At 55.4% G+C, this 60,948-nt stretch overlaps 4 protein-coding genes and 1 long non-coding RNA gene across 7 annotated transcripts in view; 2 read left to right on the top strand and 3 right to left on the bottom strand.

The window, feature by feature from the left end:
• Positions 1–1,813: 1,813 nt before the first annotated feature.
• On the bottom strand, positions 1,814–19,402 carry PPP1R9B (protein phosphatase 1 regulatory subunit 9B). Its single transcript, XM_039476585.2, has 10 exons — positions 17,433–19,402; positions 13,410–13,542; positions 11,648–11,768; positions 9,487–9,591; positions 8,326–8,461; positions 7,697–7,849; positions 7,533–7,586; positions 4,056–4,285; positions 3,646–3,742; positions 1,814–3,480 (listed from the first exon to the last, which is right to left on the bottom strand). The coding sequence occupies exons 1-10, from the start codon at positions 18,798–18,800 to the stop codon at positions 3,427–3,429; spliced, it is 2,451 nt and encodes an 816-aa protein (XP_039332519.1). The 5' UTR covers positions 18,801–19,402; the 3' UTR covers positions 1,814–3,426.
• An 841-nt stretch (positions 19,403–20,243) lies between these two features.
• On the top strand, positions 20,244–30,882 carry LOC120366850 (uncharacterized). 2 transcript variants are annotated; one of them, XR_005581378.2, is made up of 3 exons: positions 20,244–23,749; positions 26,504–26,616; positions 29,954–30,882. It is a non-coding gene; the product is annotated as an uncharacterized LOC120366850 (long non-coding RNA). The 2 variants fall into 2 exon arrangements; XR_012514639.1 differs by lacking the exon at positions 29,954–30,882 and adding an exon at positions 27,686–28,370.
• Positions 30,883–35,489: 4,607 nt separating this feature from the next.
• Positions 35,490–45,721, top strand: SGCA (sarcoglycan alpha). Of its 2 annotated transcripts, XM_003931263.3 has the most exons (10): positions 35,493–35,605; positions 36,846–36,965; positions 37,061–37,215; positions 37,449–37,521; positions 37,855–38,053; positions 38,573–38,735; positions 39,718–39,926; positions 40,215–40,241; positions 45,052–45,244; positions 45,507–45,721. In XM_003931263.3, the coding sequence occupies exons 1-9, from the start codon at positions 35,569–35,571 to the stop codon at positions 45,230–45,232; spliced, it is 1,164 nt and encodes a 387-aa protein (XP_003931312.1). In that variant the 5' UTR covers positions 35,493–35,568; the 3' UTR covers positions 45,233–45,244; positions 45,507–45,721. The 2 variants fall into 2 exon arrangements, with proteins under 2 accessions (XP_074244728.1, XP_003931312.1); XM_074388627.1 differs by lacking the exon at positions 38,573–38,735 and having other exon boundaries at positions 35,490–35,605; positions 39,699–39,926.
• Positions 41,149–44,081, bottom strand: LOC120366845 (putative histone H1.9). The gene is given in 5 exon segments (XM_074389095.1): positions 41,149–41,616; positions 41,618–41,694; positions 41,879–41,903; positions 43,263–43,329; positions 44,077–44,081. Coding segments are annotated over 5 exon segments (642 nt in total).
• A 10,144-nt stretch (positions 45,722–55,865) lies between the features above and the next one.
• The window catches only part of COL1A1 (collagen type I alpha 1 chain), a 17,184-nt gene continuing 12,101 nt past the window's right edge, over positions 55,866–60,948 (bottom strand). The window contains exons 40-51 of the mRNA XM_003931264.4: positions 60,914–60,948; positions 60,668–60,775; positions 60,491–60,544; positions 60,279–60,386; positions 59,831–59,884; positions 59,612–59,719; positions 59,235–59,288; positions 58,771–58,878; positions 58,396–58,678; positions 58,073–58,263; positions 57,539–57,781; positions 55,866–57,410 (exon numbers count right to left, since the gene is read on the bottom strand). The exon at positions 60,914–60,948 is cut by the window's right edge and continues 73 nt beyond it. Of these exons, the coding sequence (XP_003931313.1) occupies positions 57,264–57,410; positions 57,539–57,781; positions 58,073–58,263; positions 58,396–58,678; positions 58,771–58,878; positions 59,235–59,288; positions 59,612–59,719; positions 59,831–59,884; positions 60,279–60,386; positions 60,491–60,544; positions 60,668–60,775; positions 60,914–60,948 (1,493 nt within the window). The 3' untranslated portion in view covers positions 55,866–57,263. The remainder of the gene's footprint in view (positions 57,411–57,538; positions 57,782–58,072; positions 58,264–58,395; positions 58,679–58,770; positions 58,879–59,234; positions 59,289–59,611; positions 59,720–59,830; positions 59,885–60,278; positions 60,387–60,490; positions 60,545–60,667; positions 60,776–60,913) is intronic.

The raw sequence follows: 60,948 nt of genomic DNA, 5'->3' as shown, positions 1-60,948 counted from the left end.
GGCCTTGATGGCTCCAGGGTTCAATGACTTCTAAGTCTGGAGCCATGACCTGTGACCCAGTGGTTTGGTGGTCTCTGATCTTGGGGTTCAGACACCTGAATCTGGCTTCAGCATCATCAGGGCTTCCACAGTGTTCCACAGATCATCCACATAGCAAAGATGCCTTGGGAAGAGCAATCACTATCCCCAGGTTTCCAGGGAACCCTCAGGTGGCGGCAGGACTGGACTGTGCCTGAGGTGTAGATCTCCGGTTTTTGAGGGGTAGCTATGGAAAGCCAGAATTTGGCTTAGCATGAATGGGAACCGTGTGACACAGCCATCCACAAGGGATGCTTCTGGAGCTGACTGTCCCCATGCTGGCCACTCATCTGGATGTTGTCAAGGACCCACCAAGGTGACCTTGAAGGGCCCTGAGGTTGGGACTTCATTCCTTATGGCAAAGGGAGGGGAAGGTGAGACTCCCCAAGCGCCACACCACTGAATACAGGTGCCTCCACGCTTCTGGTCTCACATCTACACACCAGCAGCCTGGCAAGTGAAGGCTGGCCCTAGGGCCTGCCACAAGCTCCTGCCCCATTCCCTGCTGGCTCTCCTCCCTCTGGGACTTCATCAAAGATTGTCCCTGGAACCCTGGCACCTAGACTCCCAGACCCATTAGCCTTCCAGCTGATGAGTCAGCATGCAGGCCTGCTGGTCCAGCGCTGGGGCTGGGGCTATTTCAGGCCACTTGGCCTGCCCCAGAGGGCAAACAGATTCTCTAGGATCCTGGGGACAAACCTGCCAGGCGGTCACCTCCCACCCCCAGCAATCCTTTGATCCTTCACCCGCCTCACAGGAGGTGTTTCTTGAGTATCCCCACATTTTTTTTTCTTTTACTTTTTTAACAGAAGATTCCCAAACTAGAGGGTCCCCACAGTTTAGAGGCCTTCTGGGGAGCGACTTGGGGTTCACCTTGCTGTATTTAGCCGATCCTTTAACTTCTTGGAGGCCTTGAAAAAGGAATGTGGCCTGAACAAACTCTCTAGAAACCCCCAGCCCTGCCCAGGAGGACTGGACAAAAAGCATGGGTGTTGGCCGGGCACGGTGGCTCACGCACGGTGGCTCACGCCGAGGCGGGTGGATCACGAGGTCAAGAGATCGAGACCATCCTGGTCAACATGGTGAAACCCCGTCTCTACTAAAAATACAAAAATTAGCTGGGCATGGTGGCACACGCCTGTAGTCCCAGCTACTAGGGAGGCTGAGGCAGGAGAATTGCCTGAACCCAGGAGGCAGAGATTGCGCCATTGCACTCCAGCCTGGGTAACAAGAGCAAAACCCCGTCTCAAAAAAAAAAAAAAAAAAAAAGGCCAGGCGTGGTGGCTCAAGCCTGTAATCCCAGCACTTTGCGAGGCCGAGGCGGGTGGATCACGAGGTCGAGAGATCGGGACCATCCTGGTCAACATGGTGAAACCCCGTCTCTACTAAAAATACAAAAAATTAGCTGGGTATGGTGGCGCATGCCTGTAATCCCAGCTACTCAGGAGGCTGAGGCAGGAGAATTGCCTGAACCCAGGAGGCGGAGGTTGCGGTGAGCCGAGATCGCGCCATTGCACTCCAGCCTGGGTAACAAGAGCGAAACTCCGTCTCCAAAAAAAAAAAAAAAGCATGGGTGTTGATGGGTGGAATTGGGGCAGAGAGGCACCTGGGGACACTGTAGGAAGTTCTTCAGGGTTAGAGGCAGCACTGGTGGGAGGGGACCACCAGGGCAGCCTGGCATCCTTCATCCCTGCCCACTCCCTGCCCCAGCGAACCAAGAAACCAGGCAGCGAGGTTCTGGGGGCTGCTTTTATAGGGACGACCTGACAGAGGGCATGGTCCGTACAAAACCGGGAACAATACATACATATATATATTATATACAGAGACGCGGTCCTCCGGACGGCTGGGCAGGGGTAGCCACTGGCCCAAGCAGCCAGCAGCAGTCCCGCCCACCCGGTTCCGCCCCCTCCATCTGCCGGGGTGAAGTGCGTGGGCCCAGGACTGAGACGGCCAGCTCCTTCAGGGGATGGGGGCACATCTGGGGGTAGGAAGGGGTGGGGACAAGAAATACTGATAGAAGTCATGGTCTATTTACAGGGGACAAGAAGCCAAAACGGATGGGATGGGTGGTCTGTTTTTAAAAAATGAACAAAAACCCAGATTTGGGGCAGGGGCATGAAGTGGCAAAATGAGATGGATTCTGAAAGGGGAGGGGACCTGGGGGGGGCCTCACCTCCCTTGGTCCAAGCCCCAATTTGGGGTTAAAGTGGGGAAACAAAGTCGATTTCACTTAGAAGGCAGGCTGCCAGCAGGGCAGCCCTGGTCTCCAAAAAGATGAGTAGTAGTAAAATTTTGCCCTCCAGTCAAAACATTGGAAAAACAGTGGGGGGTGGGGGTGGGGTGAGGCTGACTCCCTTCGATATCAGTACAAGGCTTCCAGGCATCGCCCTGGGCTGGGCAGGCAGAGCAGAACAGGATCGGCCCTGGCTCTCCAGCAAGAAATGGTCCCCTTGACTGAGGCCAGGGTCTCTGTAGCCAGGTCCCCTAAGCTGACCTCCTCTTCTCCCTGGCATTCCCAGCCTTGACCAGGAAACCTGGACCCTAGAGGCCAGATAACAGTTCCAGGGGAAGGTTATGGCTATTTGGCACCTGGGAGAGGGGAGGCACAAGGAGAAATTGAGGGCAGCTGCCCCAGGAAACGGGGAGCTGGGGACCAGGTATCCTGAACTCTCCCTTCTTCCTACTCTCACTCCCCTTCTCCTGTGTTCCCGAAGCACACAGGAGAAATCAGTGCAGGGCCAGGGCCAGGCCCAGCCTCCGGGCTCTTGGGGGGGACTCTATCCCTCCCAGGACAGGGAAAGGGGATGGGGGAGGTGTTGAGGCAACCCCCCATCCCCAAGGCAGGAGGGTCAGAATGCAACAGAGACAGCACAATGATGGGGAAGAGGGAAGGGCCGAGAAGGTAGAATCTCCAAGAGGCCCAGGGGCCACCCAGGTGCCCCATGGGCAGGGAGCAGCCTCCAGTTGTCGAGCTGCTGGGAGAGCCCCAGCCCCGTTCCAGTCCAGAGACAAAAGCTGGAGTGTGAAAAGTCTGGCAGTTTGATCTGCAGGTGCTCGTGTCCTTCTACCACCAGGCCAGCCCTCGGCAGCCCTCAGCTTCTATGCCTCAGCCCCATGGGGCAAGAAAGAGCCGCCCTTCCAGCCACCTCTGTCTGCCCAGGCCATCTTAAGGGGGCCTGTGATATGAGCCCTCTGGTCCCTGAAGCTGGGAGAGGTGGGGTGGAGGGGTGGGGGGAGTCGGGGCACCTGTCCCCAGGCTGGTGGGGGAGGGGTGGGGTGTTGAGGACAGGGGAGGGAGGACAATGGGAGGGGGTTAATTATTGTCCAGTCAAGGAATGATTCCTGTTAAGTAGAATTGGAATTCCTCAGTGTTTGCAAGTTTCCTTCCAGTTCTGAGATCTGAAAACAAAGAAGGGTAGGGAGTCAGGTCGGGACACCTGGCACGACCCCAGCCCCCGCAACCGCCGTGAGGACATGGCATCCCCTCCCTCCAGGAACCACAGGGTAGGGGCTTCGGTGCGGCTCCCTCTGCTGGGCCCTGCCCACAGGGCGCCCCAGGCCCACCTTGTCCAGGAGCTTGTCCATCTCCTCCTTTCTGGCCAGCTCCGATTCCTCCAGAACCCGACGCTGTGCCGTCTCCTTTTTCAGGAACTCAATCTCCCTGGGCATAGGCAGGGGACAGATGGCAGGTAAGGGTGTGTGGTCTGGCTTCCACCCAGGGCGACCCAGGTTCTCAGCTCTACCCAGGCAGCTCTGCCCCTCCCTGTTCTCAGGTCAGGAGGCTCCAGGTTTTCCCAAAGCCTTTGGGGCCTGGCTCTGATGCCTGGTCATTCCCGGCCCAGTGTCCCCACCATGGGGCCCTCCAACTTCTGTGCTCCTTGCCTCCCTACTCAGCTGGAGGGGTGGGGAGGGGCTGCTCCCAAAAGCCTCTCAATGCTGCCTGGGCCCAGGCCGACCAGCCCCCAGACACGTACTTCTGCTGGTAGTCCTTGATGAGGCGCTTGGCCTTGCTGTACTTGCGCTCCAGGGCCTGGTACTGCGCCTGGGTCTCCCGCAGGTGCTCGTCCACAGCCTGGCACAGGCTCTGGGCCTCGCCCCAGTAGCCTTCCAGTTTCTCCATGCGCTCCTTGTTCTCCTCCACGCTCTGCTCCAACTGGGCCTTCTCCACCCGCCAGCGCCCCTTCTCCTGTTCCAGGCTCTGCAGCTGAGAGAGGACGGCCCGGCCCTGGGTTGGGGGGCGGCCAGCAGAAGCCAAAGAGCACCCCCATCCCAGCACTGGGGCCAGAGTCTCCAGCAAACTCCTACAGTTGTGGAGTCCACTGCACCCCAACTACTAACCCTCTTTGGCTGAGCCTGAGAACTGAAACCCAGAGAGGAAAGTAGAGCTCAGCCTCAGAGCTCCCACCAGACTCCCTGTCACTGCACTCCACTCGCAGGGAGACCAGAGGCTTCGGTTAGTCACTGACTACTCTGGCTTGGGGCAATGCAACTAATGTTCGAAGCCTCAGTTATCCCATCCATAAAATGGGAGTGATATGTGCCTCCCAAGCTCACAGAAGCACAAAAGCTACAGTGATACAGTAGATACAAAGTGAAAGGGCAGATGGAGGTCACCAATGTTCTCTGTCCCCTCTCTGCAGCCCCAGCCCTGCTCACCAGTCTCTGTTCTTGTGGCATCCTGAACAATCCTGCTTCCTCTCCCAGCTTCCAGGCGACCCCAGTGCTGACCTCCAGTCCCCCACAGCTCATCCTGGATCCTCTGTTCTCTACTCACTGCCCTGGGGCACTGGCTCATCTCCCATACCACCTCGGTGCATTCTGAGCCGAAAATCCCAAATCACAGCCCACCCTTGCTCCCATTCCAGCTTTAGCTCCCAGCTCCTCCCAGGTACCATGCCCCAAAGCAGACCCCCCAGCTGCACAAACCTACGCCTCCTCTCCTGACTGTACAAACCTGTGCATCCTTTCCTGACTTGCTCTGTTAAAAGGCGCCACAACCTCACAGCCATCCTGGCACTCAGTCTCAGGCCCCTGCCTGCTAATGTTTGCTGCACATGTCCCCTGTTCTCTGTCCTCCAGCCACACAGACCTTCCTGCGGATCCTCGGACTTGCCACAGGGCCTTTGTGTGTGCTGTCTCCTCTGCCTGGAATGTCCCCCATGTACCCTCCTGCCTGCCTAGTCATTTCCCACTAGCTTACCCTTCGGCCCTCTGCTCAGTGTGTCACTTCTCCAGAGAAGTCCCCACAGCTCCCTCCAACAGCACAGCCCTACCCCTACCACCACCCAAATCAGCTTCCTCCTGCTTTAGGAGCTCAGAAAGCCTGTCGTCTCCTACAGAGCCCCATGCCACTGTGACGATAGTCACTGGTTTGCAGATGCACAAGAACCATGATCAAGTCTGGCTTTGCCCATCATGGTGACGGGAACAGTACTGGGCATCTAGAAGGTACCCAGTGAGTGTTTATAAGTGGAACGCACGTGCCCCTTCCCTTCATACTCTGTGTACACCCCAGGGGCATGGCCTGTCATTCTGACCCCGGAAATGGAGCACTAACCCACCCTTCCTTTCCAGGCCTGGCCCACCCCTGCCAGGATACTGTCTAGGCCCCTAACCAGTTTGCCTGCCTCTCAGCCCTGCCCACTCTCATGATTTCAAAACAATCTCAATGGCCACAGAACCCCATGCTACCTACAGGACCAAGGCTAGAGTCTTTAGAGGGGAGGCAGGACACTGCAAGCCAAGGCCCACCCTGGCAGTCCAGCCCTGCCTCCACCTCTCCCCAGCAGGCATGCTGCTACCTCCTGGCTGGCCTCCTCCCAAAGCCAGCCTCCAAGCTCCATGGAGTTCCTCTCCCTGCCAGGAATGCCCCTGCTTCTGCCCCAGCCATCCAAACCCCGCCCTCCTCTCCTGCATACCCTCACGTGGGGGGTACACAGATCCTGCAGATCTGTTTCTCCCCACCATGGCAGAAACCCCATAGGTATTGGGACTCCTATAGTCCAGGTCCCATGCCGACATTTCATATGAAGCCTGGGCTAGGCACAGTGGCTCATGCCTGTAATCCCAGCACTTTGGGAGGCCAAGGTGGGAGGATCACCTGAGGTCAGGAGTTCAAGACCAGCCTGGCCAACATGGTGAAATCCCGTCTCTACTAAAAGTACAAAAATTAGCCAGGTGTGGTGATGCACACCTGTGAGCCCAGCTACTTGGGAGGTTGAGGAAGGAGAGTTGCTTGAACCTGGGAGGTGGAGGTTGCAGTGAGCCGAGATCATGCCACTGCACTCCAGCCTCAAAAAAAAAAAAGAAAAAGAAGTCTGTATATCCACATGCCTGTGAGGGTGCTGGTACCCCACATGCTTATGTAAGCATCTGTGCACGGTACGTGTGTGTGTGTGTGTGTGTGTGTGTGTGTGAGATGCGTCTCCATCTGATGGTGTCAGCATCAGCATCTCTGTGTTGCTTGCCCAGGTGAGAACGTGCATGTCCCGTGACACTTCCTAGACCAGGCAGTCTGAGCGATGGCCATGCCTGCATTGTTTCAGAGTAGATGGGTGCAGAGTGGGTCTGCGTATCCAGGCTGATAGCCCTGAGTGTAATGTCACGTGAAACACGGGTCCACTGTCTCTGTGACCGTGTCTGTGTAGAGTGGGTGTCTCTGTGTCTGGGTGAGGGGGTCTGTGGGTACTATGTGTCAGTGTTGTGTATTTCTGGGTGGTCTGTATTATCAATGGGCCTATTTATAGCAGACATGTGGGACAGTACACAGAGACATCTAGAGCAGAATAGTATCACAGCTAGTATGCTGACTTTTTTTCTTTTGAGGCAGGGTCTCATTCTGTCTCAGGCTGGAGTGGAGTACGGTGACACAATCATGGCTCACTGCAGCCTCGACTTACCCTGGCTCAAGTGATCGTCTCACTTCAGCCATCCGAATAGCTGGGATCACCGGTGTGCGCTACTACACCTGGCTAATTTTTGGATTGTCTATAGAGATAGTTTTTTGCCATGCTGCAGGCTGGTCTCTAATGCCTAGGCTTAAGCACTCCGCCTTGGCCTCCCAAAGTGCTGAGATTACATGCATGAGCCAGTGAGCCCATTACTTTGGGCTCACCATTACTTTGACCTTTTTATTGAGAACCTGTTATGTCAGACATTGTGCTAAAGACTTGACATATATTATCTCATTTAATCCTACAATGACCCTGTAGCGTTGGTTATATTATGACCCCACTTTATGCATGAGGAGGCACAGACACCTGCCAGTGTTTGCTGCAAACGTCCCCAAGTGATGGTGGAGCAGACGGATCCAGATCTTGAGCTCTTAATATCATGTCTTCTTGCTTCAGAGCAGCCTGTTCTGTGGGTGCCTGTGCCCAAGTGTCAGCATGTGCAGGTGTGAGGGTGGGGGCCCCTGCTAAACACACGCACGCACGCAAAAGCACCCTCACCTTTCTTTTCAGCTGCTGGATCTCTGCCTCGGTGACCGCATGCTTGATCTGGAGCTGTTGGGCAGAGGGGCAGGCACTCAGCTCCAGTGGGGTGGGGCAGGGAGTACCGAGGGCAGGAGACCTGCCTGCCTTTCCCTCCACCTCCAGGAAGCCCCTCTTCCTACCTCCTTGAATTTGTGCACCAGCTTCTCAGGCTCCATGTCCACAGGGGACAGCGCATCCTCGTTCTCCGCTAGCTCAAACACCTCAATGGCCATCTCGCCACCTGGGAACGTGGGGCTCAGCTCCTCATCCTCGTCAGTGGCATACTCTCCTGTCTGCAAAGGGAGACCGGAGGCTGTGGGCCCTCCCCACCCAGCTGCTGTCAGCCCTGATGACCAGGGCTGGGACCAGTCTGCCCATGCCAGACAGAGGGCTCCCCAGGGGTGTGGTTCGTGCCTCCCGCTTCAGCCTAAGGCTGCACCAGAGACACAGTTTGTCTTCCCAAATAGCCTGGGTAGCCCCTGATGGCAGAGGGAGTTCACCATTAGCCTGTACTGTCTTTGCCCTTCCGGATCTATCTTCCTCTTCAGATCAGGTCCCCCAAGGCTAGGGGCTACGCTCTCCCCTCAGACTGGGGGCTCTATGAGGGGACTGTGATTCCTTGTCCGGCCTCTGAAGAGTGACCGCAGGAGAGGGAAGGGCACTGTAGACTTTTTACCAGGGCAGAGGTAGCAGTAGAGGCAGATGACTGTAAGGCTTCATCTAGCCACCAGGGGGCGACCACGCGGCCAGCCAGGCAGGGACTCCCTACCTCCTCGTCATCTTCCCCATACTGGGCGTATCTCTGCTCCATCATCTCCCGCTGCCATCGCTCCTGCTCCAAAGTCTGCTGAATTAGCTGGGCCACTTCGCTCTGCTCTCCTGGCCGCTCCCGGCCAATCATAAACCTGCAGGGGCACTGGCATCATCCACTGTCTCTGTCCTCAGCCGGGTAATGTCACCACCCTCCCTGCTGGTGCTCCCCTCTCCAAACTCAGGCCCTCCCAGGGGAGGAGAGATGAGAGGGTTGAGTCTGAAGGCTGCCGTGTTAATAATGAATGGGGGAATGGGGACCCTCATCAGGTTTCCTTCCCAAGGGAGGCAGGAAGGCCCACTCATCCCTCTGGCCAGTATTGCAGGAGGGAAATGTCAGCCCACCTCTAGGTTGGGCTGCAGGGGACGTGTGTTCAGGAGGCTCTTCCCCAGCCATGGGGGAGAAAATGAGGCAGGGAAAGGTGAAGATGACCCTCCCAGCAGGGATGGGCTGTGGAGGTGTGTCTTGGGTATGCTCCAAGCCCCTGAGCTTCAGGAAGGGGCGGGATGATGGCAACTGGAGATTAGGATGGAGAGGAAACAGTGGAACTTCCAGGCAGCAGCCCCTCCTCCCGGTGGCCACCCACATCCTGTTTCTCTCCACCACCCTTTCCTGGGGGTAGTGCCCCTCTTGCAGGGGGGCAGGGAGTGATCTCTGAATGTTCAGCCAGAAGTGGAGTGGACACAGGGAGCTCCTGATCCAGTCCCTTTGGTTACAGGCCTGGGGAGGAGTCTTCCCAGGATGATATGGGCTGGTCAGGATGGAGGGATGAGGTCCCAATGAGGGGACTCTAATGTGGCTGGCATTCACCCTGGACATCCTGGTTCTTCAATCAGTGAGTTGGGGCCAGGCAGGGGGAAAGAGAATAAGCCCTAGAGGACAGTTTGGAGGGGTGGTGGACAGTGGGCCATGAAGCCTGAGTGCTGGTGGGCAGCACTGGCCAGTGAGAAGGCAGGTGTGAGGCAAGGGACCCAGGGACAGCAGCTCCTGCAGCCAAGGAGTCAGCGGAGCCTCTGTGAGCTGGGCTACCAGAACCTTAACCGGCTGTAGGCAGAAGACTGGAGTTCCTGGACGAGGACCTCCTGCCCACTCCCACGCCCCACCCCCCTGGGCTCTCACCGCACTCGGCCCTTGGTGTTCCGGAGCACGGATGCCGCAAAGCTCTGGGTCACTCCCACCAGACTCGTTCCATCCACCTCCACCAGGAGGTCATTCACCTGGATCCTAGGGGAGTGACATTGGTTAAGGGGTCGCAAGGGGAACCATGGAGTGGGGGTATAGGTAGCCTCCTCCCACCAGAAACTCCAGGCTCCCTAGCCTGGATTCATAGTGAGAACTCATCTCTACAATTTTTTTTAAAAAGTTAGCTGGGCATGGTGGCATGTGCCTGTAGTCCTAGTTACTTGGGAGGATGAGGTGGGAGGATCACTTGAGCCAGGGAGATCAAGGCTACAGTGAGCTGTGTTTGAGCCACTGCACTCCAGCCTAGGCAACACAGTGAGATCCTGTCTCCAAAAAAAAAAAAGAAAAGAAAAGAAAAGAAAACAACAAAAAACCTTACAGAGACTTTGTCCCCACAGGGACCTAGTACTTTGTCTACCTGCACAAAATTCATGAGGTCAGAGGATTAGGTATCAGCCAGGCCCCCCTGTGTGGGCAGTGAGAGCCAAGCAAGCAAAGCAGATACAGGCGTCCGGGACCCGGAGAGGTAGCAGGCACACCTACTGTGACAATCACCAATCACACTCTTGTCCCCTCCTCCATCATACTCCATCAAGCGGTGTGACATTCTCAGAGTTCGTCTCCGCCATGCACACCGGCCAGGCATCCCACAGCACACAAGTGACATGCCACCCTCTTACATGTACATTTCTGCACAGAGCCAAGTGCACAGACATCCTCCCAAGTGCCCGAGACCGAACGGCACACCCTCGAGTTCACACACTGCCCCGCACACCTGATACAGGTGCACCTCCCAACACACCAGCTGTGTCCCCTGAAGCCCTTGTTCTTCACACAGGGGAGGTTCCAGCCGGCCTGCTGAGGGAGATGGAGGAGGATGGGCCCCTCAGCCACCTCCCGCCTCCACTTCACCTCCCTGGGAGCGTTAGGCCTTCTCTCAGGACTCCCACTCGGAAATGCAGAGACGGAGGAAATGGCCTATTGTCCACAGCTCTCGCCAACACACCCGACTCCCCCACGGGCATGAGTGAGTGGACACGGCCGCGCATGCACGCTCACTCCTTAGCTAACCCACGGGCGACAACGGGAAAGGCTCTGGAAGTTCACTTCAGGAGGCGAAGGGGTACATGAAAGGGCAGGGAATGCCACCTATCCTGTTCCCTGCCCCTCTCCAGGCCACCCGGGCTACAACAAGTAGAAGCCCCTTGACAGGGCAGCCCCATCCCTAGCGACAAGATCCCAAAGTCACCCAGCTGCACAAGGACACCTACTCACCTCTGTCACACAGAGGGGGTCTGGGTTTGGAGGTACCACCACAAAAGATCCCCAATGTCAACCTCTTAACTTACAGCCACCCTGGGGGGATGCCCTACAGCCCTTCCTACTGCCCCTCCCCACACCCTGCCATACACAGCTAACAGAGGGGTCCTTGGCTGGCACACAGTTCCAGGATGCCCTCCCCGAAACTTCTGTCAGAACACCCACTGCAAGCACAGATGCTCAACCTAGGCACGCACACACTCACATGCTCAAAGACAGCCTGTCTCCAGAGCCACCGCCACCAGTGTCCAGTAACAGCCTCCCGGCCCTGCTCTCTATGCTCCAGCCACACCTGCCTGCTCTTGGCTCTGTTGCCTGGAACCTCTGCACTCACTCCCTCAGCATAGCTAACTCCTGCTCAGCTTTACCTCTCAGCTCCAGCATCACTTCCTCCAGGAAGCCTTCCCTGATACCCAGAGAGGTCACGCCCTCCTGGTGTATTCCTTCATAGCAGCCTGCGTTTCCCTCCAATTCACCACTGTTTTGCTGTGTGTCTACTATGTCTACCTCACACTACACTGCACACTGCTCCAGGGCCAGGCCCTTACCACTGACTCCCCAGGGCCCAGTGCCAGCCACCAGCCCAGCATTGTCAGGCATACAGGCTCCATGCCTCTGTTCTCCCGACCAAGGTCCAAATCATACTCCAGACCAGGACGCACAACACCTGCCTACAGCTCCCATCGGCCCCACCACCTGCTCAGTGGCCCACCCCACCGAGGATGGCCGGTCAGGGAGGGAAAAAGGGTCGGGGAGCGTGGGGAGGATGGGGTGGTACCTGCCATCCCGATGAGCCGCACCGCCCTCCGTCACTGTCTTGACGAAGATGCCCAGCTTCTCCAGGCCCATGTCCGCCCCGGCCCCCATGCCGATGATGCTGATGCCCAGGCCTTCGGAGTCTGTGGAACAGAGTGGTGAGATGGGAGGGCTTACAGAGGACAGGCGAGAGGCTCTCCACCCTGAATTCCAGGGCACAGCCCCCCCATTAGGAAGCAGTCCCCATTAGGGGCTGTCCCCCAACTGAAGAAGGGGAATGGTCTGTCCACCTTCTTTGCCAAGCCCACTAGGATGGTTCCTGAGCCACTCCCTGCCCTTGTCCCTTCCAGAGAACCAGTGGGCAGCAGTGTTTGCCAAGGGTGGCACAGGCAGGTAAAGACGCACATATGCAGATGAGGGGGTGTGGCTGGCCATCCCCATCCCAGCCACACCTCCTCATCTGCATATTACAACAGTCTTACCTGCCTGTGCCACCCTTGGCAAACATGGCTGCCCACTGGTTAAAAGGGAGAAGACCAAAGGCTCAGGGCGGAGTCTGGTCTTCTCCCTCTTTTCTTTTTATTTATTTATTTGTTTATTTATTTATTTTTGGTCTTCTCCCTCTTAACCCATCTCATCTGTACTCACGGCAAAGACCTCCAGATTTTCTCTCCTCTCAGGTCCATTCCCCTATCCATACCTGCCCCTGCCTACGAATGGGCCTCTGACGTCCAAACTCAGGACCTTCCCCCACAAACACACCCTCATGGGAGATGGCACCACCACCTGCTGCCTGCCAGGCCTGGGAGGCACCTAGATTCCTCCCTCCCCGTCACAGCCTCTGCCTGAGCCGAACAACCCCCAGATCTTGCAGATTCTCCCCCGCCTCCGGGATCTTTCCAGTCCACCCACACCCGCTCTGCCGTCTTCCTGTCCATGCCACAGTCGTCTTTCTCCATCCACTCGTGACCCCTTCTCTACATCACAGCCTGGCGTGGTCTTTCTAGACCTCTCCTGTGACTGGAAATGGCTCCCAATCCATCTCAGCAACAAGACCACGTGGTCTGCAAGGCCTTGTTCGCACGCCCTTGTTCCCCTCCCAGTGAACGTGCAGCCAAGCCCCTTCCTGTCTGCTCCCCCAAGTCCTCCTCGCCGGAGCGCCACTCAACTCTCACTTCCTGGGGAATGCCCCCAAACCCAGGCAGGTGACGTCACCTGTTTAATGATTTGTAGCAGCACCTCTCTTCCCTCTCCAGCCCCTACTCCAGCACCTAAGGGTGCCTTCCATATCTGCTCCCCCATCCATCTCCCCGAGAGCCCATCACTGTGTCTCCAACACAGAGTCCAGGACCCAGCACACAGTACCCTACAGAGACCTGTGTCCCCTGAAGCCCTTGCTCTTCACACAAGGGGAGATTCAGGCTGGCCTGCTGAGGGAGATGGAGGAGGATGGGCCCCTCAGCCACCTCCCGCCTCCACTTCACCTCCCTGGGAGCGCCAGGCCTCTCAGGACCCAGCACAGAGTACCCTACAGAGACCTGTGTTGCCTGAATGTACAAATGTGGTCCCACGTGGTGGGGTGTGGCTTGGCCTGGGTTGGAGTCCCTGTGTGGCGCTGGGTGCCGACAGGGGAGCAACAGAGAAGTCACCAAGGGCCTGAGTCAGAGGGAGAGGCCCAGCAAGTCTGTAGGCGCCCCTGAGGGCACAGGGCAGGAGTTGGAGCCGGAGATGAAACCCAGGTCAAGCCCGCTGCGTCCAGGTGGCCTGGCCCCCGGGCCTCTCACCTTTCTCCAGCTCCACGGGGAACAGCTCCAGCCTCTCCACCCGCTTCTCCAGCTCGTATTCAGCAGAGGCTGCCATAGGATCCACATCCTCGTTGCGACGATCGTAGTCCTCATTGGAGTAGGTGCTGAACACCTGGGGAGGGAGGCAGCTGGTCAGAGAGGCCGGCAAGAGGGCAAGGGCAGAACTGGCACGGGGAGGCCGAGGAGGTAGGCCGAGCTACCACCCAACATCCCGCTCCCCTCCTTTGGCCCCCACTAGACAGCCCTGATATGAGGCCTCACCCAGCCCCCAGAAACCCCAGCTCTGAGCAAAGGCTCTTCTGTGTCTGGAGCCCAGGGTCAAGACAGAAAGGGACCCGGCCTTCGCCGACTGGCACTGCTATTCTTTCTGCAGCTCCAGCCACCATGAGCATGGTCTGCCATAGGCGCACAAGGGGAATCCTGGAGAAACATCCAACTCAGGAACCCAGAAACCAGAGAGAGGGAAAGTGACAGATAGGACCCAGAGAGCCAGACAGGCGAGAGGGGACACAAAGACAGGCACAGAGAGGAAGGAACAGGCTGAGCAGAAGAGGGGAAGAGGAGGAGGGGAGAGAGGATGGAGAAGATGCTGGAGGATGCCATATGGGGAGAGAGGGGGGAGCGGGTGTGAGACAGCAGAGGGGGAGGGGAGCAGGAGGGGTGGAAGGGGAGAGGCACCCAGGACTGGCTCTGACTTGCTGCTCAAGTGGGTATTGGGGCAGCGGAGGGAAGCAGGAAGGGCCACCTCTAGCCCCATGGAGAAAAGGCAGGCCCTCCACACCCAGGAGTCCCTCAGGTGGCAAGAATGGGGAAAAGCTAGGCCCTGAGGCCTTCCCTGCACACCCAGGCCAGACTCCCTCCACAGCCGAAGCTCTCTGAGTTACACCTCCAGTCCCCACGTGCCAGGGGACCAGGAGAGACCAAGGAGCCAGAGTAGAGGACAGCCTCTGACACTGCCCACAGGGAACCCAGGCGACATGGGGGCTGAGGCCAGCCGTGCCTTGGCATCTCCTGTACCCGTCTGCTGTCTCTCCTGTGTCTCTCAGCAAAAAGCGGAATTCCTCAGCTCTGACCCTCCCGGAAGAACAGACGTGGGGCTGGGCTCTGTGGGAATGTCTAATTCTGGGCCCAGGCAGGGGTGCCCCCCATGGGAGGTTAATGAGTACCATTTGGGGTACCATGACATGCTTGAGCTTCATTGCCTGCAGCGACAGGTTGGCACCACTTGGAGCCAGGTGGGGGCAGGGAGGGGTGGGGAAGAGCTCTATCAGATGGCCGAGTCTGAGCCCTGAGGAGCCAGACTGGGGTCCCATCTCCCCCAGGAGCCTCTGCCAGGGCCCTATCTCTTCCAGGAGCAGGCCCTATGGGCACCCTGGTGGGCAGCAGCACTCCTGTGTCCTTGCCTTTGTCTGGGCTTGCTCCGTGTCGTCCTCACCCTCTACCAGAGAGGCTCACTGCTGCTGTGGGAGAGAGGGGGGTGTTCATAGTACTAAAGCCTTAGGTGGGAGGGACCCCTCTGGTCACTTAGCTCAGTGCCCTCAATTTCACAGCATCAGGGACTCCGGCTCCAGCCCTTAAAGGTCATCTGTCCATTGCACCCCTTAGAGAAACAGGCTGCCCACTCTGCACACAGTTCGGGGTACCAGGCCCACTGCCCAAGGTCACAAGGGTTAGACTGTGGCCAGGCAGGATGAGACTGCACCCAGCTGAGCCCCAGTGGGTGGGTCACCAGTGACTCTGCCCCCACTGCACACATGCCCCAGGCCCGGGGACAGGGCTGGGGTGAGCCTGGACTCAGCGTGGGATTTGGCCCACTTTGCATTGGGGCCGCCTGACTCTCACCCTCTGCTCTAGGATACAGGGTCCCTTCATCCTTCAGTCTCTACAGTCTCCTGGGTCAACCAAACCCCTCCCTGACACACAGGGACACACACACACCCACTGTGACCTCCAGAACACACCCTCACAGCCTGTCCTGGGCTGCACCCTCCCCTCTTCTCTCAGCCTATGAAATCCTGTTCCCTTTCCGGCCCTGCCCCCTGCAGGAATCCCAGGCCTGGGCTCAGAGGCCGGACCACCCCTACCACTCCTAGCAGAGGGCCCTAAGTGCAGTCCCACCTCCCTGGGGCCACCGCCAATCTGGAATTGGGTTCTCTGCCCTCAGCAGAGGCCTCCACCTCCAGAAGGGCAAAAACTGGGTCATCCTTGGGGCCTGGGACCCTGGACTTGGCATCAAGGCAGGGGCAAGAAGAAGAAAAAGTGGGGCCCCGTGCCAGGGTAGGGAGGAGGAAATCCCCAGTGAGGCTGAAAGTCAGCCACGCTGGGCCCGCCACACACCCTGGCTCTCACACAGGGCGGGCCAGCTCCAGAGTCATCAGGGAGCCGGGAAGCACTGCTCCAAATCATGTGCTATTTTTTACCAAAAAATCAGGGTAAGGCGTCAAATATAGATAGTCAGAGGCCCAGACCAAACTCCATCTCTGAGGGCACCAGGCTGCTCGCAGAATTAGTTGGGGCGGGGGAGTCCAAACTCCTTCAAAGTCCCAAGGAACACTACAGTCCCCCATTCCCTTCAGAACCCCACTGCCTTCAGGAGGGGAGAGGGGTGGGGAGAGGACCCCTCAGTTCCCAGCCCAGGGGAGGGGCTGGCCTGGGAGGGGAAGAGCAGCCACTCACTTTAAACCTTCCTGGCCTCTTGCTGGGGTGGGAGGTGGGAGAGGGCCAGAGGCTGATACTCTGGGCGAGTGAGAGGAAACTTGGGCAGCTTCAGAGTCCAGGAGTTGTTATGGAAACGACAAGCAAATAGATGGTGGTTTGGCTGGGGAAGGGTAAAGGCCAGGCAGGGCCAGGCCAAGGAGAGTCCAGGGGCCTGGACACTTCCATGGGGCGGACCTGGGGCCAGGCGCAGCCGCGCCTGGGGCGGTGAGAAAGAACCGTGCAGGCTGAATGTGTCAGCCAAGAGTGGAGGGTGGTGGGAAGTGGGGGGAGGGGTGGCCTGGGGTTTTTTATTTCCCCCAGGAGACGTCCCCTCACCATCAGCACTGTTCTGAGGATCTCAAAGCTCTGGCACAACCCACAAACCAACCACCAATAGTGACGGTAGGATGAGACCCCCCAAAAGGCGCAGCTCCCACCCCTCTTTCCGGGCTCCCAAAGAATGTGGCAAGAACACTTGGGGCCTGCCAAGGCCATGGGAGTCTGTCCTATTCAGCAGCCAAGAGCACAGGCATGCCTACTACTGCCCGGCACCCAGGGGCATCCCAGCCCCACCCCCTCCTCCATGCCTGCAGAAAGCCTCTCCCCATCAAGGGCCACACAAAGTGCCCCTCCCTGTGCAACCAGGACCGGGCAGCCGGCCCGCAGGGACCCCCAGGGAGCACCGCGCCAGCCAGTCACATGGCCACAGACCAGCTCACCCTCACGATCCGCTTCCCTCTTTCACTTCTGCAAAGTTGAGGTGGGGGTACAAACAGAATGGAGGAAGGGCTGCGGTCCCCTGCAGCTTTGTTTTGAGAAGTTCCTGGCTTTCCCCTTTCTCACCCCATCCAGCTCCCATACAGGGGGAAAGCACCCTTGACCCGTCTCTCCACAGTGGAGGACAAATGTCTCTCCTGAAGACACACACACCCCTTCACACTACCCAAGCTCCAGCCTCTGACAGCCTCTGGAGGAAGGAATGTCTGGACGAGGAAGGGAAAGCAGGTGTCCCAGGACCTGCGTGGGGCAGGGCGGGTTCTGCGGAGCGTCGGGGCGGGGCAGAAGGCGGAGGAACCTGAGGGCAGGTCAGGGCAGGCCAGCCCCCCTCGCACACCTGAAAATCCCTCTCTGACAAACAGCTGGAACTCCCCCACGCCCCCCCCCCTCGAGGGTGGGAACTTCTGGTAAGGGGGCTGGGTGGCAGGGGCTGACTCAGCCTGCCAAAGCCGGCTGGCTGGCGAGCCGGGGGCGGCCGCGTGCACGTGGCAGGGGCGGTGCGGGGGCGGGGAGAGGGGGCTCACTTACTTGGATGGGCGCCGTGCTGAAATGGATCTTCCGGCTCGGGGCCGGGTCCTCCTCCTCCGAGAGCCCCGGGATCTCCACGCACCCCGACTCGGGCTCGTAGGGGGGCTCCCCATCCTCTTCGTCTTCTTCGTCGTCCTCCTCCAGGGCACTGCCCCCAGAGTCCTCCCCGAGCCCACTGTAGGCGCTCACGTCCACCAAGTCCGCCTCCGAGAAGTCCTCCTTCTTGGATTCATCTACCTCCTCGGGGGCCACGTCCGGGGCCCGGCCATTGCCCACCCCCCTCTCTGGCGGCGCAACCACCGCCGCCGCCTCCTTCTCCGGGGCCGCTTGGGCCTTTGGCTCTTCGGGCGCGGGGCTGGCTGCGGTTGCCACGGTGCTGCCATTCTCCAGGGCCGCGTGGACCGTCACCTCCGCCTGGATCACCTCCCCTGGCGCCGACTCGGCCTCCGACTCCCCGCTCTCCTCCACCTCCACCGGCTTAATCTTGCGCACCTCCCGGGGCTTGGGGGGCGGCCGAGCGGGGGCCACTCGGTGCTGCGGGGGCTGCTGCCCTGCGGGACAGCGCTCCTTCTCGGCTGGGGCATCCCCCGACGGGGCGGGCGGCGGCGGCGGCTGGAACACCCGTGACCGCTTGCTGACCAGCTTCGAGTTGACCTGGGGCGCTCCTAGGGCCCTGGGGAGCCCGGGCCCGCGATGGAGGCCGGTCCTCGAGTCGGCCTTCTCGAAGACGGCGCTGAGCTGGCTGACCGTCGGGGACACGGCGTCGGCGTCCAGCTTGTCCAGCGCCTCGGTGCTGCCGTTGAAGCGCACCACCACGTCCAGCTTCCGGTCCTGCAGGCCGGCGCGCTCCTGTCTCAGCAGCCGCCGCGCCGCGGCCTCCTTGTCGCCGCCTGCGGCCGCCGGGGCGCTCCGTTCGAACAGCTTCCGCGTCTCCTGCAGCCGGGACGGCGGGTGCGGCGGCGGCGCGGGCTGCGCGGAGGGCGCGGGCTTGGAGTCGAAGCGGCTCACGCGCTCCGACACGCTGGTGCCCAGCTTCAGCAGGGCGCTGTGGTCCACGTTCTCGTTCAGGCTGCTGGCCCGCGGCAGCGACAGGCGCACGCCGCGCTCGGACGCCCGCGGGGCCTCGGCCAGGCCCGCGCCGCCGCCCGCCTCGCCCGAGGGCCCCGCCGTCGTGCCCATCTGCAGGAACATACTTTTGATGCGGTGGACGTTGGAGCCATATTTCTTGTGGTGGGCCCCCTTGGGTGCCTCGTCGGGCCCGGGCGCGTCGGGCGGCTTCAGTGCCTGGATGCCCGCCTCGTAGGCGCTGCGGTGCGGGGAGGCGCTCCGGAGGGGACCCCCGGGCCCCCGCGGCTCCGTCTTCATCATAGTGGGGGGAGCCGGGTTCGCATCCCCCCGCTCCCCGCTCCCCACCTTCAACAGGCGGCTGGCCAAGTCGGGACCACCGCCCCCTCCCCCCGATAAAAGAAACCCCAGGAGGCCTTTTTTAGGGTCCCCCCAAAACCAAGCTGCCAAAAACAGTTAATCCCGCTTTTTTAAAAAAAGAAAAAAAAAAATCTCCAAGCGCCCTGTGTGTGGGTCGCCTCCCCCAATCAAGCTGCCGAAGACAGCCAGCCCCGCTTCGAAAGCCCGAGCGGCCTGGTACGGTCGCCCCCACCCAAATTAGCAAAGCGGTGGCTGGGGCCGGTGGGAGCGCGCGCCCTGCCCGCGAAGCAGCCGCGGCGTCGCCGGCTCACATCGTCCGAGGCGGTGTCAGCGGGGCTGGCAGCCCGGGCGTTCCCCAGTCCGGCCGGAGGCCTCGGCTCTCGGGGGGCCCGGCACCCCGGCGCCCATGGCTGCTCCGCCGGCCCGGGCCGCTCCGCCGCGCCTCCCTCCCTCCCTCCCTCCCCCCCGTGCCCCGAGCCTCGGTCTTTCTCTGGCTCTGCCCGAGCGGCTGCTGCCGGAGACCGAGCGGCTGCCCTTCTCGCCGCCGCCGCTGGGGGACTGGCACCTCTGGGTCCTAAAGGGATCGGATTTCCGGGGCCGGAGCCTGTGAGCCCTCCCCTTCCCCTCCACCCGAACGGATCCCCTCCCCTCCCCAGCCCTTGCCGAGAGTCTTCCGCTGCCTCCGGACCTTGGCCAGCCCTCTTCGACCCTTCCATCGCAACCTCTGACTGCGGCTTATCACAGCCCACAGAACCGCACCCCCAATGAAATATTGGGGGGAAGGCAGTACATCCACGATGGTCTCAGTGTGAGGCGGTTTGTGGGGAGGGGCAGAGGTGGGTCCTCGGAGCTGGCTCATCGGTGTACTTCAAGGTTTTAGCATCAGAATCTCTGGGCACTTGGTAAAAATACAGATTTCTGGGCGCTCCCTCGAACCTTGTGAAGGAGAATCTCAGAGGCTGAACCCCAGAATCTGCATTTTAATACTTCACTATCGGGAATCTTGGGCACTCTTGGAGATGTGAAACCTTGGCCCAGCGTGGCTGACCTTTCGATGCAGGGGAGAGGAGTGGTGAAGAAAGGAGGTGGACCCCGTCACCCAAGTAGCAGGGGATCCCCAAAACTGTCCTTTAGAAATCTGAAGCGGATGTCCTGTCGCCTGTCTACTCTGCACCCCAGGTTGGAAGAGAGCGGGTAGAACCCCAGTCTTCAGGCCCCTACCCTGGCACTCCTGCCTCTCAAACCGGAAGGAAGGGTTTTGGAGCAGGAATTCTAGAGGCCTGGGGCCAAAGTTTCCCCAGTGAGAACTCTAACTTGGGTCTCTGATTTAAAGGATCCTGGCCACTGGGTTCTGGTGGGGCGGGGGTGGGGGGTGGGGAGGGTGACAGTGACGTACACATCCCCTGTCCTGGCAGCCCAGAAAGCTGTTTGATGATCTCTGCACCCCTCGCCTACACAGCTAGGGTGCTGGGGCTGCCTGGGCCCTGGGTGTGAGGGTCCACCCTCTGGACAGGTCCAGGTGCGCTGCTTCAGTGCACACGACCCAGCAACTGGCGAACACAATGGGCCCTAGGACCCAGAGAACAACTCAGGCACAAAGCCTCTCCCCCACTCCCAGCTGCTTCCTGCATCTCAGGCCTTTCTGCGGCCTCTGCCTCCTCCCCCGCCCTCTTCCCCTCCATCCTCTTCCTCCTTTTCCCAATCTCCCACTCTCTCCCCTCTGGCCTGGAAGGGCTGGCAAAGGGAGCCCTCCTACCACTCCACTGCAGGGGTGTGTGTGGGTTTTGTGGGATATTAATGCGTTACCATGTGCAAAAGAGCTTAGAGTACAGCGTGGGGGATGGGGTGTGGGGAAGCTGCCTGGGAACCCTGATATTGGGAGGAGGAGGGGCCAGGAACGGCAGGACTGATCCTGAGCCTGGTGCTGAGGAGGGAAGATCTGGGTTCTGAGCTGGAACCAGAAATGACCCCAAACCTCAGGCTTTCCAAATGCCACCTGCATCATTACCCAGCTGCCCAGGAAACTTCCCTTCTTCAGTTTTGCACTTTGGGATGGGACAGGGTGAAGCAGCCTCCCCCATAACCCTTCTTAGAAGGCCTCTGTCAGAAGCAAGCTTTGGGACTCAGATTTCCAAGCTCCAGATTGGGTCTTGAAACTTCTTCCCCACAGGCCCTTCAAGCTCAATACAGAAGTCCAGAGAAGACAGAAATCTCACTCCGTTGGGGTTTGGAAGTTTGGGCAATGTCCTCAGAAGCTTTTGTGTGGATTGGAGGAGGGTGCAGGTCCCTGTGTTCTGCCCAGAATCTCCCACACCCATGGTGGTGTCATCTTAACTGGTCCCAGCCCAATGGTCTGTGCCCTGTGCCCACGCTTCTGGCCAGGTGGGGAGGCCCCCAGTTTCTGAGGGTGGAAGAAGGAGCTGAGACCCTGGGACCCCCAACATCTCTGGTAGCAGCTTGGAGCGAACTGGAATTATGGGGATGCTGTTGAGTTTCCCTTGTCCAAAGATTTCTGAATCTCTGGACAAACCCCTTTAACAAACCTCCAGGAGTTTTGGGCTGCAAGAGGGTAGAGCTAGCCAGAGCTTGGGCAACTGAGGCTAATGAGTGGGATTATTATTTCACGGACTCCTGGTTAGCAGAACAGCACGCCGGCCAGAATTCCCGAAGACGCTGTTATGGAGTGGTAAGTGCTTGAGCATCACTTGTTCTCTGGTGTCAGGCACCAAGCTGGCTGGCCTGTGAGATGGGTGAGGAATGGGATATCATTCCGTCCATCCCTCTCTGCCTGCCTAGAGCAGTCATCACACCTGATAGGAACAAGGAGGGTTTGGGAGTTACCATCCGAACTGACGGCTTTAAACCTAATTTTCATTCATAGGGCTGTCATCTTCACCTAATTCCTCCGGTTCAGCACCCCAGGATAATTTAACCACCCTTTCTCTTTCCTTTGTCCTAGGGGAAGAGACTTTGATGGCCAAGTTGCCTGGTGGACTGGATGGATGTTCCTTCCTTACCTTTGCCTTGGCATAGAGTGGTTGGCCTAGGAGCCAGGCTGCCAGGGTTCAAATCTTGGCTCCACTGCTTACTGGCTGTGTGACCTTGGACAAGTCACTTATCCTTCTCTGTGATCTGGGAGCATAAAAGAAGCCCCAGAAAGAGATGAGAGTGACTCAGACACAGAAGACAGGATCTGGGGAAGGAGATGCCTTTCTCAGCCCTTGCTAAAAAGGCTGGAGGCTGCAATAGGCAGAAATAATCCACCCCCAACTCTCCTCCTGGTAACCCCCGCCCCACAGCTTTCCCATACACCCCCAAATCTGATGAGGGCCCTTGGGAAGATGCTGTGTTAGGAATCTTCCCTGAGGCTTGCTAGTTTTAAACACCAGGTGTAACTGCAAAGATGGTGATGAAGGCTGGGAGAAGCCTGATGAGTGATAAGTCCTGAGCCCTCAGCGCCCTGGGCTCAGGCCCAGGCTGGGTGCCAAGGCTGGCTTCTCTTTCCAGCCCTGGGGCCTTGAGACTCAGCTTCTAAAAGCAGTTTTTCCTTAGCCATGGTTATCTAAGCAGAGGCTGGCCTAGACCCTGCACTTGGGTCCTTTTGTGGTGAGCCAGTGGTCCCCACCCAGCTGCTCTCCTTCATGGGTTATCCTCTGCCAGGGATTTGGGCTGGTTCTAGGATACTGGAAAGGTATGCTCATGTGTGTACACCTCAAATCCAGGATCTCAGTGTTGGAGGGGCCTTTACTGGCCCTTGGCTGACCTCTTCACAAGGAGAATGAAGAAAGCTGAGAAGTGACATACCTAGTTTGAGAGGAAACAGACCGGCTAGGGTTCATGAGGCTTGAATTGAGTCCTAGCTGCACTCATTTGCTGGATGACCATGGGCTAGTCGTGTCACCTCCCAAAGCCTGTTTCCTCAAAAAGCTCCACTTGACTGTCTGAGTGTCTCCTGAGCATGGATGACCCTAGGCATCCCTGACCTTGTCTGTGGAGCAGGGCAGAACACAGGCCTTGCAGCCTGACCACCTTTGTTAGAGTCCCCAGCTCGCCACTCCCTAGCTAAGGGACTTCAACAATTTCCTTCATCTGTAAGATGCAGATAATATACCAACTTCATAGAGTTGTTTTGAGGAATAAATGAGTACTCAATGCCTAAGGCACAGAAAGGGGGCTCAGTGTGTTGGGTGTTATTGATTGCAGGGTATCCATGCACGTGTGTGTGTGTGTGTGTGTGTGTGTGTGTGTGTGTGTGTGTATGAATGCTCGTGCCCCGGTAGGTATGGCTGAGAATGAACATCAGTCTTTGCATCTCACTCCCCATACTTGCTCTAGTGGCTCTTGGAAAGTTCAGATACATCTTAGAGACTGGGGAGGGAGACTCAGTAGGAGGAATCAGGGTGTGTGTGTGTGTGTGTGTGTGTGTGTGTGTGTGTGTGTGTGTTGGGGGGTGGGGGAAGGGATGGGACAGAGGAAAGATTTCTCCAAATCATCAGTTGCTTTAAAAGAAAGCCTATATTTAGCTGGTCTTAGAGGGCCTGTAAATATGTATTTTGCAAGGCAGACAGCCATAGCTGTGGGAGCGCCAGAGATATGCAGGGAGGTCAAAGAAAAAAAAATAATCAGAAAGATTAAGCAATATATTTTGTCATCAGCAGATTCAAAGAACTCTTTCTACTGCCTGCTCCCACTGCTAATAATACACATTTCTGTGTTTTGATGGTTCCTATGTTTCATCTGTTCTCTGGATCTTGTGCAGTGGGTGCCTGAGAAGGCGACTGGCTCTCAGAGACACCTTTTCCTGCCAGCCTTTTCCTCATCTGCCCTGGGTCAAGGGAAACAGCATCCTGCCATCTCCGTCCCCTGTGGCCTGCCAGGCTCTGCTGGCGAAGGTACAGCTTCCACAGCACCAGCTCGCAGGTTTCCCACACTCAGCCCCCAGCACTCGGGTGGCTTTGGGGGTGAGGTGTGGGGTGAGAAATCCTCCACTTCGGGGCATTACTACTTCAGAGACCTCTTCTTCCTACAAAAATGTTCATGAATTATTTTTGTTTTTTACTTTTACTTTTGAAAAGTTTCTTTAAAAGTAAGAGGCATTTGGCCAGGCACGGTGGCTCACCCCTGTAATCCCAGCACTTTGGGAGGCCGAGGTGGGCAGATCATGAGGTCAGGAGTTGGAGACCAGCCTGGCCAAAATGGTGAAACCCTGTCTCTACTAAAAATACAAAAATTAGCCGGGCATGGTGGCACATGCCTGTAGTCCCAGCTACTCGGAAGGCTGAGGCAGGAGAATTGCTTGAACCTAGGAGGTGGAGGTTGCAGTGAGCCAAGATCACTCCACTGCATTCCAGCTTGGGTGACAGAGTGAGACCTCATCTCAAAAAAAAAAAAAAAAAAAAAAGTAAGAGACATTAAAAGAATCATGTAACAGAATTTACAAAAGCTAGCCATGTACCATTTATGCTTTGGGTTTCTACATACAAAAGAGAATATTCTAACTTGAGTAAAGCCCCCTTTTCTTTCTCCCCAGTCCCATTGCCCACCTCCCTCCACATGCACAAATTTGGAATACAGCTTTTCTAGACCATAATTTTTGCATGACTAGATTTTAATTGTAGCAAACTAGAGATATGAAACTCACCATTTTATGTGTACAGGTCACTGGCATTAAGTACAATCACATTGTGCAGCCAGCACCACTATCCATCTCTGTAATTTTTTTTCATCTTCCAGAGCTGAAACTCCATGCCCATATAAGTCTGCATTCCCCCATTCTGCCTCCTGGGTTCAAGCAATTATCCTGCCTCAGCCTCCCGAGTAGCTGGGATTACAGGCCCACACCACCACACCAGGCTAATTTTGTATTTCTAGTAGGGATGGGGTTTCACCATTTTGGCCAGGCTGTTCTCAAACTCCTGACCTCAAGTGATCACCCGCCTCAGCCTCCCAAAGTGCTGTGATTACAGGCATGAGCCTAGAGATTACAGTGCCTATCCTAGAGTTATGTATTTTAAAAATTTATGTAACAGCCAGATACAGTGGCTCATGCCTGTAATCCCTGTACTTTGGGAGGGTGAGGCAGGAGGATCACTTGAGGCCAGGATTTCAAGCCTAGCCTGGGCAACATGGCAAGACCCCATCTCTACAAAAAATAAAAAATTAGGCTCGGTAAGCTGGCTTATGCCTGTAATCCCAGCACCTTGGGAGGCTAAAGGTGGGCAGATCACAAGATCAGGAGATCAAGACCATCCTGGCCAACATGGTGAAACCCAATACAAAAAAATTATCCAGGCGTGGTGGTGTATGCCTGTAGTCCCAGCTACTTGGGAGGCTGAGGCAGGAGAATCGTTTGAACCCAGGAAGAGAAGGTTGCAGTGAGCCGAGATGGTGTCACTGTATTCCAGCCTGGTAACAGAGCAAGACTCTGCCTCAAAAAAAAAAAAAAAAAAAAAAAAAAAAATTAGCCAGGTGTGGTGGTTCAGCTATAGTCTTGAATACTTGGGAGACTGAGGTAGGAGAATCACTTGAGCCCAGGAGTTCCAGGTTGCAGTGAGCTATGATTGTGCCACTGCACTCCAGCTGTGTGACAAAGCAAGACCCTGTCTCAGAAAAAAAAAAAAAAAAAATTATGCAATGGCCGTCATACTATGTGTACCATTTTCCCAGTCAACATGTTTTTCACAATGGAGCCACAATTATTCATTTGATTTGTTCAAATTAACTTCTGTTTATTATCACGCGAATAAGCCACAATATATTTATCAATTGGGTGTTTAGGTTGTTTCTATGTTTTGCTATTATTTTTTTTTAATTTATTTTGAGATAAAGTCTCACTGTCACCCAGGCTGGAGTACAGTGGCTCAATCTCGGCTCACTGCAACCTCTGCCTCCTGGGTTCAAATGATTCTCTTACCTCAGCTGCCTCCCGAGTAGCTGGGATTACAGGCACACGCCACTGTGCCCAGCTAACTTTTGTATTTTTAGCAGAGATGGGGTTTCACCATGTTGGCCAGGCTGGTCTCAAACTCCTGAGCTCAAGTGATCTGCCCGCCTTAGCCTCCCAAAGTGCTGGCATTACAAGCATGAGCCACCTCGCCTGGCCTGTTTTTCTATTATATAAACAGGGCTGCAGTGAACATGCTTGGACTTTTCTCTGAACCCATCATTAGAGCATATACTTAGAATTAGAAAGCTAGGATTGTTGTGCAGGAACACTTTGAAGTTGACTAGTACTGCCAAACTGCTCTCTGCAGCGGCTGAACCAATTGATCCTCTCACCACCAGCATTTGTACAAGACGTCCTGTTTCACCACATCCTTGCCAACTTTTGCTCTTGTTAGACTTATGTTTGCCAATCCGATGGGCATGAGGTGGTATTTCATTTGAAGCTGCATTCCCTGCCTCTGAGGTCGAGCATCTTACTAATGTCATTGGCCATGTGGGTTTCCTCTAGGCAAATCATTTACGTTCATATCCTTTGCTATCCTATTGTAGCTTTCAGTGCAAGTTACAGCAGAAAGCCCAACTCGAAGGGGTTTAAGCAAAAAGGAACATTTATTAGCTCACATAACAAGAAGTCCTGGGGGTGGTTAATTCAGAGGCCCTGCTGTGACATCAAACACCAGGTTCTTTTTGTCTTTTTGCAGCACCCTCTCATTGTGTTGGCTTGCCTCTTAGACGGGCCTCCTCAAGGTCCCGAGATGGCTGCCTCAGCTCCAAGTGTCTTGTGCAAATAACGTCCAGAGACAGAAGAAAGTGGGTAAGTGGATGCTTTCTGTTTTTTTTTTTTGTTTGTTTGTTTGTTTTTGGTTTTTTTTGAGGCGGAGTTTCATTCTTGTTGCCCAGGCTGGAGTGCAATGGCTCAATCTTGGCTCACCACAACCTCTGCCTCCTGGGTTCAAGTGATTCTTCTGCCTCAGCCTCCCTAGTAGCTGGGATTACAGGCACCCACCACCATGCCCAGTTAATTTTTTGTATTTTTAGTTGAGTTGGGGTTTCACTATGTTGGCTAGGCTGGTCTCAAAACTCCTGACCTCAGGCGATCCACCCAGCTCTGCCTCCCAAAGTGCTGGGATTACAGGTGTGAGTCACCGCATCACGCTGGATGTTTTCTTATTAGTCTCCTTATTACTCTCTTATTAGTCTCCTTCCCCTCCAAGAGACCTTCCAGAATTGCATAAACATCCACACCTAAGCCAATCATTGATCAGAAGAACTAAATTAACATGCTATATTTAGACCAATCACTTTTCAACTGATGGGGCTGAGGAAGGCCAAGCCTCCCCGAAAGCCCAAACCCGTGAATCAGAACAGGGTTCTGATTATCGAGGAAGAAGAGAAGGGATGCTATTTGGAGTGGCACACACAAAAAATCTGTCCTTACTACTTGACGAATGCCTTGAAAGAAAAAAAATAGGCCAGGCAGGGTGGCTCACACCTGTAATCTTGGCATTTTGGGAGGCCAAGGTGGGTGGATTGCTTGAGCCCAGGAGTTTGAGACCAGGCTGGGCAACATGATGAGACCCCATCTCTACCAAAAAAATATAATATATATAATATAATATATATATTATATATATATGTATGTGTGTGTATATACATATATATACAAATTAGGTGGGCATGGTGGTGTGTGCCTGTAGTCACAGCTACTTGGAGGCTGATGTGGGAGGATCACTTGAGCCTGGAGGGGCAGAGGTTGCAGTGAGCCAAGGCTGTGCCACTGAAGTCCAGCCTGGGCAACAGAGCGAGACCCTGTTTCAAAAAAGAAAAAAGAAGAAGAAATACAAATAAAACAAAAGTTCTGTCTTTTCCACATTGATTCCTAGGAGGGCTGTTTTGTTCTGTTTTGAGATGGAAGAGATGGAGTTTCGCTCTTGTTGCCCAGGCTGGAGTGTGAAGGCACAATCTCGGCTCACTGTAACCTCTGCCTCCCAGATTCAAGTGATTCTCCTGCCTCAGCCTCCCAGTTAGCTGGGATTACAGGCATGTGCCACCACAGCCGACTAATTTTGTAGATTCCTAGGAGGTCTTTATATTCTGAATGCTGACCCTTTATCTGTTGTATATGCTGTCACCATGGCCACCCAGGCTGCTCCTTGTCTCTTAGCTTTGTTTGTAATGTCATTTTCATGGTGGAGGGCTTTTGGGGGGTAATGTAATAAAAATCGGCTGATCTTTTTTGAGTTTGTCTCTTGTTTAAGAAATACTTTCTGAAGCTTGTAATCCCAGCACTTTGGGAGGCCGAGGCGGGTGGATCACGAGGTCGAGAGATCGAGACCATCCTGGTCAACATGGTGAAACCCCGTCTCTACTAAAAATACAAAAAATTAGCTGGGCATGGTGGCACGTGCCTGTAATCCCAGCTACTCAGGAGGCTGAGGCAGGAGAATTGCCTGAACCCGGGAGGTGGAGGTTGCGGTGAGCCGAGATCGCGCCATTGCACTCCAGCCTGGGTAACAAGAGCGAAACTCCGTCTCAAAAAAAAAAAAAAAAAAAAAAAAAAAAAAGAAATACTTTCTGGCCAGGCGCGGCGGCTCACGCCTATAATCCCAGCACTTTGGGAGGCCGAGGCGGGTGGATCACGAGGTCAAGAGATCAAGACCATCTTGGTCAACAAGGTGAAACCCCGTCTCTACTAAAAATACAAAAAAATTAGCCGGGCGTGGTGGTGCACGCCTGTAGTCCCGGCTACTCGGGAGGCTGAGGCAGGAGAATTGCTTGAACCCAGGAAGCGGAGGTTGTGGTGAGCCGAGATCGTGCCATTGCACTCCAGCCTGGGTAACAACAGTGAAACTCCGTCTCAAAAAAAAAAAAAAAAAAAAAAGAAAAGAAAAAGAAATACTTTCCTACCCTTAGGTCTCCTACATTTTCTCCTAATTTTTTTTTCATTTTCTCCTAATTATTTTAAAGTTCTGTTTTTCACTTTTAGGTCTTTAATCCATCTGAAATTCATATTTATGGATGGTGTGAAGATTTTTCATAGGAAAAGACAATTGTCACGTTTTATTGAATAGTCTATTCTCTCTCACCGAGTTGCAGTGCTGCCGCTATGATAAATCACATTCCCACAAATGCCTGGATCTGTTTCTGGGCACTCTGTTCTATTGATCCCTTTGTCTAGCCCGGCACCAATACCACATTGTTTTAATTATTGCTTTCAAAAAGGTCTTGGTATTTGTTAGGGCCAGGTCTCTTTCCTTATTCTTTTTCAGAATGGTCTACTTTTTTCTTGGGTCTTTGTTCTTCTCTATGAAGTTTAGAATTAGTTTGCCTAGCTCTGTGAAAAATCCTGTTGGGATATTTATTGGACCTGCAATAAATCAACAGATTAAGGTGGAGAGAATCATCTTTGTAACATTGAGGCATCTCATCCCTAACCTAATACTTCTCTATTGTTCTTCATTTGTTACTTTGTTTTTTTGTTTTTTTTGAGACAGAGTTTCACTGTTGCCCAGGCTGGAGTGCAGTGGCTCCATCTTGGCTCACTGTAACCTCCCCATCCTGGGTTCAAGCAATTCTCATGCCTCAGCCTCCTGCATAGCTGATTACAGGCGTACATAGCCTCTTGATTACAGGGGCCTGCCACCACACCAGGCTGATTTTTATTGTATTTTAGTAGAGACTCGTTTTCACTATGTTTCCCAGGCTGGTCTCGAACTCCTGAGCTCAGGCAATATGCCCATTTCGGCCTCCCAAAGTGCTAGGATTACAGGTGTGAGGCACCATGCCTGGCCATCTACTTATTACTATTATAGCCTATGTTTTTCTTCCTAAATATCTTGCAATGTATTTTCTAATTTTTTTCTGGGTTCTGTACAAATTTTAATTTATTTGTGAATGATTTTTTTGAAAAGAGACTATAATTTCTAATAAATTATTGCTAGTGCATAGAAACACTGCTGAATTTGTATTCTTATGATTTTCTGTAATTTGGATGTTGACCTTTGTCCAGCAGGACTTCACTTAATCACTCTAATAATATGCTCTTAGAATCTCTTGATTTTCTATATAAATAATCATGCCATCTACAGATGTCAGAGATTTTTGCCTCTTATTTTCCTAATACTTCTTTTTTTATTTTTTATTTGAGACAGAGGCTCGATCTGTCACCCAGGCTGAAGTGCAATGGTGCAATCTCAGCTCACTGCAACCTCTGCCTGTCGGGTTCACGCTATTCTCCTGCCTCATCTTCCTCAATAGCTGGGATTATAGGTCCCCACCACCGCGCCCGCCTAATCATTTTGAGTAGAGGCGGGGTTTCACCATGCTCGCCAGGTTGGTCTGGAATTCCTGATCTCAGCCGCCCACCTCCGCCTTCCAAATTGCTGGGATTACAGGAGTGAGCCAGCGGGCCCGGCCTTACTATCCTAATCCTTCTATCAGTGAACGGTGGCTTCTAAATCTGACCTCTCCCAGCTCTCGGGCTGGGCCTGTGGACTGACCCTGGGAAGCTATTACCTTGCACTGTCAGTTATAAATAAATAAAACACCCTTACTTTCTCCAGAGCTTTACAGTTTGCAAAGCACTTTCACTTCCATCATCTCATTTATCCTTCTTACCCCCACTTGATGGAGTGGGAGTGTCTGGGTGGAAACGGCTTAGGGTTCTGTGTCCAGAGATCCAGCTGTGCAGGCGTGGTGCCAAGGCACCTCAGACAGTCCCTCCTCTTCCTTCTTTCTCCGGTAAGCTAAACGTTTGGCCGGGAATGGTCCCTGGCATTCCAACTTATGTGTGATGGATTTGGGTCGTCAGAGGCTCAGGGAATGAACCCCGTTGAGCGCTGAAATCCACCGATAAAAAAAAAGGGGGGGGATTCCGGGTACATTAGGTCTCCAGGCTGGCATCCCAAAATGTCTGGGGGGATATGGAAATGTCCTTGGATGTCGGAGGCTTGATATAGATGGTGGGATGGGTGGAGGTCGGAGCGGGAAGAGATCATTATGTCCAGCTCCTGCCTCCGTGCCGGTTCTCCTCCCCTCGTAGATTAGAGCGTCTTCTGGATAGGGAAGGGGAGGACGAGATGGAGCTCGTGGCCTTGAGTTCCCTCCGGCGTCGCCCCCCGTAACTGCGGCGCCCCGCACGCACTGCTGACGCGCATCCCCAGCCTGGGGCGTTGCGAGGCGCTGCACAGCCAGCCCGCCCCCGACTCCCGCTCCGCCCCAACACCGCGCAGGCGCAAGACCGGGCTGGAGCCGGCGAGCGCGCCCTCTCGTGGCAGACTGGCCGAGTCGCAGTCTTTGTTGTTGCGCTGGAGGCGGTGAACGGGACGGGGGAGAAAGATGTGGGTGGAGTCTGGGAGGCAGATGCGAGAATCAGATCACAATGACGAGAAGCCCTTTCCTTTGTCCCTCACGGCAACGTATAGATGCGGATAAAGAAAACACGGCCTCAGACGTCAAGAGACTTAGAGACAGGTGCATAGAGACTGGAGCTGAATGAGACACACTGGACAACATTCATTCATTCTCTCGTTCATTCAGCAAACATTCACTGGGATGGGGAGATACGGGCACAAAGGACCAGAGGGCTTATATTTAGGCACTGGTGGGCAGAGGCGGGGCAGAAAGCTGGAGAGACGGATGCGGTTGTCAAAAAGGCAAGGACAGAGAACCGACTAGCTCAGGGCAGGGCTGGGCCACAGGAGTGAGGCAGAGGCCGGGGAAGTCCTGGCGGAGCCTGCAGCCCGTGGCATGGCGCGGGCACCAGCTGTGCGAGGCGGGGTGCGAGCCCCAGTCACCCAATCTGCAGGCCAACACCTGTGCCCCTCCAGCTCCTCCGACCCCTCCAGTTCCCCCAACTGACGCCCCAACTGGTGAGGGCCAAATGGAGAGCTAAAGATAGGCAATGTGAGCACCAGGTGGGACCCGATATGTGATAACCATGCATTCATCATTCTACTACCAACAAAAAGCCCAGACTGGCCAGAGTTTGGAGGATGCTGGGGAATCAGCTCTTTATTCTGAGACTGGTTAATACAGGAAGAGTCCAGCGTTTCTCCTGTCTTTCTTATGCCAACTTTCCCACTCAGTAACCAAATTGCAAGGGGCAGTTTGTCTATAATTATTCCAGCTAGTAAAGGAAGGAGTGATCAGAGTGATCAAATTTGAATATCACTATTTTGCACACACACACAAAAATAAAAAGCTGATGCAGAGGCACGGACACTGCTAAGACCACGGAAACGCATGATGTGCCTTCAAATGGAAGATCGTTGCCACCACCTGTGAAGTGGTCTCAACAAGGAAACTGAACGTAAACCTTATCAGGCCTCTAGATGCAACTACAATTAATAGGAGAAAACAGTGTACAGGAAATACAATGTATAGGAAGTATGGAGGTGGGAGGAACATGTTAAAAAAAAACACCATAGAGATGCAACAAGCAAAATCCAGAGGGCAGAAAAGTACAGAAGAAATGATCTGGCTCCTTCAAGGAAAGAGAGAGAGGAGGGAGGGAAGGAAGGGAAGAAATAAGAAAGGAAGGAAGGGAAAGAAGGATGAACCTCCTTTGGGAGGTCAAAGTAGGTGGATTACCTGAGGTCAGGAGATCAAGACCATCCTGACTAACATGGTGAAACCCTGTCTCTGCTAAAAATATAAAAACTAGCTGGATGTGGTGGCACGTGCCTGTAATCCCAGCTACTCAGGAGGCTGAGGCAGGAGAACTGCTTGAACTCGGGAGGCGGAGGTTGCAGCGAGCCGAGATTGCGCCACTGCACTCCAGCCTCGGTGACAGAGTGAGACTCCATCTTTAAAAAAAGAAAAGGCCGGGCGCGGTGGCTCAAGCCTGTAATCCCAGCACTTTGGGAGGCCGAGGCGGGTGGATCACGAGGTCGAGAGTTCGAGACCATCCTGGTCGACATGGTGAAATCCCGTCTCTACTAAAAATACAAAAAATTAGCTGGGCATGGTGGTGCATGCCTGTAATCCCAGCTACTCAGGAGGCTGAGGCAGGAGAATTGCCTGAACCCAGGAGGCGGAGGTTGCGGTGAGCCGAGATCACGCCATTGCACTCCAGCCTGGGTAACGAGCGAAACTGTCTCAAAAAAAAAAAAAAAGAAAAAAGAAAAAAGAAAAAGAAAAGAATAAAGAGCCCTATCAATCTTCAATCAGTTGCAATGTGTGTACCTTCTTTGTATCCTGATTGGAACAAGTACACCGTAAATATATACACACACACACACACACACATATATATATATATATATATATATATATATGAGAAATTGGAAATTTGAACATTAGAAGTTTGATTTTAAGGAATTTTATTGATGATGTTAATAACTGAACATGTCGTGTGATTACATTAAAAATAATTATTATTTAAAGGCACATACTGAAATATTGATGGATGAAATTAATTGGGAGGGGTATCGATGAAACTAGATTGGCCATGAGTTGATAATTGTTGAAGTTGAGTGACAGATTCATGGGGGCTTGTTATAGTATGCTGTAAATTTTTCAAACTAAGTTTAAAGACCCTGTGACCCCCCCCTTTCCACCCGTAGGCCCAATGGACAGAGGGTGCTGTGTGTTACAAGCGGCAGTTTGCAATCCAGACAACTATGAGTGGGAAGGTCCTCTGAGGACCGAGGGGCCTGGGGAGCCTTTCTGGGGACTTTCTGGCTTGTGGCACAGTCCCTGGCACCCCTGAGTTGGGCAGGGAGGATCAGAGGGGGAAGTGGCTGCAGCTTTTCATTAAGGAAGGCTGGCCTCTGTGGGCCTGGTGACACTGGAGCCAGGCACTGCTACCTTAAGACAGCTGAGTGGGTGGCTCCAAAAATAGCCAGGGGATAGCAGGGGGCAGGGGGAGAGTCACATGGAGAAGCTCAGGGGTGAGGCTGGGCAGGTGCCCGGGTGCTGGCGCTTCTGCCTGCTCCCCCAGAGCCCTCGGACTCTCCCTCTGCCTCCAGAGTTTTCCTTCCTCCCTCCCTCTGTCTCTGAGAAGGCAAATGCCCAGGTGATGCTGGAACAAATACTGCCTTACCTGAGGGGATGCTGACTCTTGGAATTTGGTGGCTCCCCAGGGATGAGCAGGTCAGTCAGGTGGAGAGAGAGAGGAAGGGACAAGGACTGAGTACGTGCCTACCAGTCACCCCATCTGCAGGCCAACATCTGTGCCCTTAGGTGGGACCCAAGCCGTCCTTGCCTGGGTCTTTTGTTGTCATCTTGAATGCTCACACAGGCACCAAGGGTTTGGGAACCCTGGCAGCCATAGGTCCCTGCCCCCTTCTCAGGGCACCTGGGGAGAGAAGGAAGCCCCGCCCCATCACCCCTGGACTGAGATCCTTTGGCAGAGGCAGGAAGGAAGGGAAGGCAGGGCGGGGCAAGTGCTTTGGCCACTGTCATTGACTGAGTCAGGCACTGGGCTAAGCCTTCTGCATGCATTCAACTTCTCAGCAACGTGGCCTTGGGGAAGGTATACACCCCTGTGCCTCCGTTTGATCATCTGTTAAATGAATGGGTACAGTACTCATACCTGCCTCACTGGACTGCTGAGGGCGTGGAATGAGGTAATATACTTAGACATATGTTAAGACCTTCAGCACAGCAGCCGGCAGGGCTAGCTGGTATTACCCACTGGCAGGTGACCCCCACGTGGGCAGAGGTTTGCTTGTCTCTGCAGCTTCCATGCCTGATGCCTAGCAGGTGCTCCGTAAATAGATGCTGCATTCATTACTCTGTGGATTCCTCATCATGACGCCAAGAGGCAAGCACTCTTCTTCCCAGCTTATAGTTGCGGAAATGGGCTAGAGGGCAAATGGCACACTCAAGGCTGCATCCCCAGCAAGTGGCCAAGGTGGGACTCATGCCCACCTCCAGGCCTCTCAGCCTGTGCGCTGAGCCCTGACTCCACAGGCCAGAGAGGGCACCTCCTCCACTCACCTGTCTCCACCTGTTTGGTCATGCCCAGGCTTGCCATCTTGCTAGACCTCCACACTGAATTTCTTGGACTAGGGATAAGGGCTGGGTGGATGGCACCGACTGCTGTTAAGGAAGCTGTCACCAGCCAGCTTCACCTACTGGTTGCCAGGCCCTGTGCCAGGCCCCAGGATACAAACGTGACAAGACCCTAGTCTTCAAGGAGCTTGGGGCATCCGTTCTAGCCCACAGTGCAGTGTGGTGGGTTGTGCCCAGGAAAGCACGCAGGGGCTAAGGGCACACCCAGCCTGGCCCGGCAGAAGAAAGGAGCTCAGACAGCCTTCAGAAAGGAGAGGACATCTGTGCAGTCTGGAAAGGTGATGGAAGTTTTCTGCTTGGATGAAGGTGGGAAGGGAAATCCAGGCAGAGGGAACAGCCTGGCGACGGCATGCAGAATTGAGAGTCTGCCAAGCTAGGCAGGGGCAGAGTGGGCAGGGCAGGGGCCTGGGGTCAGGAGCGGGGGGCAGAGGGTGGGATTCTAGACCAGCTGGCCAGGTTCAGTAAGGCAGGAAAGCCACCAGCTGGGATGAGCTAGAAACTCAGGGGCCATGAGGGCCGTTAGAATTTTAAGGGAGGATGGAGGTGGTTGGTTGGTGGCTTAGAAAACACTGTGGCCACCGGAGGGGACGATTGGAGGGACGGTGAGTGTGCGGAGGGTGTCCATCCCAGATTTGGTGCCTGCTCTGGGGGGAGGGCAGGCTGAAGCTGGGACCCAGCTGCCCGAGCCACCTCCCTCTGTCCCTCCCTCCTCTCCACCCTGCCCCTGTCTCTGTCACTCACCGGGCCCATGGCTGTGGCACTCATCTGGACTCCGCTTCTCATGGGTAAGTTAGGGCCTTGTTCAGGGGGGAAGCCTGGGATGAGGGGTGGATTTAGGGGTGGTGAGATGGAGGTATGGAGGGCCCGCAGAAAAGGGGTCTGGGTTGGGTGACGCAGGAGCCAGAAGGGCTTTGGGGGGCTAATGCCACCGCCCGCTGGGATCCAGGGAATGGGGCTGGGAGCTGGGCTCTGGGAAGAGGGGGCCAGGAGCTCTGAAGGCTGGAGGTGTCCTAGGGCCGGGGTGGGCCTGACAGCAAAGGCCTAGAGGATCGTGGGCCCTTTAAAGAGCTGGCTGGGCCAGGGCTTCTAAGCCCAGGCTAAATTTGGCCCTGGGAGGGAGGGTGGAGCTGGCAGCCCCGTCCTCAGCTCCTGTCCTGGGCTTAGGGTTCCTTTTGCTCAGCTGCTATGGCCTCTAGAGCAGGGCATCTTCTTCCTTGGATTTTAGGGGAGGAAGGTGGGGACGTCGAGTCCCAGAACGCTGCCCTTCCTCCTCAGAGTGGCGGCTCCTGTAGGCTCCTGCCCCCTTTTCCTCTCCTCTGGGTTCTTGGGCATTTAGCATGGGATTCTTTCCCAAGTGCCCTACACACACACACACACACACACACACACACACACACACACTTCCCAGCCAAACATCAGTCCCTGCTCACTGCACCATTAACAGGGGCCTGAAACAAGGAGTGGAAAGGTTGCAGGAAAGGCTCCGTGAACCCCAAATGGATGAAAGTCTGGGTGTTGTCACCAATTAAAACGTCTATCACAGCTGGGTGCAGTGGTTCACGCCTGTCATCCCAGCACGTTGGGAGGCTGAGGTGGGTGGATCACGAGGTCAAGTGTTCGAGACCAGCCAGACCAACATGGTGAAACCTCGTCTCTACTAAAAATACAAAAGTTAGCCGGGTGTGGAGGTGCACACCTGTAGTCCCAGGTACTCAGCAGGTTGAGGCAGGAGAATCGCTTGAACCCGGGAGGCGGAGGTTGCAGTGAACCGAGATCGCGACACTTCACTCCAACCTGGGTAATAGAGTAAGACTCCACCTCAAAAAAAAATAAAAAACCAAACACCATCTAGCACAACCAGGGCCTGCTCCCCGGCCCCACACCGCCATCCCTTCCTGGGAGGTGGCAAAGGAAGTGCTTCTCTTGGTCCCATAGGGGCTCCAAGGACTTGGTGGGGAAGGGAGCTCATCCCCTTCCCAGAACTGAGGCTGACCTGTGTTTTTGGGACTTGTGGGGTGCCCGCAGGTCTCCTGGCAGGTCTGGGGGGCACCAAGGCCCAGCAGAACACGCTACACCCACTTGTGGGCCGTGTCTTTGTGCACACCTTGGACCATGAGGCGTTCCTGAGTCTTCCTGAGCACGATGGTGAGTGGCCTGACAAGCACCCAGGCGGGCAAGCTGGGGTGTGCTCCGCAGGGCTCCTGCTGTGACTCTAAATCCCCTCTCCTGGCTTTCACCAGCTGTCCCACCCACTGTCCGCATCACCTACCACGCCCACCTCCAGGGACACCCAGACCTGCCTCGGTGGCTCCGCTACACCCAGCGCAGCCCCCACCATCCTGGCTTCCTCTACGGCTCTGCCACCTCAGAAGATCGTGGGCGCCAGGTCATTGAGGTACTGTCAGGGACCGTGAGACAGTCACAGGAGCGGCCAGCGTGGCCTCCTAGGAGCAGCCCTTCCAGTCCGGATTGGGCTGGGCGTTCCTTCACAGTCATGCATACAATTTACATACCTCTAATTTGGTATCTGAGTCCCCTCCTGCCGGCCCTCCCCCTTCGCCCCCCCGCACCCCGCTGTGCCATGTTTCTCATCTAACATACCTCTCAGGTGTCTTTCCCATCCCCCAGGTCACAGCCTACAATCGAGACAGCTTTGACACCACTCAGCAGAGGCTGGTGCTGGAGATTGGGGACCCGGAAGGTACCTCTAGCTGGGCCCCATCCCTTCCCCACCAACGCCAGCCTTGGGGGAAGGGGAGGGGGCTGTGGATGGGAGAGGCTCGGAGAGGAGTGGAGCAGGGCATTCTGGAAAGTGGGGACAAGGTTTTAGGGAATGGGCATTGGACTGGGATGCCAGGCTCTGGGGTTCTGTTACCAGCTGTGTTGCAGAGACTATGGAGCCTTGGGTCGTTGGGGTCGTGATGGATGGGGCATTGAGGGTCCTGAAGGGGTTTGTGGGGAGGAGCTTCAGGGAAGCTTTGGGGGACAGAGCTGGGGCAGGGTGCAGCCTGAGGTGTCCGCCTGGCCTTCCCAGGCCCCCTGCTGCCATACCAAGCCGAGTTCCTGGTACGCAGCCACGATGTGGAGGAGGTGCTGCCCTCAACACCTGCTAGCCGCTTCCTCTCGGCCTTGGGGGGACTCTGGGAGCCCGGAGAGCTTCAGCTGCTCAACATCACTTCTGCCTTGGACCGTGGGGGTCGTGTCCCCCTTCCCATTGAGGGCCAAAGAGAAGGGTAGGTGTGCAACCCAAGAGGACTTCCTCGAAGGGGAGGATGCGGCTTGTGGCAGGCATAGAACAAGGGTCTCCCTAATTTCCAGGTGGGGCTCTACCATGCCCATCTCCACTTCCCAGCTTCACACCACTGTCCACTCGCCTCTGGCTACACCTGCATCTTCTTGTCCTTCCGGAACGCAGACCCTAGTTACCCTGAACTCTGTGCTTCCTGGTGCCTCATGAGGACCTACCAGATCCATCCATTAAAGGACATTCCTTGAGGGGGAGAGTAGGGGCCCCTAGAAAAATGGGGTGCTCTGTGTACTCTCCCCATGACCTCAGATCTCTGGGACGACTGCGACTCCTGCCAGACCCCAGCTGCGCCATGTTCTTCTCTTAATCCTCCCTCCCAGCTGTCTCCCTGATCCCAGTCCCAGGTCATTGCCTACAATCAGGACAGTTTCAACCACCCCTGGCTAAGTGGTGCCTGGTGCTCCCTGCCCCCACTCTGCTGACAGTGACTTCTATCTGGTCCCAGGGTGTACATCAAGGTGGGTTCTGCCTCACCTTTCTCTACTTGCCTGAAGATGGTGGCATCCCCTGACAGCCACGCCCGCTGTGCCCAGGGCCAGCCTCCACTTCTGTCTTGCTACGATACCTTGGCACCCCACTTCCGCATTGACTGGTGCAATGTGACCCTGGTGAGGAGGGACTCTGGGTCCAGGGGTGGGGCAGGGCATGGCCCCATCACAGTCCACCTTCCCTCCCTCTGTGCTGCTTCCTGCCTCTGTCTCTCTGATTGCTCTAGTCCCATTTCTTTCTCTGACGCTCTCAATATTGCCCTGAGGCACACACACACACACACACACGCACGAACGCACGCACACGCGCACACACACACGCGCACGCGCAAGTTCTACCTTTCCCCACAAGGGGGCGACAGAGCCCGCAATCCACACGTGGGATCTCCAACTCCTGGGCTCCACACCTGCCCAGCCCAAGAGTTGTATTACAGTGCGGTTCCGAAACCCTTTCCCCACCAAGGGCCTCTGCGTGACAGCTGTCTGCTTTTCTCTAAGGTGCCACCTAGCAAACCTACTTACAACAAGGACCTGATAGCTCTTCACATTGTAAACCAAAGATGCTCACGACAGCTCTTTGGATACTGAGCTGAGGTTCTCGGGAATCTCACTGCTGGTGTAGTCGGTTCCTGTGAATTGGCCGACAGAGCAGGAACTCATTCAGGGTCCACAGCCAGGGACTGGTGATTGACAACATTCTTCAGCACTTGTTCTGTGCTTGGCACTGTCCCATCAACCTATTTTATGCTCTCCAGGAGACAGGTGCTACTATTATCTTTCTGACTTTACAGGTGATGAAACTGAGGCACAGAGGCAACCATCCTAGCTAAGGACTTGTCTGAGTCTGGATTCAAACCCAGGCGGCCAGGCACTAGAGCCGTGTGCTAACCAGTGCACTGTCCTGCCTCTGCTGGACATTGTATCTCCCGCCTCCTAGTCCTGGCTTGTCCTGCTAGGTCACAGGAACTGGGGAAGGCAGGCAGGAGGAAACCCTGTGGCTGCATGAGGTCATAGGAGGATGGCCCAGAACCCCTGCCCTGTTCCTAGGGGCCTCTGTGTCCAGCTAGCCACTTCCTGTGTCAGCCCTGAGCTCTCTGTGCAGGTGGACAAGTCAGTGCCAGAGCCTGCAGATGAGGTGCCCACCCTGGGCGATGGCATCCTGGAGCACGACCCGTTCTTCTGCCCACCCACGGAGGCCCCAGACCGTGACTTCTTGGTGGATGCTCTGGTCACCCTCCTGGTGCCCCTGCTGGTGGCCCTGCTTCTCACCTTGCTGCTGGCCTACGTCATGTGCTGCCGGCGGGAGGGGCGGTGAGTGTGGGAATGAGGGCAGGGGGCACCTGCCAGTGTGTGCCCCCATGGGACTCCCAGTGGTGCTTGTGCTGTGTGGGACCCAGGCACTCTGGGAATGGGGTTCTCAGGCACAAAAGGAGTGCAGGGTCCCCTTCTAGGCAACTTGGGGCTTGAGATCTGCCTGGCCTGGCACCAGGAGGGCGTTGTGGATGATTACACACAGACCTCCACACACACAACGGTGCCCTGGGGCACCTTGGCGTGAAGCCCAGAGCTGGGCTAACCCTCTCCTTCACTTTTCCACAGGCTGAAGAGAGACCTGGCCACCTCTGAGTGAGTAGGGGAAAGCTGGGGGTGGGATGGGAGCCCACCTAGACAGTTGTTGGACACCCCCCCCAACTTCTGCCATGAACAGCAGAGAAAAATAAATCACTCTGGGGTGAGGCTCACCCCTACCCTTGACCTCTGAGCTCTAGCCCTGGGCTGGCTGGATGCTGGGCCTGATCTTTCCTGACTCTGCCTTATTATTTGCTGGTGTCCATGGAAGAATCTCTTGTGAGCCAGGTGTGGTGGCTCATGCCTGTAATCCCAGCACTTTGGGAGGCTGAGGTGGGAGGGTCGCTTGAGCCCAGGAGTTTGAGGCCAGCCTGGGCAACACAGTGAAACCCCATCTCAAAAACAACAAAAAAAAGTTTAAATTAGCCAGGTGTGGTGGCGTATGCCTGTAGTCCCAGCTACTTGGGAGACTGAGATAGGAGGATCACTTGAGCCTGGGAGGTTGAGGCGGCAGTGAGCGGTCATTGTGCCACTGCACTCCAGCCTGGGCAACAGAGTTACTCTTTCCCCCTAAAAAGAAGAGCCTGTTGTGCCACAGGGGAATGGGACCTGCTGCGTGAGAAGCAACTTAAGAGTCAGACACGTGGGGTCCAGGCCGCGCTCTGCCACACAGTCCCCGTCACCCTTCTTTCTTCCACCTACAAGATCACGCGGCTGGACTAGCTGGTTTCTATGAATGCTTCCAATTCCGCTAGCCCTTCCCAAATCCTTTCTCTTATTTTGCCCAGGTTTCCGCTACTCATGGCCTTACCCCTCCTCCGTGCCCCCAGCCCTCTTCCTCTCCCACTCCCCCGAACCCCAGAATCCGGGAAGCAGATTTGAAGTAAGTTAGGCTCCTTTTATTCCCACTGCACTGAGCCTGTGGTGGGCTTGGCGCCCCTGACTGCTTGCCTGGCCTGCCTCGTTAATTGCGGTGGCATTTAGCCACCCTTCGAACCCCCTTGACAAGCCGCTTGTGCCCCTGTTTGGAGCCCAGTAGTGACCTGCGCCGACCAAGGTAGCGCTGCCCAGAGCGGGACTGCCTGGAGAGGTGCTGCCCGGAGCGCCGCCTCCGCTGTCGTCGTCTCTTGACCTTGAGCTTGGGCTTGGAGGCCTGTTTTGTGCCCAGCCTGAAGGATCCTGAAGCCCCCTTGCCGGTCACCTGCTTGAGCATGCCCTTGTCCACCAGCCCCTTGAGCACACGCTTGAAGTGACAAGCATTTCGGGCCATGTCGTAGCCCGTGGTGGCAAGAGCCTTCTTCAGGGTGGCCAGGGACACACACTTGCAGGTCCCCTTGTCTGCCACAGCCCTCAGGATCACCTTGGACATGCTGGGCTTCTGGCAGGATTTGGGACAGCGGTGCTGCCCGGTTGCTCTCTCGCTAGGGGCCGCTGACATGCTGGCTTGCTGGCTTCCACCCGTGGCAGTATTTGCCAGGGACAGCGGCAGAGTGTCTGTTTGCATCTCTCCCTGGGGTAGGTGAAGGGTCTTGGGTGTAAGGACCTCCAGGGTGGCTGGTAGTCTCCACTGGGCTGCTCCTTGAAGGATGGCTGAGGTGTGTCCCAGTTCCTGGTCCCCTCTGAGGCTTCCGCTTGGGCTCCAGCCCCCGCCTTCCCCTGGGTGGCCAGAGAGAGGACCAAGGGTGCTCACTTACGGTTGGCCTCTACAGACTTGTGCTCCTGGTGCAGGGGGTGGTGAGGTTATCTCTGTGGTGACCTCAGGGGGACATTGTGAGGTCACCAGAATTCTGTGTGGGTCACAGAGGCCCCATTGCTTCCTCCAGGGAGGAGTGGACAGGAGATGCCAGATGGCGGAGGCATGTAACATGCCAGGTGTCCTGGGGAGGAGGGCTGCTGTGTGTGCCAGACGCTGCGCCTCCACGGCGCATGCACACATCCATGTGTGTGCACATGCCTGCGCTAATTTTATTTTTTTAAAAATTTTGAGAGAGAGGGTCTCACTTTGTCACCCAAGCTGGAGTACAGTGGCATGATTGAACTCCTAGGCTCAAGCAATCCTCCCACCTCAGCTTCCTGAGTAGCTGGGACTACACACGTGCGCCACTGCGCCTGGCCTGGCCCCCAGTTTTAAAGCCACCATTTTGACCCTACCATCTTGACTCACTGGATTTTTGAGCCTCTGGCTTGAGAAATACAAGCTTTGCAGGCATCAGGATTATACCAACATTTATGAATTTTTACGGGAATATATTTTCTAGAGTGAAGAGATGTAATTCCTTGATCTGCACCAAGTTGACTTAACTCCTCTAGCAACTTTGTATAGAAAGCAGCTAAAAGATTTTGCTTTCATTTTCTGTTTTCATTTTTATAGAAGTTTTCCCCATGGGGATCAGTGATTTTTCATGAACGTTTCATAAGGAAGATTTTATTCCTCATTTTTTTTGGACTGTGCAAATTTAATCAGTAACATCTACTGCCATCGGGGATATGCTCTCATGACCAGTATTTCCTCCACGTCCAGCCTCCCCGGGTCAACTTTATGGCTCTGATGTTGTCAGAAAAATCTGCTGCCTCTGTCAATTTGAAATCAATAACCAATTTCACTATGTGCAATATTAGCCTTGGCTGGTTTGGATTTTGTGTTGGTATATTTCTACAAAATCCAATTTTTCCCTTGTTCAATATCTGCCATTTTTCAGATTATCTACAAGTTATGATTCTGCTGCCTGCTTTTCTCCTAGATCAGAGTTCAGCGGTCAAAGAGTCCTACAGGCCCCATGAGCCTCTCGCGGGGATCTGTGTGCCAGAGGCAGGGCTTTCGGGACTGTGTGTTGGTGGTGGAGTGGGTGTGGGTGAGACCTGGGCCACGTGTGTGTGCGCGCATGCGGGTGCCTGAGGGTGCAGGCGTGCCTGCTGTTTGTCTGCCTAAGTGCTGATGTGGAAGGACGTGGGGAAGCCACTGCAGGGTCTGGCTTCTGCTCTTGCTCTAGAAAAAACATCCCCGGCACATTTTTCCACCTGTGTGTTGCCAGAGTAATGAGGCCCAGATGTGGGGCTGGGAATAAGGAGGGGCCTCACCTGACCGGCTGCCTCCTTCTCGGCATCCACCCGCCAGTTGCTCTCTTTTCCCTCAGTCTCCCCTTGCCTGGGAATAGAAAATTGTGTTTCGGTCGACTCAGCTCACCAAATTCCAGACTCAAAAGCTCATCTTGACCCTCCCCTAGCCTTAGATGGTGACTCCACCTCTTCCTGCTGGCCAGACAGGACTCGGTCCCACTCCCCACAGGAGGAGCATGGCTCACTCAGCAGGAAGCTAGGTCTTTGTCTTTTCTGTAGTCTAAACTGTCAGGTTCTAGCTGGAGTCCGTGTCCACTAACTGGGACCTGAACATAGGTAGGGATCACTTTTCCTCCCTCATCTGATCAGTAATGAAGCGGCGAGCGGGGTTGCTTCAGCCCCACCTGGGGCCCCAGCTTCTCCAAGAAAACCAGTTCTTGGCTGGGTGCAGTGGCTCGTGCCTGTAATCCCAGCACTCTGGGAGGCAGAGGCAGGAGGGTCCCTTGAGGCCAGAAGTTCAAGACGAGCATAGGCAACAGAGTAAGATACCTGTCCCTACAAAACAGTTTTAAAACTTAGCCAAGCATGGTGGCTTGCACCTATAGTCTCAGCTACTCAGGAGGCTGAGGCAGGAGGATCACTTGAGCCCAGGAGGGGGAGGCTGCTTCAGCTATGATTATGCCACTGCACTGAAGCTAGGCGACAGACTGAGACCCCATCTCTTAAAAGTAAATAAATAACATAACATAATATAAAGTTCAGCAAACACTGGGTCCTGGAAGAATATGCTCCCCATGGATGTCTAGTCATGTGTCCATATCCTGTGAGTGCTTACCACATGGTAGGCACGATTCTAATCACTGAGCCACATTTTCTCTTTTAATCTTAACAGCAATCCTAGGAGGTAGGTGTTTTTTCTTTTCTGAGACGAGTCTCACTCTGCCACCCAGGCTGGAGTGCAGTGGTGCGATATTGGCTCACTGAAACCTCTGCCTCCCGAATTCAAGAGATTCTCCTGCCTTAGGCTCCCAAGTAGCTGGGACTACCCGCATGTGCTACCACGCACAGCTGATTTTTTTTGTATGTTTAGTAGAGACGGGTTTCATCATGTTGGTCAGGCTGGTCTTGAACTCCTGGCCTCAAGTGATCTACCTGCCTCGGCCTCCCAAAGTGCTGGGATTACAGGTGTGAGCCGCGCCTAGCCTGGAGGTAGGTGTTATGATTTCCGTTTGACAGTTGAGCAAACTAAGGCATGGAGTGGTTAAGCAACTTGCCCAAGATAGAGCCTTGAACCCAGGCTGTCTACACCCACAGCCCATGTCTCCACTACTGGGCACTGAGCAGGCACCATAGAGCTTTCTTTTTTTTTTTTTTTGAGACAGTCTCACTCTGTCACCTACTCCTGAGTGTAGTGGCACAGTCTCGGCTCACCGCAACCTCCGCCTCCCAGGTTCAAGTGATTCTTCTGCCTCAGCCTCCTGAGTAGCTGGGATTACAGGCGCCCACACCACGAGTGGCTAATTTTTATTTTTATTTTTGGAGAAACAGGGTTTCACCATGTTGGCCAGGCTGGTCTCCAACTCCTGACCTCCAGTGATCTGCCTGCCTCGACCTCCCAAAGTGCTGGGATTACAGGCCCGAGCCACTGCGCCCGGCCCCATCGCGCTGTTTGTTTTCTACCCCTGCACCCTGTGTTTGAGTCTCTTCCCCATAAGTGGTGGGAGGACTGCAGGGTGGCTAAGAGGCAGCGCCAGGCTGTGCGCGGGGCAGCTGACTCCCAGAGCTGACGACTCCCCACCCGTTCCTCCAGCATCCAGATGGTCCACCACTGCACCATCCACGGGAACACAGAGGAGCTGCGGCAGATGGCGGCCAGCCGCGAGGTGCCCCGGCCGCTCTCCACCCTGCCCATGTTCAATGTGCGCACGGGTGAGCGACTGCCTCCCCGAGTGGACAGCGCCCAGGTGCCCCTTATTCTGGACCAGCACTGAGGGCCCGGCCAGGTGGGTCTGGTGGGCGATGCCAGCTTTATTTCTGGGAAGAAGATGACCTCCATCACAAGGCTGGGGCAAATGGTGGGGTCTGGGGGAGGTCAGGGGAAGAGGCACGTAGACTTGCCTGCCCCTCTGAGGCAGCTGCTGGGGATGCCCACCAGTGCCAGGGCTATGCCCCCAATGCCAAGCACTCGGGGTTGGTGGGTCAGGATGGGGAGGGCAGGAGAACCGGCGTCTGGTCCTCTCAGCCCTCCACTCTCTCTTCCCATAGTGGTTCCAGGTCCAGCCCTGGCTTCATCCTCCCTTCTCGGTCCATTTGGCAAGCGGCACATCCCACCTGCCGATTCTGGCTTCTGGCCCACCTGGAACCCACCTGGAACAAGCAGGGAGCTGGGGTGGGGCAGGGCGAGAGTGTGTGGAGTAAGGACATTCAGAATAAATGCCTGCTGCTCGGCTCACATATTGTTGCCGGCAGCCTCCCGCGTCCTCACTGCCTCTGTTTCCCTTTGTGCTTTCTGGGAGGCCCTGCAGGCAGGCAGCACGTGCCAGCCTCTGCCCTTTGCACCCTAGGCATTTTATTGTTTTCTCGAATTCTCAGGAAGAAAGAGGAAAGGATCTACTATCTGCAGCCCTTCCATGAACCTGGTAGCGAGGGATGCCTGGATCATTAATCCCCATTTCATAGACAAGGAAACAGAGACCAAGGGAGAGCCAGTGACTTACCGAAGGTTACAGAGCAAGCGAGTGGCAAAGCTTGGATTTGACCCTGGCATGTCTGCTTCCACTCTGCCTTCTGTAGGGTTGGGAGGTTCTAGAACAGGAAATCCAGGCCCTTATCTGCAGATTTCCTTGGCGCCTCAAGATCCCCTGGAGGGAGAGTTCCTCTGTCTGCTGTGTTTGAAGAGAAGCCAATCTAGATATGCAGAGAGGGGTCGGGCATGGTAGCTCATGCCTGTAATCCCAGCACTTTCATAGGCTGAGGTGGGCAGATCACTTGAAGTCAAGAGTTTGAGACCAGCCTGGCCAATATGGTGAAACCCTGTCTCTACTAAAAATACAAAAATCAGCCAGGCATGGTGGTGTGCACCTGTAATCCTAGCTACTTGGGAGGCTGAAGCAGGAGAATCACTTGACCCCAGGAGGCAGAGGTTGCAGTGAGCTGAGACCACACCACTGCACTCCAGCCTGGGTGACCGAGCAGAACTCCGTCTCAAAAAAAAAAAAGAGAGATAAGGAGAGAAGGAGGTTGGAATGAGGGTCCCTGAATGCCCTAGGCTCAAGGACCCCTTGCCGCCTGTGAGCCTTGTTGGGCTGAGTGGCTCCAGCGCAGCTTGACCCCCCGCGAGCTTGGAAGAGCTCAGCTGGCTGTGAGGAGGCCTGAGCTTGTTTTTCCCAGGTGACTACAACCAAACTGGGCCAGTTCTGCCCTGATCACAGCCATCTGGCCACATCCAGGCTCAAATAGTCCCATGTGAGGACAGGCCGGTGGCTCGGCCTGAGAGAGGCCTGGCTACTAGAGGGACAGCTGGCAAGGCCTCTGCTGGTGGCACCTCCAAGACAACCCTCCTTTTCCTCTGCTGAAAGCCCCTGGCCCCTACATCCACACAACTAGGCCCTGACCGAAGGTTCTGTCTCTGCCCAAAGGGCACCCCTGAGACAGGCCTTCCCTGTCCCCTGTGGCTCCACCTCCCGCCCCGCGAGGACTTTCTGCTCTCTGAGAGGATCTGCACTGTTTGGGCTCACGTATTCCGTGTCCTTTTCTGCGCTAGAACAAACAATTCTTTCAGCCTGCGGCAGGTGCGGTGCCTGCACACAGCGGACACTCGGGAAGGATGTTGTGAAGGGAGGCATAAAGGGATGCCACGTGTCTGGGTTTGCTCAGCGTTCTTTCTTTCCTTTAGAGCCAAGATCTCACTGTGTTGCCCAGGCTGATCCTAAACTCCTGGTCTCAAGTGATCCTCTTGCCTCAGCCTCCGGAGTAGCTGGGATGACCGCCATGAGCCACGGTGCCTGTGCTCAGGGTTCTTAAGGAGGTTGCTCCCTATCAGGAGGTGAGCAAGGCCATTGCTATAGCTTCTTCCATGATCTCCGGGGCTTCTCAGTACACATTAGTTAGTCAATCAACTCATCAAACATTGGTTTCATGAGCATCCGCTGAGGCAGGCCGAGGAGCAGTGTATTGTACCCTGTTGTGGACCGGGTACAATAGCTCATGCCTGTAATCCCAGCACTTCGGGAAGCTGAGGTGGGTGAATCATGAGGCTAGGAGCTCGAGACCAGCCTGGCCAACATGGTGAAACCCCATCTCTACTAAAAATACAAAAATCAGCTGGGCATGGTGGCACACGCCTGTAATCCTAGCTACTCAGAGGCTGAGACAGAGGAACTGCTTGAACCCAGAAGGCAGAGGTTGCAGTGAGCTGAGATTGCGCCATTGCACTCCAGCCTGGGCAACAGAAGAGACTCTGTCTCAGAAAATAATAACAATAATAATAATAATCACCTGTTGAATGACTGGCTCTTTAGGTGCCCACCCATAACCAAACGGGTTCTTTGACTAGTGGGTGCCTCTGGCTTCTCATTGGCTGTTTCTTTCTCCTGAAGGAAACCAGGAGTTGAGCAGACCAGAGGCTCCAGCAGCCAGCCTGCTGTCTGGGGCGGTTCCTCCTTGATCCCTGCTCCCTTGAGGAGGAGGCTGCCTACCCCTCCTCTCTGGGCTTGCCTCCTGCAGCCAGGAGCTCTTGGGCCTCCTGTGCACTTCCTGTGCTGGCCAGGGCCGGGAGGGTGCAAGGCCAGCTCCTCACTTCCTGGCTGTGCCTTGGGGTCTTGGCAGCGCCTTCCTCCCTGCTCAGCTCTGAGGAGCACACGGGGCCTGGCTGCCGGCCTGAGAGGAAGTGGCCCAGACGAGTAGCTGGGAGGATGGCGTGCCTGCAGAGGATGCCAAGCCCTGCCTGGGCACACATGTCCAGAGGTCCCGGTGGCACGCCGAGAGGGCACAGATACTCAGTGCCTCCGCACTGGGCAGCAGCCCCTCCCTGACACACGAGATTCCACCCAGCAGTCACGCCCCACCCCCACAGCCCAGGTCAAAGAAGGGCAGCCACTCCCACGGTCACCGGGAGACTTGGCCAGCTGCACACTCTGCTCCACCCCTGTCTCCTCCAGTCCCACGATGGCATCGCCCCTATGGCCCAGTGGGTGGCCTCCACCTTCCTTCGAAACACAGCACACATACGTAGCCTGATGCTCAGACATGTCCTCACCACCTCTCTATCTGCCAGACCTGGGGACTCAAGGCACCACCTAGGGCCAGCCTCAGCCCCCCACACCCTGCCGCTGCCTGCTGCCTGGGAGCAGGACTGGAATTATGATTCTGCCACACCACACACAGCTGGCTCAGCCAGATGAGAGTGTTTACTCATAAGACAATCATCATAATGGCCTTGGGGATGTTGGGGGAATTTGTGGGAACCGGACAGTCTAGCAACTCCCAAGGTTGGAGACATTATCGCATACAAGTATTCATACCACTCACATGATCCCCAAGGCCAGAGGTCCCTGGGGGGTCCCTGGGGTCTCCCTGGCCCCTAAGATCCAAGCTGAATGAACTCCATTTCCACCTGCACCTTGTGAAAAGTTCAATCCCTCCCTGTGAATTACAGGTGGAAGCCTAAATTCCTATGATTTGGGGACATACCTGCTGCCTAGAGCTGTGCCGTCTAGTACAGCAGCCTCAGGCCACACGGCCACTGGGCACTTAAAACGTGGCTGGTCCAAACTGAGATGTACCATCAGTGTAACGGTGAAATGATCAGATTTGAGGATACATTCAGTTAAATAAAAAACACTGGTAGGCTGGGTGCAGTGGCTCATACCTGTAATCCCAGCACTTTGGGAGGCAGAGGTGGGCAGATCACGAGGTCAAGAGATTGAGACCATCCTGGCCAACATGATGAAACCCCATCTCTGCTAAAAATAGTTCACTGTGACCTCAAACTCAAGTGGTCTTCCTGCCTTAGCCATTCAAGTAGCTAGGATTACAGGCACTCACCACCACATTTAGCTAATTTTTAAATTTTTTTTGGAGAGATAGGGTCTCATTATGTTGCCCAGACTGCTCTCAAACTCCTGTCCTCAAGGGATCCTCCTGCCTCAGCCTCCCAAGCAGCTAGAACAGGCACTACAGTGCTAGCCATTTTATTTATTTATTTATTTTGAGACAGAGTTGTCGTGGACCGTCCGGGACGGGTAGGCACGTCTGCCCGGGGTCTCTCGACCTGCAAGAGGGTCCCAATACCTGGAAGAGGGAGTGCGCCTGGAAAAATAATAAAGACAGAGAGAGAGAAAGCGAGGCGTCTGGAGGGCTGATAGGCTGTGCCTAAACAGCAAATTTTATTTTTCAAAGGCCAGGAATAAATACACTTTCTTGGCTCTGGTTTATGTCATAGCAAGAGGAATGCAAATGTATGCCTCACATGGCCTATACAATAGAGAAGTCAGATATGCAATCAGTGGTTGTAAAAAGTAACAGAATTTCCTGTAATCACAAAGTTTGTTTGCATCCTAACATTATTCACAAAGCTTGTTTACATCCAAACATTATTCACAAAGCTTGTTTACATCCAAACATTATTCCTCCTGGCTGCAGGTATCTCTGGTTTGACCTTGTTTTAGAACTGAGATGTGAAAAGGTTTTTTGGTTTTGCTCATCAGAATATCTTTTAATCGGATTCTCCTTTGTCTACTCCTGACTCAACTTAACTCAACTTCCCCATTCAGGAATCTCTGAGTCAGGAATCAAAGCCATACCTTATGGTGGCATTTGCTTTGCAAATATCGACAGTTAAACCATTATCTAGAGTACAAGGCAGTCAGGTAAGGTTTAAGGCTTATTCTTAAAGAGTCATAAAAAGGTTAAAAGCAGGAACTGGTTGCTGGCAGGGGGTCACTCGGTCTAGCAGCAACACACAATTTTAGGCCCAAACGATATTGTGGTTGATATTAGAAACTGATCATTCATCTTTCAGTTCCTATATTTCCGGATAGCTCGACTGCCTCCAGTAGGAAACTGTGTTTGGGATCAAACTCACCGTATAGTGAGACTCACGCCTTTTGGGGGTCTCACACGGGAAATGTTCCCCACACAGAGTTTTGCTTTTATCACCCAGACTGGAGTGCAATGGCATGATCTTGGCTCACAGCAACTTCTACCTGCCGGGTTCAAGAGATTCTGCCTCAGCCTCCCAAGTAGCTAGGATTACAGGAATGCGCCACCACACCCAGCTAATTTTTGTATTTTTAGTAGAGATGGGGTTTCAATATGTTGGTCAGGCTGCTCTTGAACTCCTGAGCTCAAGTGATCCGCCCGTCTAAATGGCTGCTAGAAGATGAAAAATTACACCCGTGCCTTGGGTTGTATCTTTATCGGGCTGCGCTGGTTTCATGGCTCTTCCTGTATCTCCATCCCAGATCAATTCACACCCAGAACTCAGCCTTTTTCCTTACTTTCTACAGAACACCTGCTCTCCCAGACCTCTGTGCACTCATCAGTGAAGCCCTGGGGTGGAGGCAGAGTGCCCCACAGAAGTGAGTTCCTCCAGAACTTGAACGTGAATGTGGCTCCCTCTCTAAAATGTGCCTTAGTCCCCATCATGGTTCTCCATCCCTTCTTATTCAGCACCACCTTCCCAGTTTCTCCCATTGTCTTTTGCAGAGAAAATTCCACTTTTTCCAGCACTAGCATGTGCCAAGCTCACCCCCTCCCAGCCTTGCTTTGCACATCCTCTGCAAAGGGTTGAAATCTCTGTATGGGGAGGGCCTGCCACCCTCCTGGACAAGGCTCCTCCGGCTTCCAGGGTCTTGACTTCTGGTCTGTGGACATGCCCTGGGCCTCACTTGATACCCTCAGGAGCACACACAGGGGAAGGGACAGAGAGACACAAGCCTTCCCAGCACCAGGACTCCCACTGGCTGGGGGGCTTCGGGAGAGTGGTCCCCTCCGACACCCAGCGTCTCCTAATTTTTTTCTATACTCTTCTCTGTTCCCCACCCATTTATCCGTATAACACAGACAGACCCTCCTATGCCCTCTGTCATGCCCATGTATATGTATGTCCCAAAATGCCACCGTCCATGCGTTCGCACAGTTTGCACAGGGGAGCTTTCACTGCCATATGTGTGGGGAAGCTGCTCTCATCACCTGGACGCCCACCCACCCCAACACACACACGTACATGTGTATAGGGACCCTGTGAACACGGATGCATTTATTTGTGCACAGGTAGGTGGGCGCAGAGAGTGAGGCACTCATCCACAGGGCACCCCCAGGAGACCCACCCAGGGACCCCTTGGTGGCACTCACCTTGCTCCCTCTGATGCCATCGCAGGCCTCCTTGTGTGGACGCTGAGTTGACAGCAACCTCACATTCTCTCCCACGTGGCCCACGAGGCCCATGAGGCCCACGCTTACGCCTGCTCCACCCACAGTCTCCTCGATCCAGCCCAGCCGGATCGAGGAGGAGGAGGGGGAGGCTCTCTCTCAACCCCTCCCCTCCTCCACCCACCCAGCTCTGTAGTTGGAGAAAGTCTGGGAAGCTGAAAGTCAAGGTGCTGGAAAAAAAAAAAAAAAAAAAAAAAAAAAGGAAGGAAAATCCACCACATTCCGGTCATTAGAAAATCCTGCGTGGAGATGGACTCAGGTCCCTAAAGGAGCCCAGGATGCTGAGATTGCAGCAGGAATAAAACATCCAAATGAAGCCTCCTCCCTTTCTAGAATTTTCCATCTGGGTTTGACTGAAAAATCAGCCACAGGATCATGCGTGGTCCTCACAGAGAACACAAAGGGGAGAGCGATAGAGCGGCAGGCTCTGTGCCACCGAGCAGGGGACAGTGAGGGTCTCGGGGACGGGTCTGAGCAGCTGTATTTAGGGCAGCTGTGATGTCAGCGGAAAGGAGGGTTTGAGTTGGGAAAGTGGCACAATGGCCCCTTTGTCCCCCTCCCCTCCTGTCCTGTACACACTGAAACCACACACCGGCCCCACACCACGTGATGCAGGCTTGGAGCTGCCGCTGCCCATGGGCACTGCCACGCAAGGCTGCCCCCGCTGCAGCCCTGGAAATTGCATCCCCCAGTCACACTAACTGCATGTCACATGCTCAACAGTTGCGCGTGGTCAGCGGCTACCGTACTGGGCAGTGCAGCTCTAGGACATGTTTGTCGCTGCAGAAAGCCCCGCCCTGCACCCTCCGTTGCTGTCTGCTCACTCACGGGCCTGGTTTTCACTTGCTCATCCTCTCACACTTGCCCACTCCTGTACACAAAGCATACACAGCACCATGCTCTTACCTAAAGGGTGGCCTCTCTAGCTTGGTGCCTCTGTCTTTAGTCTCTGCAGTACCTTAGCACAGACTCTGCCCAGCCCTGCATCCCAACACCTGGCCTCTAGTCTGGAGAGAATACCTGGGTGGAAACACGACCACACCCACAATCCCAGGATGAAGGGTCGAGGGGAGCACTGTGGACCCAGAGAGCTTTGGAAACTCAGACGGACTGAGCTCATGTGGGATTGGGCTGGGGAATGGGAGGAGAATGAGACATTTGAGCACGGCCCGGACAGGTTATTGAGCAAGCAGAGAGAAGGGACATCGAGAAAGGCCTGGAAGTGGGGAAATGTGATGCATTTGTGGGGACTGTGGTCACCCTGTTTGGTTGGTGTGACAGATTTGGGCAGGGGAGAGGACAGTGAGCCCAGGCAGGTGGGTAGTGGCCAGGTAGAGCCTTGGATGCCAGGCTCAGGATGTCCCTGGGTCCCTCCTGAGGGCAGAATGGGATGTGGCCTGGACAGCCAGGGTCCTTGAGTTCCAGAGGTCCCAGTGCACAGGGCTTCCTGGGCAGCATGGCAGGCATCACCAATCAACACATTCATCAAGAGATCGAGTTGGGGGCTGTGGCTCATGCCCATAATCCCAGCACTTTGCGAAGCTGAGACGGGTGGACCCCTCGAGGCCAGGAGTTCGAGACCAGCCTGGCTAACATAGTGAAACCCCATCTCTACTAAAAGTACAAAAATTAGTTGGGCGTGGTAGTACATGGCTGTAATCTCAGTTAATCTGGAGGCTGAGACACAAGAATCACTGAACCTGGGAGGTGGAGGTTGCAGTGAGCTGAGACTGTGCCACCGCACTCCAGCCCTCCAGCCTGGGCGACAGAGCGAGACTCGGCCTCAAAAAAAAAAAAAAAAAAAAAAAAAAAGAAGAAGAGAGAGAGAGAGAGAGAGATGAATGGGCATCACCCAACTTTGGGTAATTTGCATATGAATAAGCCTTCATTTATATGCCATCATTCTTATCCTCCCTAAGACAGGATTCCCTTTCTACACTGTCCTAAGTATAGTGGAAGTGCTAATGATGAATTGTTAAAGGCCATGATGAATAGCCATGAATACTTAAGGATGCCACGGTATTAGTATTGCCGATGAATGGATGGTATCTACGGACTTGTCCATCTCTCTGGAGACCTTGGGGAGGAGTGTGGGCTTTTTGTTCCTTTCGGGTTTAGACCTGAGACAGGGTGAGAGAGGTGACCAGCTGTCATCTCAGGGTGAGGGAGGTGACCAGGGTGAGAGAGGTGCCCGGGGTGAGAGGTGACTGGGGTGAGAGGTGACCGGCTGTCATCCTGGGGTGAGAGAGGTGACCAGCTGTCATCCTGGGGTGAGAGAGGTGACCGGCTGTCATCCTGGGGTGAGAGAGGTGACCGGCTGTCATCCTGGGGTGAGAGAGGTGACCGGCTGTCATCCTGGGGTGAGAGAGGTGACCGGCTGTCATCCTGGGGTGAGAGAGGTGACCGGCTGTCATCCTGGGGTGAGAGAGGTGACCGGCTGTCATCCTGGGGTGAGAGAGGTGACCGGCTGTCATCCTGGGGTGAGAGAGGTGACCGGCTGTCATCCTGCGGTGAGAGGTGACCGGCTGTCATCCTGGGGTGAGAGAGGTGACCGGCTGTCATCCTGGGGTGAGAGGTGACCGGCTGTCATCCTGGGGTGAGAGAGGTGACCGGCTGTCATCCTGGGGTGAGAGGTGACCGGCTGTCATCCTGGGGTGAGAGAGGTGACCGGCTGTCATCCTGGGGTGAGAGAGGTGACCGGCTGTCATCCTGGGGTGAGAGGTGACCGGCTGTCTTTTTCTCCGGATTTCTGACGTCCTAGATTCTCTTTCCGCCACCGACCATACTCCCACCCTCGCTACCCCCCTTACCTGAGATGAGGGAGCTGAACAGTGGCCTTCCCTCTGAGCCTCAGGTTCTCAGGCAGGTGGGGAGGAGCAGGCAGAAGGTGAGGGGGCAGAGAAGGGAGGAAGAAAAGGGAGGAAGAGGAAGCAAGAATGTAAGGATAAAAAAAGGAAAAGCTTCAAAAGGAGTGGGCGGGAGGCAGGGGCGCAATGGCGCCACAGGCCACCCCAGCCCAGGGGTGTCGTGTTCTGGGGGTTCAGGAGGTCGTGGTGAGCAGGGCCAGGCTGCCTTCCTTCCCGAGAGCACCCCGCAAGCACCTTCCCCACAGCTCTCCCAGGCTTGTCTCCCTCCTCCCCCAGGGCAGGACAGCGAGCAGGGAGCATCCCTTCCTTGGGTCCCAAACTCTGGCCAGGTTCACCAGACCCCTCTCCTGTTGCACTGCTCCTTTGGTAGGAGCTCAGAGTGGGTGAGGAGGGAGCAGAGGCCATGTCAGTCCGGGGGGGGGCCCCCCGGTCCTCTTCATGGGGTCCACTCCCCTCCCCCTCCCAGTATCCATGAGCCTCCCACCGCCACCAACTGCAGTGTGTCCAGGGCAGCGGAGAATGGATAGGCTTGAGCGGGAGTGGGCATGAGGTTTGGACAACCCCAGGTGTGAAGGGTGTGTGTGTGTGTGTGTTGCACACGTGGGTTGCCTGTATGGTATTTGCAGGGGAGAAGAGGATTTGGAAAACATGCAAGGAGAATTACAAGAGATAGAAAATAAAAGAGGAGCCGGGCGAGGTGGCTCAAGCCTGTAATCCCAGCAATTTGGGAGGCCAAGGCAGGTGGATCACGAGGTCAGGAGATCGAGACCATCTTGGCTAACACAATGAAACCCCGTCCCTATTAAAAAAACAAAAAACAGCGCCGGGCGCGGTGGCTCAAGCCTGTAATCCCAGCACTTTGGGAGGCCGAGGCGGGTGGATCACGAGGTCGAGAGATCGAGACCATCCTGGTCAACATGGTGAAACCCCGTCTCTACTAAAAATACAAAAAATTAGCTGGGCATGGTGGCACGTGCCTGTAATCCCAGCTACTCAGGAGGCTGAGGCAGGAGAATTGCCTGAACCCAGGAGGCGGAGGTTGCGGTGAGCCGAGATCACGCCATTGCACTCCAGCCTGGGTAACAAGAGCGAAAACTCCGCCTCAAAAAAAAAAAAAAAAAAAAAAAAAAAGCAAAAAAAGAGGAAAGAAAAGGTTTGAGCATTGGAAGGGTGAAAGGAGAGGGGGCTATGGAGGAATCCAGAAGAGAATCAGGGAGGGAAAGGGCAGGAATGGAAGGCAAGCCCACCACCCCGAAGCCCCTCCCCACGTCTCCCCCCTCCCCCAACTCCAAAGAAGGAAATTAGGAGGCCACTGCCAGTGGTGTTTGGGTCATTTCCACATGCTTTATTCCAGCAATCAAAATAATTAAAAACATCTCAAATTATTATACACATACAAAATAGGTACAGAGTCTTTTGCTTCCTCCCACCCCTAGAGGGAAAAACTGCTTTGTGCTTTGGGAAATTGTCTCTGAAACCCGGGGAGAGAGGACGCAGGACAGACTAGGAGAGAGCCGGGAGGATGGGCTGCCGCTGTGGGAGGAGAGGGTTTCAGAGGAGAGAGGTCGGAGAGCAGAGGCCTGAGAAGCCAGAGGCGGTGGACAGGTTGGAAAGCAAGCCGGGCTGGGTTGCAGCCGCACGCCTCTCCTCCCGTGTTAAATAGCACCTTTAGAAAATTCACAAGTCCCCATCCACAAAAAAAAAAAAAAAAAAAAGAAAAATATCAAGGAATAAAAATAGACTTTGAACAAAAAGGAACATTTGCTGGCCTGGGGGGGCATCTAAATGTCTATAGCACCAGTGATTCCCTCCCCACCCACCCCATCACATCGATGTAGCACCTTTGGTATAAAACGGGGAGCCGCTTCCACCCTGCCCCCATCCCCGCCCCCAGGCAGTTGCCCCGGTGACACATAAAGACAAGAACGAGGTAGTCTTTCAGCAACACAGTTACACAAGGAACAGAACAGTCTCTCCTGCCCAGTCCTGGGCACGAGGGATTGATGCGCTTTCCCCGAATCCGATGTTTCCGATTGTTGTAGCCCTTCCTGACTCTCCTCCGGACCCAGTGAGGGGCTGCTGGCTCCCCGGGCACGACCCCCTCAAAAACGAAGGGGAGATGTTGCTAGGGCCATGGGAGTGCCAGATGGGAAGGCTTCGTAGGCAGTCTGAGAACCCCAGGTCCCCCCAGGGTTTGGGGGTGCTGGGCAGGCTGCAGCGGGCTGAGGTGGGGCCACTGGGGTGTTTCAGCATTGTCTTTGGTTGCTGGGCAGACAATGCCATGTTTCTTGTGTCTTCTGGGGAGACAGATTTGGGAAGGAGTGGAGGGGAGGCCCCAAGGCGGGGTGGAGAAAGGAGCAGAAAGGGCAGCATTGGGGTCTCATGAGCCCAACGGGCAGGAAAGGACTTACCCCCGCATGGGTCTTCAAGCAAGTGGACCAAGCTTCCTTTTTTAAAAAGTTATTTATTTATTCTTTTTTTTTTTTTTTTTTTTTTTGGTAAGGTTGAATGCACTTTTGGTTTTTGGTCATGTTCGGTTGGTCAAAGATAAAAACTAAGTTTGAGAGATGAATGCAAAGGAAAAAAATATTTTCCAAAGTCCATGTGAAATTGTCTCCCATTTTTTGGCTTTTGAGGGGGTTCAGTTTGGGTTGCTTGTCTGTTTCCGGGTTGGGGGGAGAGTTGTTTGGGTGGGAGGGAGCCAGGTTGGGATGGAAGGAGTTTACAGGAAGCAGGCAGGGCCAACGTCAAAGCCGAATTCCTGGTCTGGGGCACCAATGTCCAAGGGGGCCACATCGATGATGGGCAGGCGGGAGGTCTTGGTGGTTTTGTATTCGATCACTGTCTTGCCCCAGGCTCCGGTGTGACTCTGGGGTGGGGCGGAGACAGCAGGAGGGGCATTACCACGTGGGAGTGATGGAGAGAGGCCGCAGTGGCCTGCCCAAAGGGCCCAAGCCCAGAGAGGTGGGGCCCTGCCTGGGGATTCCGGGGACTCACCGTGCAGCCATCAACGGTGACGCTGTAGGTGAAGCGGCTGTTGCCCTCGGCGCGGATCTCTATCTCGTTGGAGCCCTGGAGGAGCAGAGCCTTCTTGAGGTTGCCAGTCTGCTGGTCCATGTAGGCCACGCTGTTCTTGCAGTGGTAGGTGATGTTCTGGGAGGCCTCGGTGGACATCAGGCGCAGGAAGGTCAGCTGGATGGCCACATCGGCAGGGTCGGAGCCCTCGCTGCCATACTCAAACTGCAGGGGAGGGGAGGGAGGGAGGAGTGAGCAGCTGTGCGGGAACCTCTAGTCCTGCCTGGCCTCCCTGGGGTCCTCAGAGAGCTGCCCAATGCACCTTCTATCGAGAGGGGCTACCACCTGCCCGTAGGCAGGCTGTGTCTGAACCACTATCAGGGACCCAGGACCCCTACCTCCCAGCCCAGCTCTGTCCATCACCCTTAGCAGAAACCTACTCCAGGACTTCGTGTCCCTTCTGAGCACTGGGCTAGCCCCTCTCCTGACACTGGCTCTGAGGTCCGGCTCACGCACCTGGAATCCGTCCGTCATGCTCTCGCCAAACCAGACGTGCCTCTTGTCCTTGGGGTTCTTGCTGATGTACCAGTTCTTCTGGGCTACGTTGGGCTGAGTGGGGTACACGCAGGTCTCACCAGTCTCCATGTTGCAGAAGACCTTGATGGCATCCAGGTTGCAGCCTTGGTTGGGGTCAATCCAGTACTCTCCTGTGGTAGGGCAGGGCAAGGTGGGGTCAGGGAAGGGGGCAGCCAGCACCATACAGTGGGGGGCACACATGGGCATGAGGACCCTGGCACGGCAGGAGTAGGAGGGAGGGGGAGGCTAGGGCAGGCCCTCACCGCTCTTCCAGTCAGAGTGGCACATCTTGAGGTCGCGGCAGGTGCGGGCGGGGTTTTTGCGGCTGCCCTCGGGGCTCCGGATGTTCTCGATCTGCTGGCTCAGGCTCTTGAGGGTGGTGTCCACCTCGAGGTCACGGTCACGAACCACATTGGCATCATCAGCCCGGTAGTAGCGGCCACCATCGTGAGCCTTCTCTTGAGGTGGCTGGGGCAGGAAGCTGAAGTCGAAACCACCGCTGGGAGGACCAGGGGGACCAGGAGGGCCAGGAGGGCCAGGGGGACCCTGCACAGAGAGGGAGGAGAGTGGGGACTACTGGCGTCCGAGTGCTTTGGGGGCTGGAGGGCCATGAGCAGAGGGGATGAGGGGCTACGTACAACAGGACCAGCATCACCAGTGCGACCACGAGGACCGGGAGGCCCGATGGGGCCTGGAAGACCGTTGAGTCCATCTTTGCCAGGAGCACCGGCAGAGCCAGGGGGACCCTGGAGTGGGAGGACTGGTTTGAGAAAGGCTGCCAGAAGTCCCAACAACCCCAGCTTTGGAGGAGAAGCCCACCACCCTCCCTGCGGGCTCTGGCTCCATGGCCTCGTACAGCCAGCCTCGGCTTCTTTCCCTAAGACATGCCATAGCTCCTTCCAGCTGAGCCAGGGGAGCATGGATTGGGGAGCACAGAGGCCAAGCCTAGACCAGATTGTTTGTTCAGGATTCTTCTTCCCTTTGCCCATTCTCTGTCCCTCAACCCTTTTCCAGAGAGGCAAGGATGCCTGGGTCCCTGGTAAAGGGCCCTGAGTGAGCCTGGGCTTGACATCAGGGGGCGGACAGAGACGGCATGACTTACTCGGGGACCAGCAGGACCAGAGGCTCCAGAGGGACCTTGTTCACCAGGAGAGCCCTGAAGGACAGATACAAAGGCAATTCAGGCCCAGTATGGGTCAAATGCAGCCCGAGGGGCTGGTTGGAGAGATGAGGGCAGCATGGACAGCCCATGCCCCTTCGTTATTCTGGAAATCTAGCCCCAGGGTGTTCGCAGGCTGAGACCTCTCCCATCATCCCTCACCCTCTCAGAAGCTACTCAGAGATGCCCATCAATCTTCAGACCCCAGTTCCCACCAGGGAGGGGTCAGAATGATTATCCAGAGGGGGAAACTGAGACAAAGCTCCCCCTCCTATCACACAGCACAGCATGATGGCTGGGGAGGGACTGAGCATACTCACGGGAGGGCCAGGGGGACCCTGGAGGCCAGAGAAGCCACGGTGACCCTTTATGCCTCTGTCACCCTGTTCGCCAGTCTCGCCCTTGTCACCACGGGGGCCTTGGGGTCCCTAGAAGAGAGAAGAGACAAACCGTCAGGTGGAAGTTCCACTGGCACTGAGTGGGGCACTGTCGGCATCTGTAGGGTTCTGAAGGCATGGGGGACACAGCAGGGTACTTACAGCAGGGCCACGGGCGCCAACAGGGCCAACAGGACCGGCAGGACCAGCGGGACCCTGGGGAGAGAAGGAGAGCATGAGATCCGGGCCCAGCAGGCTGAGGCTGGGGCTGCGGGATGAGGCCTCCCCGCTGCTGGATCTCTCTCCTCAGCTCCCTCCCACTGTGGCCATCTCTCCCGACCCCAGGGAAACCTCCCCGCTGCAACCTTCACAGGAGCTGGGGCCAACCCACAGGAGAGGGGACTTCAGGCTGAGCTTTAGGTCCATTTTTGCATTAAGTCCTGTCTGGGACAGGGGACTTGGGCTGACTTTAGCTCAAGTCCCTGACATCCTGCAGGATCTCCTCCCCCCGACCCCACCGCCTGAGTGAAGTCTGACACCCATCCCTCTAAGGAGGCCTGGAGAGTCTCTGGCCTGATCAGATGCAGGGAGCTGGAGCCCAGCTACTTACAGTCTCACCACGGTCACCACTCTTGCCAGCAGGGCCAACGGGGCCAGGGGCACCAGGAGCACCAGGAGCACCAGGGGGTCCAGCGGGGCCGGTCTCACCACGGTCACCCTGGTCGGGGAAGCAGAGGAGTATGGGTCAGCCCCAGCTGAAGGGCCAGGATGGGGCGGGGAAACAGCAGGCAAGGCTGTGGCCATGGAGTGCTGCTATCTAACCTTGGGGCCAGGAGAGCCATCTCGTCCAGGGGAACCTTCAGCGCCAGGAGCTCCCTGCAGAGAGAGAGAGAGAGAGAGAGAGAGAGAGAGAAGTGAGAGTCAACCGGGGAAGAGGGCTCAGGCAAGGCCACAGTGGTCGTGCTGCAGGTAGTGGCACAGAGGCTGGGGACTGCTCACCTCACGTCCAGATTCACCAGGGGGTCCAGCCAATCCAGGGGGGCCCATGGGACCAGGGGGACCACGTTCACCACTTGCTCCAGAGGGACCTTGTTTGCCAGGTTCACCCTAAGGGAGAAGAAAGAGTCAGGCCAGAGGTAGGGTCTTGAGTCCCTTGAGGTCATCTCTACCAAATCTGTCCTCCTTGGCTCCATCCCCCTCCAAGTCCTGTGACAGTTTCTCTCCCCAAGGTGAGGGGGCACTTACAGAGGGGCCAGGAAGACCAGGGAAGCCTCTTTCTC

The sequence above is a fragment of the Saimiri boliviensis genome, chromosome 17, assembly GCF_048565385.1.
Source record: "Saimiri boliviensis isolate mSaiBol1 chromosome 17, mSaiBol1.pri, whole genome shotgun sequence".
In the NCBI taxonomy this organism is placed as follows: Eukaryota; Metazoa; Chordata; class Mammalia; order Primates; family Cebidae; genus Saimiri; species Saimiri boliviensis.
Note: the sequence above shows the minus strand (reverse complement) of the source record. Positions and strands in the feature narration are given on the sequence as shown.

What these genes read in the sequence shown, in the direction of transcription:
- PPP1R9B (XM_039476585.2), bottom strand. Translation starts at nt 18,800, where the DNA reads ATGATGAAGACGGAGCCGCGGGGGCCCGGGGGTCCCCTCCGGAGCGCC. An exon ending in GCGGCTCATCGGGATGGCAG is followed by an intron (nt 9,592 to 11,647) that starts GTACCACCCCAT and finishes TCACTCCCCTAG; the next exon opens with GATCCAGGTGAATGACCTCC. An exon ending in TCCAGCAGCTGAAAAGAAAG is followed by an intron (nt 4,286 to 7,532) that starts GTGAGGGTGCTT and finishes GTCCTCTCTCAG; the next exon opens with CTGCAGAGCCTGGAACAGGA.
- SGCA (XM_003931263.3), top strand. Translation starts at nt 35,569, where the DNA reads ATGGCTGTGGCACTCATCTGGACTCCGCTTCTCATGG. An exon ending in GAGTCTTCCTGAGCACGATG is followed by an intron (nt 36,966 to 37,060) that starts GTGAGTGGCCTG and finishes GGCTTTCACCAG; the next exon opens with CTGTCCCACCCACTGTCCGC. An exon ending in ATTGAGGGCCAAAGAGAAGG is followed by an intron (nt 38,054 to 38,572) that starts GTAGGTGTGCAA and finishes ATCTGGTCCCAG; the next exon opens with GGTGTACATCAAGGTGGGTT.